Genomic DNA, 56,513 nt, shown 5'->3' on the forward strand with positions numbered 1-56,513 from the left:
CTGATTAATCCCATTCACCATAACTCCGTCAATATTTATCCAATTTCCTTTTAGACTTACTATTAAACCTGCTTCTAGCACCTGTCAGGTTGTGCATTCCAGATCATACTGTGTAAAAAAAATCTCCTTATCACCCCCTTCAAATCTGTTGTCAATTATATTAAATCTTTGTGTCCTCTGCTTAAGGTCTAGATTGTAATAACTGAGAGAGGTTTTGGGCAGTGTTTACTGATAGAAGACCCGGAATGTAATGACTCGGAGAGGTTTACAACAAAGAATACTGATACTCGGCTCAGACTAAAATAACTGAGAGAGTTTCGGGGCAGAGTTTACTGGTACAAGGCCCAGATTTTAATAACTGAGAGAGGTTCAGGGCAGAGATTACCGATACAAGGCCCAGATTTTAATAATTGAGAGAGGTTCAGGGCAGAGATTACTGATACAAGGCCCAGATTGTAATAACTGAGTGGTTTAAGGCAGACATTACTGATACAAGGTCCAGATTGTAATAACTGAGAGAGGTTTAGGGCAGAGATTACTAATACAAGGCCCAGATTGTAATAACTGAGAGAGGTTTAGGGCAGAGTTTACTGATACAAGGCCCAGATTGTTATAACTGAGAGAGGTTCAGGGCAGAGATTACTGATACAAGGCCTAGATTGTGGTGATGAGGAAAGATTGGATTGGCAAGGTTTGTTTCCCCAGAGCAGAGGAGGCTGAGGGGGACCGAACTGAGGTGTCCAAAATTATGAGGAAGCCATGACAGGGTGGATAGAAAAGGCTTGTTTCCCCTGAGCAGAGAGAGGTCATTTATTGTGGGTGGGGATGTGGGGATCGGGGGTGGGGGGGGAGGGGGGGGGGCGTTGGGGGATGCGTGGTGATGGTTGGGAGAGGGTTAGTGGGGCCTGCACAGATATAAAGTGATTGGTGGAAGGATTAGAAGGGGCATTAGGAAGAAGGTTCTCATTCAAGGGATGGTGGGTGTCTGGAATTCGCTGCCTAAACTGATGGTTCAGACAGAAATCTCTCGGCTCACTCACCTCACACACAGATCTATAGCTGAAATGCTGGAACTGTAGTAAGGGGGGCTAGGGGCTGGATCGCTGGAAAGTGGGATTAGAATGAAGGGCTAGAATTTATTTCCCAAGCTGGTGAAGATGTGATGGGCTGAATGGCCTCTTTCTGTGCCACAACCTTTCCCCTGCTTTCTGTTAGCCCTATTGATGGGCAGAATGGAGGAGTGAGCTGGTTTTTAATTAGTAACAAGGGCAGGAATGAGGGAAAATGTTGAGTTACAGCTGTTTTTTTTTCTGATTTCCACCCCTCCCCACATCAAAGTGAGATAGAAATCAACCCACCCGTCCCCCAACCCCCTCCTGTCCTTGGCTCCCTCCAAATACATTTGCTGAGTGGCAGCACATTAGCACAGTGGTTAGCACTGCAGCCTCCTAGTGCCAAGGACCCGTGTTCAATTCCAGCGTCGGGTCATTGTCTGTGTGGGGTTTTCATGTTCCTCCCATATAGAGTCATAGAGGTTTACAGCATGGAAACAGGCCCTTCAGCCCAACTGCTCCATGCTGCCCTTTTTTGAAACCCCTAAGCTAATCCCAAATGCTTGTATTTGGCCCAAATCCCTCTATACCCATCACACCCATGTAACTGTCTAAATGCATTTTAAAAGACAAAATTGTATCCATCTCGATGACTACATCTGGCAGCTTGTTCCAGACACTCACCACCCTCTGTGTGAAAAAAAATGCTCCTCTGGACACTTTTGTATCTTTCCCCTCCCATCTGAAACCTAGGCCATCTAGGTTGAGACTCCCCCAACTTTGGGAAAAGATATTGACTATCTTGCTGATCTGTGCCCCTCATTATTTTATAGAATTCTATAAGATCACCCCTCAGCCTCCAATGCTCCAGTGAAAAAAGTCACAGTCTATCCAGCTTCTCCTCATAACTCAATCCATCAAGTCCTAGCAGCATCCTAGTAAATCTTTTCTGCACTCTTTCTAGTTTAAAAATATCCTTTCTATAATAGGGCGACCAGAATAGCTGTGGGGTCTGAAAGACGGGCAGGTTAGGTGGATTGACCATGCTAAATTCTCCATTAATGTCCAAAGATGTGAAGGTTAGGGGGATTCGAAGGTATTGTGGGGTTACGGGAATCGGGTAAAATGATCTGTTGACATAGACTTGATGCACTGTTGGGATTTTATGATTTTATTGGGGGGCGTAGTTTGATATCTGGGGGAGAGTGTTGCAACAGAGTGGCACAGTGGTTAGCATTGCTGCCTCACAGCGCTAGGGCCCCAAATTCGATTCCCAGCTTGGGTCACTGTCTGTGTGGAGTTTGCACATTCTCCCCATGTCTGCATGGGTTTCCTCCAGATAGTCCGCTTTCCTCCAGCAGTCCGAAAGACGAGCAGGTTAGATGCATTGGCCATGCTAAATTCTCCATCAGTGTACCCGAACAGGAATGTGGCGACTCGGGAATTTTCACAGGAACTGCATTGCAGTGTTAATGTAAGCCGAATTATTAGTGACACTAATAAATAAACTTAAACTGCAGGTCAAGGTGCTGCTGTGACAATGCACCCTCTTGTTTAAACACTCTGCAATGCTGAGACTGGGGAGAGGAGTGAACAACAGGGAGCAGCATTGCAGCTTCTCTCCCCCCATTGAAACTGGGATTGTTGCTCCATCTGCTGCACCATCCCCACCACATCCACTGGGGGGCAATCTGGACAATGGGCTGCAGGCAGACCTCACTGCGCCTGCGCCACAATCACTCACCGCCGGCGGCGGCCATCTTGCGTTGCCAGGGGAGACGGCCAGCGGCCATCTTGCGTTGCCAGGGGAGACGGCGTCCCGCGCGCTGCACTCTGGGGGAATACCCCTCCCGCACATGCGCCCAGGCAGTTACACTTTAATCTTTTAATATTTTGAATGTTGATGATTATTATTCACATCCTCACCCGTCAGACTTTCGGTTCCTTCTCCATTCGGGAAAATCGTTTCTGTTTTTTATTCCGTCTGTTTTTCAATCACACCCGCGCGGTGCGCTCTGGGAAAATACTACAGCACATGCGCGGTTCCACCACCTGCCTCTTTATAAAAATATGTATTTTATTTAATTTTAATTCCGCTCCGGGCGGGATTTCGGGGTGGGAATTTCTCTCACTTTCTACATTTCTGAACCGCCGCTTTTTCCTCGACGGGGGGGAGGGGCTGATGGTGACGTCACTGCAATATGGCGGCTGGCCCCGCCTCTCTACAGGACCCGGATGTTCCGCCAACGAGCAGCGGCCGGGCTGGAGTGGGCAAGAGGTGACACTGGGCGGAGCAGCGCCCGGGCGTGTTACGGCGACCCCCGGTGGTCAGGAAGGGAAATAGCAGCAGCGCAGTTTCTGCCCAAAGGCTTCCCCAGTTCAGCTGCTCAGAGACACTGGGAACCTCTTCAACTGGAAACTTCAGCTTCTCACATTCACCCCCTGTGTTCAGTCATTGTTTAATAGACAACCTCTGTAGGGAAATCAGGAACAACTTGTTCACATTAAAGGGGATGGGAATCTGAACCATTCTGCTCAAAAAGCTCTGCTCGCCCTGAAATTTCAATTGAAATGTTCAAGATGAGAATTTATAGATACAAGTCATGTTGTATGTGGAACGCTCATGATGCCACAATAAGATCAGTACAGACGTCTCACAGGGTTGTGTGACTGGAGAAGATGTCAGAGATGGAATGGTTAAGTATAGAGCTACAGAGTCTGAAGCTCAGTTTTCGGTAAAGAAAAATGGAGTACAAAGAACAAAGAAAATTACAGCACAGGGACATGCCCTTCGGCCCTTCAAACCTTCACTGACCATGCTGCCCCACTTAACCAAAACCCCCTATCCTTCCGGGACCATATCCCTCTATTCCCATCCTATTCATGTACTCGTCAGCTGACTTAAAAGTCACAACTGCATCCGTTTCTACTATCTCTCCCCAGCAGCGAGTTCCAGGGACGCACTACTCTCTATGCGAAAAATCCTCCATGTCCATCCCCTTTAAACCTTGCCCCTCGCACCTTAAAGCATGCCTTCATCGGCCGGGGCATTTTGTTGCTGAACATTATCTGAATCTCGATGTTACCCCCATAGTACCTTCGCTCTGGCCTCGGCCTCAAATGCTTTGTGTCAAATAAGAAATGATAAATTGTTTGATGCAATGCCAGGAAAGAAACTTTCCTATTTTGACACCTCTACATGTCAGCAATCATCAAGTCTACAAGACAATTTAATAGGTTTAGGTGCAGACTAACATAGTTAATCACCATCTGAAACATGCTAGGGTGAGGGAAGTCTGTATGATTTCAGTTTGGTGCTGAATATTGTCAGAATCTCGCTGTTACAGTCATATTATCTTTGCACTGAACTCAGCTTGAAATGCTTTCTCCAAAATCAGAAATGCTGAATTTTATGAAAAATTTCACAAAATTGTGTAAATTCTCTGAGACATGTTGAATTTTGTCCAAAATGTATTTGAGGTTAGCATTTACGTAATATCCTAATCTTATTAAATGATTTTTTTTTTCGAAATAAATAACTTAAAATAGTCGGTTACTGTTCATTAGCAATTTCCTAACATTACTTTCTCCAGAGAAGCTGAAAATATGCTTACCAGCATTTGTCTGAATAAGGATAAAGCAATTAGATACCTTTTTCATCGAAAGTAACAGGGAATTTAAGACCACCTTTTAAAGGTTTGTACTGAGCCAACCAGGAGTGAACCTAGAATTTTCTGATCCGTAGTCAGACGAGTTATCCATTGCGCCACTGGCCCACATGGGAAAGTGGGATGGTTGTTACATATTAGCTCGACGTTTTGAAAGTTTCAGGCAGAAACATTGTCAAAAAGTTTGCGTTAACTTGTGAGGAAAAGGTCCATTGTTCAGATTGTCCTGATTCATTTCCTATCATCCCTAATCGCCCTTGAATTGAGTAACAGCAGTTGATCGGGCTGGCAAATTCTCCTCTCGATTAGGACTTGGTGGTAAATTTAAATGAAACGTCCTTCAGCCAATCCATCATCTGTATTTGCAAATTAAAACAAGGTTCCACCGAGATTTGAACTCGGGTCGTTGAATTCAGAGTCCAGAGTGCTCACCATTACACCGCAGAACCCAACACAGGGTGACAATCTGAAAATCGTGGATCAATACTTGTGCCAATTTGAACAGCAGGGAGAAATATCAGTCCCGTTGCACAATTCATATTTATATTTCCCTTGCTGGTTCCTCCTGTAAAAATGAGTAGGCTACTTTCCAACGTATTAAATTTCACTGTAACTGACCACATTCAAACACCAATGTTTGCATCGAACTGACATAAACCTTACTGCAGTAAATCCACTGAACAACATCAGCTTATCACAGCTCTGCTTTCATCACACTGGAAGCCAATGTGAAAAATATAAACAATTTCAAATCTTAACAGACAGGAAGGAGTGTGTGAGTGCGGACAATCGGCGCTGTGCACATTCCTGTAATCAGTATCTGGGAGAATCAGGTAGATGGGATTCTGGGGGTCTCGTGGTTAGGATTCATTGCTTTCAGATGTCGCAGACTGGCCTCTATATCTGAAGATTTAATGCATTTTTTTAACGTCAGAGTAAAAAGCTTTGGGGTTTTCCTTTATCCGACTTGCCAAGGACTTCTCATGCCCCCTACTAGCTCTCCTAAGCCCTATGTTTTAACTCATTCCGAGTTAACTTGTAACCCTATATAGGTGTTATCAAGTGTTGAAAGTGGAAGTTTGGCCTGGTGTCGCACTGGGTACCAGCTTTGAAGAAATGTAGCAACTTAAAGCTTTTGCAGAATGGCATGAGGCGTATTGTAGTGATATGAGTTGAGTATAAGAGACAGTGTGCAAATAATTTGAATACGTTTTAAGCGTGTTTAAACTGATGTGGTGAAAGCAGAGGCATATTTGGGTGAATGAGGCTGTGTGACACGGGGACTGTTGCAGAGTGCTTGTGTTTTGGAGGAAGGTTGAAAGTTTGAGATGCGGTTGTGAATGAAAGGAAGGTGCTGAACAGCATGAGAGGCTTGTGCGATGTTGCGTGTGAGATTTGAGTGAGAGTTTTTGTGGGCATTGGGGAATGAAAGGACAAAGTAAGGAAATTACAATGCTGCTGAGTGTGAAGGAAGAGAGAGCAGTTGGGGGTAGCACCAGGAAGAGCAGCGTTGGTGGTTCAGTGGTAGAATTCTCGCTTCCCACGCGAGAGACCCGGGTTCGATTCCCGGCCAATGCAAAGCTTCTTCTTTCTCCGTTCACTCTGTATATTGAAGCGAATTTCCTGCCAAAATTGGGGGGAAAACAAGGGAAATATTAAGTCTTGGAACTAAATCCTGAGGGAAATGGATCACAGTATTCGGAAGGTGGTGCAGTTGTGAATGGTGTTATTGATGATTGAGTGGAAAGTATTGGATCGTTGAGCTACTGGTGGTTAGTTCCCTTTCCTGCCTGTGATAAGAGACATGGATTTATTTTACCTGCCCGTTCACAGGAGAAACACACTACAGCAGTGCTGCAGGATCAACGGAAGTAAAGAGACTTGTATAGAATTGCAAACAGTGCCGTCATGCTGCAGTTCTGGAACAGGTTTTCCGAAATAGAATTGTGGTCATTGACACACTAGTTTGGACTATATTTAACTGCTGTTGCCTCAGTTTCTGTGGCGCAATTGGTCAGCGCGTTCGGCTGTTAATTGAAAGGTTGGTGGTTCGAGACCACCCAGGGACGGAATTTTGCTATTTTTCTCACTATCAGCATTCACGGGTAAATAGTTGCCTGCTTCAACTCAATGAAAAGTCTGGAACGACGAGAGAGAGTTTGGCAGTGCACAAGCTGAGACATTGTATATGCCTCTGATTCTGTGTGTGCCCTTGTATCTTTCGAGTTACCAGGATCTCTATATGTCTGCGTCTGAATCTAGTGTGCCCCTGCATCTACATGTGTCCCTGAATCTGTGTATGCCCCCCTGTATCTCTGTAGGCTCCAATACCTGTGTGTGTGTGTGTGTGTGTGTGTGTGTGTGTGTGTGTGTGTGTGTGTGTGTGTGTGTGTGTGTGTGTGTGTGTGTGTGTGTGTGTGTGTGTGTCCTTGTAAATGTCTGGTTCTTTGTGCCTTTTTTAAGACTAAACCGTGAAAATGTCTGACAAACGAATTGCAGAGGGCAGCAATGTTTACCCACTAAGATTCTGAACTTGATTAACGTCTGATAACTGCATGGAATTTACAATTTGAAGTTTCAAATAATCCCAAATTCAATCTCCAGACATTATCTCCCAATGGGAAATGAAGAACACGGTTTGTCTGCGGTGCCTGGTTATAAAAAGGGCGAATACGCCAGCCGAGATCCTTCTATAAACTACAATCTCGGACAATATCGTTCAATATTCATATTTCAGTAACCTGTTCGCAGACTCACAAGCACCAGCGCCTGCAGTCGCTGTGGTCCGCCAGCAGATGGCGGTGATGTATCATTTTAATCACAAGGTTAGTGCAGCAGGTTTGAGGAGATATTTGAGGAAAATGTATTTCCCTGTTTCCATGGAAAGGGAACAATCAGTAAAGCAATGGCGTTAATATCTCTGTCAGTAACATTCACAGGGAAATCTGGCCGAAGGATAGTGAATTTAATACTTGCATTCCTATTTACCTTCCCGCTAGTGAACATGTCGATTACCAGCTAATTATTGAATAACCTTACATTTTAGTGATTTAAAAATTTGTCTATTTTATCATGCAGACATTATCAAATAATATTTCATTATAATTGGATACATGCCTCTTTTTCGCTGGAATTTCCATTCCTCGGCGCTCATTTTTTTCCTTAGTCCGTTCAGAAATCCAGCCGAACCCTGCCTCTATAATATGTTCTGTGTATATGTAAATATAATTCCTTGTTATAATTTTTGACTTCAGCACAATTCGAGCCCTAACTCACTCTGACCTATAACACAATTTCATCCACAGAATTATATTGCACTTTTTAGTTAATATCCATCTATTCTTCTCACTCACTCTTTGTTCGATTCCATCTATTAGACACATTTGATAGAAAAACAATTAGTGAGAAAGTGTCTGCTTTATTAGTGATACACGGGTGTGTTCAGTACTGCATGACATAGAGCCGAGCACAATAATATCTGAGATGGAGCCTAATGTAACGTAAGTGAACTCTTGACTAAGTAATAATAGTTCAGAGACGATGATTTGTAGCATTTATCATGGCATGTCCACATGTATTAATAAATGAAGCGGCATGTAATGTAGTGTAAACAGTTGCAAAGTCTATTGCAATAATGATTCAAATGAGTCAAACGCAGTATATAAAGAGACATGGCCTAGTGCATTACTGTACAAGACTGCACCAAATGTGTGATTGTAGTGAACACTGCCATGAACAGTCATAAATGAGACAGGGTTAATTGTAGCCCTTATAGAAGCAAAGCCCAGTGCATTCATAACGAAATTAAGCTTCAGATTGCGTGATCATTGGTCACAAACTGGTTTAGAATATACTTAGCTGCTGTTTCAGTCTCTGTGGCGCAATTGGTCAGCGCGTTCGGCTGGTAACTGAAAGGTTGGTGGTTCGAGACTACCCAGGGACGGAATTTTACTATTTCCTCACCATCAGCATTCACGGTTAAACAGTTGCCTGTTGGCAATGTGTCCGTGGGTGCCAATAAAAAATAGGTGTGAATTGTTCCCGGCTGTACTGTTATCTGGTATTACCAACATTATATAATGACGATTGACTTCAAGCATATTACATATAACATTGTATATACATATACACATATATATATCTGTACACCATTACATATATATATAATATATATGTGTAATTATACCTTGAAACATAAAAAAAATACAATTGAAAAATGAACTTGTGGCTGAGTATTTGTTCCAATTCCATATTCCTGTTTCCATTCATTCCTGGATAGATCATAAATCTGTCGAACCCAAACTGAAATGTGTTCAATGATGGAGCATCGGAACCCTCTGGAGTAGAGAATTCCCAAGATTCACCAGCCTTTGAGTGAAGCAATTTCTCCTCATCTCAGTCCTGAATCATCAGCACCTTATCCTGAGATTGTGTTCCCGTGTAGAAATAAAACAAAAGGCAGGTGGCGCATGGATAAATTAATATTTTTGAATTTGCCAGTTTCCCTGGTGGTCTAGTGGTTAGGATTCGGTGCTTTCACCGCCGTGACCCGGGTTCGATTCTCGGTCAGGGAATGTAGATTTATTGCTGTACAACAATCCTGCGTTACTTCCCGGTCTGCACCAGTTCTGTCCGAATCAGCATCAGGGAGATTTCCTCTTTAGCATCTGAATTGCGAATGTCACATTTAAAGAACAAAGAAAAAAGGGAGCGACAGGTTACAAAGCGCTGATGACACAAATGCTGAGATTATTCGAAGAAAAATGAAAATGATGCATCAATGATTGGGTAGAAATCAATGATCCCTTAGATGCTTGTGAGACGAACGCTTTTAAATTTTGATGTTGGGGATAAGTTGTACAATCAGATTGAAAGTAACGGTTATCTTCCTGAATTCAGTGACATGGGCTCTCAGTCTAACCATCGGAACCTGCAGCAACACAGCGCAGTTGAACATTGCAGGCCGGCTGATTTGCTCCATTAGTTTTCCAGTTGTTTCTGTAGTGTAGTGGTTATCACGTTCGTCTCACACGCGAAAGGTCCCCGGTTCAAAACCGGGCAGAAACAATCGTTAAGCTTGCTTATGTCGGGGAAGGGAAATTATTTGGTCTCAGTTTGTTGCTGCACATTATCCGAACCTCGATGTTAAAGACATGTTATCATTTCTCTGATTTCATCCTCAAATACTTTCTGTGAAATAAGGTGCACTGACGGGGAAGTTCGATTTTGACACCGAGCATTTATTCGCATCTCGTTCAGTCTCCAACAGAATTTAATGGGTTTATAGGTGCAGACGAATATGGTTATTCACTATCAGAAATTTCTGATAGTAATGTCTGCTCAAACAGACAGATACAAGTAATACTGTAAGTGAACTAGAGGAAAAGGCGCACATTTCACAGAAGAATCGCATGACGAAAACGACACTGCACACACTCCTGCATTCAATCTTACAAAAGCAGTAAGGATCAAAATTTAAATCCATTTCGCTCGCGTTGGGATTCAAACCCGCACCTCCACGGAGATTGGAGCCTTAGACCGCTCGGCCATACAACCACATTGACGTATGTCACAATCATATTATTTAATGGAAATGTTACTGAAATTCGCTTAAAGAAATGGAGTTGGGAAAGGCCATCGGGAGGATTGAGCCTGATCCTTCTCTGAATCAGGGCAGCCTGAACTGTGTAACAAACAGAAATCATCTCACTTTAGAAACACAATGAACTGCACTGAAGGGACACCATCATTTAAACTGCCCTTAAGCTTGTCGTTTCTTAATTTCCTGTTGCTCTGTTTTTTGAAGGGAAGTAGTGGGGGCGTGGAGATGGCCTTCGCGTGATGTTCGTCTCCATCGAGTATACACTGAAGGCTCTGAAGAAGATGTCACAGCTTCTGAACTCTGGGGACTTACTGGGGGTGGGAGAACACTCTGACTGCCGGGTCCCGGAGTAACAAGGTAACACTGAGCTGGTGATGGCGGAACCCGGGTGTTCCAATGGTGCAACGCCATCGTTTTCACCACCATGGGCTCGATGACAGATGTCAAGTGTGGAAATAAGCAGAGTATGTTTTTATAATGAGAAACCTGCCTATTGTGTGACGGAAGAGAAGGAAGAGAAAGGCTAAAATGACGATGATCCGCTGATTGGGAAAGTCACTGTCAGCTTCCCTGTTGGATCAGTGGTTTGGATTCTGCACTGTGGCCACAAGTTTATATCACTTGTGTGTGATATAAACATGGCAATGTGAAGGAGAAACTTGTATTTGGTGAATAAAAAGACAGAAACAGAACAAAAGGCAGGTGGTTCATGGATAAATTAATATTTTATAAAGTATTTATCAGCTTCCCTGGTGGTCTAGTGGTTAGGATTCGGCGCTTTCACCGCCGTGGCCCGAGTTCGATTCCCGGTCAGGGAATGTAGATTTATTTGCGGTACAACAATCCTGTGTTACTTCCAGTTCTGGAGGGATGAGGGAGATTTTCTCTTCAGTACCTGAATTGGAAATGTCAGATTTAAAGAACAAAGAAATAAGGGAGCGACAGGATACAAAATGCGAATGATTATCGGAAGAAAGATGAAAATGATGCATTAATGAATGGACAGAAATCATTTCTCCCTTAGATATTTGCCAGACGAACGCTTTTCAATTTTGATGTGAGGGATAAGTTGTACAATCAGATTGAAAGTAACGGTTATCTTCCTGAATTCAGTGACATGGGCTCTCAGTCGAACCATCGGAACCTGTAGCAACACAGCCTAGTTGAACATTGCAGGCAGGCAGGTTTGCTCTATGGTGTTTCCAGATGTTTCTGTAGTGTAGCGGTTATCACGTTCGCCTCACACGCGAAAAATACCCCGGTTCGAAGCCAGGCAGAAACAATTGTTAAGCTTTCTTATGTTGGGGAAGGGAAAATTGTTTGATTTCAATTTACTGCTCAACATTATCCGAACCTCGGTGTTAGAAAACATGTTATCATTGCTCTGACATCACCTTCAAATACTTCCTGTGAAATAAGGTGCACTGATGGGAAAGTTCGATTTTGACAACGAGCATTTATTCCCATCTGGTTCAGTCTGCAACAGCATTTATTGGGTTTATAGTTGCAGACTAATATGGTTAATCACCATCTGAAATATCTGAGCGTATTGTGTGCTCAAACAGACAGATACAAATGATACTGGAAGTGTTTGCAGTCTCGATGTTGTGCTAGTTGTTATAATTCACACTCAGTTACTCGTTTGAAAAGAATAAATATTGAACTCGGAAACTTAACTCTCTGTCTTCCTCCACTTTTGTTGCAAACCCTGCTGAGAAATTCCAGTCCTTTCTGTTTTTATTCTAACAGGAATCATAGGAGGAGAAACAGACCACTCGGTCCATCGAGATTTCCACCATTCAATACCATCATGACTGATCTTGGGATAAAATTTCGTTTCTCCAACAGCTCCCCGTATCCCTGAATTCTCCAAGAGATCAGAAACCTGCTTATCCCGACCTTAAATGTGCTCGATGATGGGGCATACATAACTGTCAGGTACAGAAAATACCAAAGATTCTTGCCCTTTGAGTGAAGTAATTTCTCCTTATCTTAGCCCTAAATGACCAGCCGCTGATCTGTGCCGCAGGGGGTTAGATTCCCGACCAGCAGAGAAAAAGAAAATCTCTCAGCCTCCAACCTATCAAACCGAATCAGAACTGTGTAAGTTTAAATAGATCACCGCTTATTCTTCTAAACTCCAGAGAATTTCATCACAGGACAACTCACTGACCCCAGGGAACAATCTGGTGAACCTTCTCTTTACCGTTTCTAATGCAAAGCGTAAACATTTTTAAATGTGACTGTCACATCTGCGCAGAATATTCAACCTGGTTTCCACAAAATCCTGTGTAGCAGCAGAAACACCTCGTTATTTTTAAACTCCAGTCTGCCGGCAATGAGAACAAAATGTAATTTCCCTTCCAAATATCTGCTGCACCTACATGCTAACTTTATACATTCCTTGTACAAACGCATCTATTCCATTCTTAATATCAACATTTATATTTATCAGCTCGTCAAATATGTTCTGCTCTTTCGATTTCTTTTCACGACGAAGAATATCGTTTCGATTTCCAAATTAGCACCTAATCTGCCCCTCCACTCATGAGAGGACTCCGTTTCGCCTCCCACTCTATTTGCCTTTTTCCAACAGTTTGTATTAGCTAAACTTTGGACGGAGGCTCCAGCGAGAATTGAACTCGCGACCTCTGGTTTACAAGACCAGTGCTCTAACCACTGAGCTATGGAGCCAAATGCTGCCAGCACCTTCCGGCACTAGTAAGATTATCAGTGGATTGAGGAGCAGGATGGGGTTTGAAGTGGGGGATTTTTGATGAATGTGGAAATGTCTGAGGTGGAGAGCAGGAAGTTAAAAGACGCAACTTGGAAGTGACATGATTTGACATGTGAGCTGTGTGTGTATCTGACATGTATGTTGTGTATCTGACATGTATGTTCTTCAGAGTTTATCGTTAGTGTTGCACCTCTGACTTCTCCAGCTCCGCTGCCAGTTCATCCAGCTGGAAGATTTAGATGTTGTTCCCTTCACAGACGCTGTGGGGCGATTGATTTCTGTGTTTCTCCTGAGAGGAGAGATTCAGTGGGATGAGTGTGTTCGCTCTGGAGTTTAGAATAATCAGAGATGATCTTATTGAAACATCTGAAACTGGGAAACAGTGTGACATGAAAATCTTGAGAGGGTTTTTCCCTCCGCCTCCTCCCCTGGCTAAATTATTACGAACAAAAAAAAGGTGAATGATGTAAGAGGAGTTTGGAATGCTTGGGAAAGGTGAAGCTAAGAATTGAAAGATGTGAATGATGTAATTGATGATTGAGAGGGATGGATAGAAACTTTGGGGATTCTGTCTCAGAAAGGACAGCAAAACTAAAGGGCACAGCCTCAAAATAAGGGGGGGGGGTGCAGTTTAGAACGGAGTTGAGGAGGAACTTCTTCACTCAAAGGGTGGTGAATCTCTGGAATTCTCTGCCCGTTGAAGTGGTGGAGGCTGCCTCGCTAAATATTTTTAAGACGCGGGTAGATAGGTTTTTGGTAGGCAAGGGGATTAAGGGTTATGGGGAGAAAGCGGGAAAGTGGAACTGAGCCACTTCAGATCAGCCATGATCTTATTGAATGGCGGGGCAGGCTCGAGGGGCTAGATGGCCTATTCCTGCTCCTACTTCTTATGTTCTTATGATTCATTGTAAACTGAAATCTGAACAAACTGAGACACCAAATGGAAAAGCCATATTTTCTCCATGCATTTCAGGTTAAGGAAAGGATTGGCGCATATGTGCCCGGCTAGCTCAGTCGGTAGAGCATGAGACTCTTAATCTCAGGGTCGTGGATTCGAGCCCCACGTTGGGCGTTAATATTTTTTAGACTTTGCCTCATTCCTGGGTGAATTCCAGATCTCTGTTCCCCCAGAAGTGTCACGGCTCAAACTGAGTCCCTCTCTCCTTTCTACCTTGTTCATCTCACAGCTGTGAATGAAAACTGCCTCCAGATCACTGGAAGGCGGTGAGTTTAGCGCTGAACTTTCCGAGAGATTTTGTTCTCATTTATTATGAGTTTAAAACCCGGATCTGCGAGATTGTGTCAGTGGAAACAACAATCTTCTCCATTGTAATTCAATCACTCCAGCCTTCCATCCTATCAAAAGACTATTTGTTCTTTCCTCCTCCTCTCTCTCTCTATTTTCCTTGACTCTGTACTTGTTTGTAAACTATTAAAGCATCCATTTCTTCCAGTTAGGGTCAAAGATCAGCAACCTGTATCATTCCCTCTCTTTCCCTCCACAGAAGCTGTTGAAACTGATGAATCTTCCAACATTTTCCGTTTTGAGGTGGGATTTGCAGCAACGACAATTCCTTCTTTTGGATCACAGTGGATCACTTTTCTCTGACTGAACCATAACTGTCTCAATAGTTAAAGGGCTCAGGTTTTAAATAATAAGAGCCCCGGATATGTCACTCTTTCTGACATGAAATGAAACAAAATGAAAATTATTAATTATTTCATAACATGCTGCTAACACAATATAGATTTCATTGTCAGTATTTGTTGTCCATCCCTATTTCCCACTGAACTAACTATTTTGTTGGGCCATTTCAGAGGGCAGTTTAGACTCAATTACATTGTCTTACATTCTCTCTCCAGAGATGCCGTCATGCCTGGTGAGATTTTCCAGCATTTTAAGTTTTTTTTTAAGTTCCAGCATCTGCAGTAATTTGCTGTTGGCTGAAGGAGTCATTCCTGTTCTATCAAAACAATTTTTCTTCCCTCGACAAGCCGTTCTGGAGAATTTGAAAAACGCTGCAATGTACCGGTCAGATTAACGTTACTCCGTGCATCTTCCCTGGTGGTCTAGTGGTTAGGATTCGGCGCTCTCACCGCCGCGGCCCGGGTTCGATTCCCGGTCAGGGAATGTAGATTTTATTGCTGCCGACCAGCACAAGATTTAGGAGGGGCTGAAATTCCTTCCTGATGGAAAACAGGAGCGATCATTGTGTCAGTTTGAACTACCTGGAGAAACAAAATAAACCCATTGGCCCAATCCCGGCAATTTATATTTACATTCCCCTTGCTGCTTCCTCCTGTCAAAATGAATAATAATACATTCTACTCCACTACATTTCACTGTAGTTCACCACACTCAAAGATCATTCGTAGCCTCTGCCTCTTCTATAGCTTCTTGTGGGAAATCTGCTGAACAACATGAGCTTTTCACAGTTCTGCTGTGATATCTGAGATTTGTATCTCATTGATCATCATTACCGTCTCCATTGCTTCATCCCAGGTCACTGTCACTACAGATATAGTCACACAGTCATTCTATCATCTGCAGTAAATGATATTCCCTTCCTTTGCTTTCAAATACATTCACCTCCAGAAACTGATTACATGGTGAGTATAATGTTCTGTTTAGCTGACAGTTTATCATCAATCCCGTTCCAGAATGGAGTAGCACCGTGTCAAAGTGGGTGGGAGTTGGTGACTCCACCAGTTCTGAAACCTCACTGAACCCCCGCGTATTTAGCCCCGCCCTCTCCCCCTCCATCGCTCCAACTCATTGATAAATGTCACCATTAAAACTAATGATGGTGAACTGAAGACGTGGAATCGAGATTAATAAATGGTGTTGGTCTGCGGCCGGGGGTGGGGTGGGGGCGTTTATGGGGGGGTGGATGTTGCGGGGGAGGGAGGCGTTGGGGGCGTGGAGTGGGGTGGGGGGCGGTGCGGAGGACATGGGAAATTCTGATGGATACTGAGATGATAATGTCCATGAAATACTAGCCCCAAACTCCCATTGAGTTACATTCAGAGTCAGATTGCAGCTCGGAACAGAAAATTGGATTGTCTGCGGTTACACATAATAAAATCCCGTGTCAGCATTCGACAGTGAGATTGGTACAATGAGCTAATAACTCAAATCAGTGCACAGTTTGTCATTTTGAGACTCTCATGCAATTTACAGTGTGTGTTATAGATCAGAGTGAGTTAGAGCCTGAATTGTGCTGAATTAAACATTATAACAAGCAACAACATTTTAAATATACACAGAACACAATATAAGAACATAAGAACATAAGAAATAGGAGCAGGAGTAGGCCATCTAGCCCTTCGAGCCTGCCCCGCCATTCAATAAGATCATGGCTGATCTGTCGTGGCTCAGTTCCACTTTCCCGCCCTCTCCCCATAACCCTCAATCCCTTCTCTTATCAAAAACCCATCAACCCGCTTCTTAAAAATATTTAGCGAGGCAGCCTCCACCACTTCAACGGGCAGAGAATTCCAGAGATTCACCACCCTTTGAGTGAAGAAGTTCCTCCTCAACTCCGTTCTAAACCGCCCCCCCTTTATCTTGAGGCTGTGCCCCCTAGTCCTACTGTCTTTTTTGAGGCAGGGTTCGGCTGGATTTCTAAACGGACGAAGGAAAAAAAATGAGCGCCAAGGAATAGAAAATCCAGCGAAAAGTAGATATGTGTCCAATTATAATGAAATATTATTTGATAATGTCTGGATGAGAGAATAGACAAATCTTTAAATCACTAAAATGCAAGGTTACACGATAATTAGCTTGTAATCGACATGTTCACTCGCCGGAAGGCAAGTATTAAATTCGCTATCCTTGGCCAGATTTCCCTGTGAATGTTATTCACAGAGATATTAACGCCATTGCATAACTAATTGTTCCCTTTCCATGGAAACAGGGAAATAATTATTCCTCAAACCTGCTGCACTAACCGCGTGATTAAAGTGATACAACACCACCATCTGCTGGCGGGCCACTGTAACTGCAGGCGCTGGTGCTTGTGAGTCTGCGAACCGGTTACTGAAATATGAATATTGAACGATATTGTCCGAGATTGGAGTTTATAGAAGGCTCTCGGCTGGCGTATTCGCCCTTTTTATAACCAGACACCGCAGATAAATCGTGTTCTTCATTTCCCATTGGGAGATAATGTCTGGAGATTGAAGTTGGGATTATTTCAAATTTCAAATTGTACATTCGAAGCAGTTATCAGACGGTAATCAAATTCAGAATCTTAGTGGGTAAACATTGCTGCCCTCTGCAATTCGTTTGTCAGACATTTTCACGGTTTAGTCATAAAAAAGGCACAACGAATCAGACATTTACAGGGAGACACACACACACACACACACACACACACACACACACACACACACACGTATTGGAGTCTACAGAGAAACAGGGGGGCATACACAGATTCAGGGACACATATAGATGTAGGGGCACACTAGATTCAGATACACCAAGATTCAGGCGCAGACATATAGAGATCCTCGTAACTCGAAAGATGCAAGGGAACGCACAGAATCAGAGGTATATACAATGTCTCAGCTTGTACACTACCAAATTATATCTCGTAGTTCAAAACTTTTCAATGAGTTGAAGCAGGCAATTGTTTACCCGTGAATGCTGATGGTGAGAAAAATAGCAAAAAACCGTCCCTGGGTGGTCTCGAACCACCAACCATTTCAGTTAACAGCCGAATGCGCTGACCAATTGCGCCACAGAGATTGAGATAACAGCAGTTAAATATATTCTAAACTAGTGTGTCAGTGACCACAATTCTATTTCTGAAAACCTGTTCCAGAACTGCAGCATGACCGCACTGTTTACAATTCTATACAAGTCTCTTTAGTTCCGTTGATCCTGCAGCACTGCCGTAGTGTTTTTCTCCGATGAACGGGCAGGTAAAATGAACCCATCTCTCTTATCACAGGCAGGAATTCAACCGGAGGGAAGGGAACTAACCACCAGTAGCCCAACGATCCAATACTTTCCACTCGATCATCAATAACACCATTCACAACTGCACCTCCTTCCGAATATTGTGATCCATTTCCCTCAGGATTTAGTTCCAAGACTTAATATTTCCCTTGCTTTCCCCCAATTTTGACAGGAGATTCACTTCAATGTACCGAGTGAACGGAGAAAGAAGAAGCTTTGCATTGGCCGGGAATCGAACCCGGGCCTCCCGCGTGGCAGGCGAGAATGCTACCACTGAACCACCAATGCTGCTCTTGCTAACGCCACTCCCACATGCTCCCTCTTCCTTCACACTCAGCAGCATTGTAATTTCCTTACTTTGTCCTTTCGTTCCCCAAATGCCCACAAATGCTCTCACACGCAACATCGCACAAGCCTCTCATGCTGTTCCACACCTTCCTTTCATTCACAACCTCACCTCAAACTTTCAACCTTCCTCCAAAACACAAGCACTCTGCAACAATCCCCCTCTCACAAAGCCTCATTCTCCCAAATATGCCTCTGCTTTCTCCACATCAGTCTAAACACGCTTAAAACGTATTCAAATCGTTTGCACACTGTCTCTTACACTCAACTCATATCACTACAATACGCACCATGCCATTCTGCAAAAGCTTTAAGTTGCTACATTTCTTCAAAGCTGGTACCCAGTGCGACACCAGGCCAAACTTCCACTTTCAACACTTGATGGCACCTATATAGGGTTACAAGTTAGCTCGGAATGAGTTGAAAAATAGGGCTTAGGAGAGCTAGTAGGGGGCATGAGAAGTCCTTGGCAAGTCAGATAAAGGAAAACCCCAAAGCTTTTTACTCTTACGTTAAAAAATGCATTAAATCTTCATATATCGAAGCCAGTCTGTGACATCTGAAAGCGCTGAATCCTAACCACGAGACCACCAGCATCCCATCTACCTGATTCTCCCAGATACTGATTACAGGAATCTGCACAGCGCCAATTGTCCGCACTCACACACTCCTTCCTGTCTGTTAAGATTTGAAATTGTTTATATTTTTCACATTGGCTTCCAGTGTGATGAAAGCAGAGCTGTGATAAGCTGATGTTGTTCAGTAGATTTACTGCAGTAAGGTTTATGTCAGTTCGATGCAAACATTGGTGTGGTCAGTTGCAGTGAAATTTAATGCAGTGGAAGGTAGCCTACTCATTGTTACAGGAGGAACCAGGAAGAGAAATACAAATCTGCCACGGGACTGACATTTCAAACTGGCACAAGTATTGATCCACGATTTGCAGGTGCTGACCATGTGTTGGGTTCCGTGGTGTAATGGTGAGCACTCTGGACTTTGAATCCAGCGATCCGAGTTCAAATCTCGGTGGAACCTTGTTTTAATTTGCAAATACAGATGATGGATTGGCTGAAGGGTGTTCCGTTTAAATTTATCACCAATTCCTAATTCCTGCTGTTACTCAATTCAAGGGCAATTAGGGATGATAGTAAATGAATACAGACAATCTCAATAATGGACCTTTTCCTCACAAGTAAATGCAAACTTTTCGACAATTCTTGTGCCTGCAACTTTCGGAATGTCGAGCTAATATGTAACTACTGTCCCACTTTTCCATGTGTGCCAGTGGCGCAATAGATAACGCGGCTGACGACAGATGAAAAAATTCCTGGTTGGCTCAGTACAATCCTTCAAAAGGTGTTCACAAATTCCTTGTTACTTTCGATAAAAAAGGTATTTAATAGCTTTATACTTATTCAGAGAAATGCTGGCAAGCATATTTTCAGCGTCCCTGGAGAAAGTAATGTTAGGAAATTGCTAATGAACAACAACCGACTATTTTAACTTTTTTTCCGCGAAAAAAATCATTTAATAAGATGAGGACATTAAATAAATGCTAAACTCAAATACATCTTGGACAGAATTCAACATGGCTTAGAGGATTTACACTATTTTGTAAAATTTTTTATAAAATTCAGCATTTCTGATTTTGGAGAAAGCATTTCAAGCTGAGGTCAGTGCAAAGATAATATGAATGTAACATCGAGATAATATTCAGCACCAAACTGAAATCATACAGACTTCCCTCACTCTAGCATGTTTCAGATGTTGATTAACTATGTTAGTCTGCACCTAAACCTATTCAATTGTCTTGAAGACTGGATGATTGCTGATATGTGCAGGAGTCAAAATAGGAACGTTTCTTTCCTGGCAATGCATCAAACAATTTATCATTTCTTATTTGACACAAAGCATTTGAGGCCGAGGCCAGAGCGAAGATACTATGGGTGTAACATCGAGATTCAGATAATGTTCAGCAACAAAATGCCCCGGCCGATGAAGGCATGCTTTAAGATGCGAGGGGCAAGGTTTAAAGGGGATGTACATGACAGATTTTTACACAGAGAGTAGTGGGCTCCTGGAACTCCAAACTGCACACAAATGTGGTCGCAACAAAACCCTGAATTACTGTAGCAAAACATCAAACACTTCAAAGCTTAACTCCGTGCTCAAGGCTGGAAGGAGATTGTGACAGTGGATAATTCTCACTGTGCGCATTCCTGTCTGAACTGAGTAACAAACAGAAATCATCTCACTTCAGAAACACAATGAGCTGCACACAGTAACATGCTGGAAAGGACCGACATCGTTTAAACTGTCCTTAAGCTCGTCTCTTCCCAATTTCCTGTCAGAAATGACAAGAGAACCTCCAGTTGAATTTGCTCAGGATCTGCACTCCAGGACTCGAGGCAAAATTATGTTTTATATGTTCATCCAGGTAATAACTCACATTTGTTTTCAGAGTTTGGATGAGAGCAATAAATCTTCAATTTCAGACCTGAAATCTAAACAGCAGCGAAAAATACAAACTCTAACCACCAGCTTACCCACCAGCATGTTTTAGAATTTACTTTATCCGCGCTGTATTTGTTAGTTTAGTTTTCACACCAGGCCACTTACACAGAAATAGCTTTCTCCTGCAAAATGACAGATTCTGATTCAACCATGGCGTGTTCAGCCAATGATAACATTTCATGATTAAAAACTCCAATATTAATGTCCCAAGTCAGGAACATCTGCTTTATTGTTGTGTCTTTATTTTACAGATCAAGTGATGGGTTAAATTTTTTGACTCTGGGCTGATTATCAAGATCTCTCTGTGACTCAAGTGCAATATCTGCCCTCGGTTATTCTATTCTCTCAGTTTATCATTCTGAATCTGTAACTGAGACAATCGTAGACGTTATTTCAGTTTCTAGTGTGAAAAATACAAGACTTGCTTTTTGTTATAATGCAACTGTGGTTAATAGTTTTCCCGTAGTTTAAATTTCATGTATACATAAGTAACTTTTCTCATTCCTTATTCACATCTGTTAATTCCTTTCTATTAAGGTCTGTATTCTCTTTGTGGTGTATGTAACAGATGTACAAATATTGACGGATTCCCTGTGCATTTGTTCTGTTCTCAATGTGAAGCTCGATCGCTACGTTCACTTTTCTAACTTTAAAATATAATTTCACTGTAAAATATTCTCTGAATTTTTAATTAAATTTTAAATTAAAAAAAAACTGTCTCTGCCTTGGCTTAATTCCGTTCTCCGAAACCCATCCACTCGGCTCCATTTTCCCTATTATAGGGTTCCCCCTTTCCCGGACAGGCATGTTCCCGCAGTCATGTGTGGAATGTGGTTGAACTAAAGGCCGTTCAGTGAAAGAGCCACTGCGCCACCCAGTGACCCATCTATGTAAAGACACCTTCATCCCTGCCTTTTTAGGATAACATCCAGAGACAGAATGAGTGAAGAAGGAGGAGACCTCGGTGACTTCATTCATAAACTGGTCAGTCACTGACGAGTTTCAGGTAATTCTAAACAGCAAAGGCTCTGCTTCATCAGATGCCGATGCAGGATATTGTAGGCAGAAGATAGTTTCCTTTACACTGTGCCTTATAAACACTATCAGTGTTGCTGCAACGTGGGCTGACAGAGTGAATCTCTCTGTATGTCCTCCGATTAAATAATTCCAAGGCAGGCAAACTACAAGCTAGATAGAGGACACATACAAAACAGAGATGCAAAATGTGAGGTGAATCCAAGAGGCTGAGGTGTATTTCACAAGTGCACATCATTGATTCCAAAATTCCAAATTATTACTAAATGTTGTGGGATAATTTGTGATGACTAATACTGTATTTAACTACAGAGAATATAAAACTCACGAGACAGATATCTCTGTATAAGGATGTAACACTTGTTGAAATCAAAAGCAAAACACACAAAACTAAAAATGTTCGGCGATCACCAAAAGGGTTAAGTCGTCCTGGAATAGAGCAGCAGAACCTTTCCAATGAATCTAACATGTACAATCAATAACAGATCAATTATATATTTTCTTACCCATCATTCCCGCCTCATATTAATTTAAAATCAATTACACTCAGAAGACATACAACAATAATAATTCTTGACAAGTTTCTGTGCCAATCGCATCTTTCTTCACTGCATAATGATATCACATTCGTCCATTTAATTTGGATGTTGATTCCATCTTGGCTGAACTCGCTTCCTTGTTGCTGTGCAACAAAGGACACTCATTGTGAAGTCATAGCGAACATTCCCACCGACACATTCCTAAAACAGAATAGGCACATGATCCTGAGTCCAGTTAAGTACCTTTTTATAGAATCATAGAGCCCTACAGTGCAGAAAAAAAGCCTTTCAAGACTGCACCGAATACAATCCCACCCAGGTCCGACCCCCATATCCCTGCATTGTATACCCATTAATCCTTCTAACCTGTGCATCCCTGGGCACTAAGGGACAATTTAGCATGGCCAATCAACCTAACCCACACATCTGTGGGAAGAAACTGGAGTACCTGGAGGAAACCCAAACAGACACGAGGAGAATGTGCAAACTCCACATAGACAGTGACCAGAGCTAGGAATCGAACCCAGGACTCTGGAGCTGTGAAACAGCAGTGCTAAACTTTGTGCGATTGTGCCGCCCTTTTCTGTGTCTAAACATTGAATCTCCCCATTCATAAAGTTGCAAAATGTGGTCTCTCGCCAGAAACTTTGAAATATTAATTTTACTAACTACTAAGGTTTCCAGGCCATAGTCCATCCTCATCTCAGTTTTAAATCTACCGACCCTCAAAATATCCATATGACCTCTTGTTGTAGATTGCCCTATAAGAAGAAACTTTGGGTCTATCTTTATTTATCAATCCATTTAGAATTGTATAAAACTCGATCAGGTTCCCCCCTCACTTCTAAACTTCATCAGCTTGTGAGACCATTTCACCTCACTATCAATTCCATGGCCCAGCTCAATCCGTGTTGTCATTGGCTGAACGAGGCAATAATGTTCCATCCAAACAGGACATGTTGAAAATGAAAAGTGTCAGAAGTGAAAAAAAAAGATCTAAATGAAAATAAGAAGCAAAGGGATTTGTGTTAAGTCAGTTTGGAAACTACTGTTCACTGGTTTCCCTGGTAGTCCAGTGGTTTGTGTTCAGCACTTCCCCACTGATGCCTGGTTTCAATTCCCGCTGAGGAAAATAAGATTAGTTGATCTCAGCAAACCATTAATAATAATCTGATTTACTCTCCGATCGAAAGCAGATCTACTACAGTCACCTGAGTGAGGTTTGCAGGATTCTATCAGAGCTGGAAATTTCACATGTTTAACAGTTCAAGAACAGATACAGAAAGAGAAGGACAGTGATAGACTGCAAAGTACTAACGATTGAGATGTTGTTGCAAGGTAAAATGTGTAAGATTTCACCGTTTATATTCACACTGAATAATTAAACTTTTCCCTCATTCTGCATTGAAAAGCATTTGGAAATAGTTCTGTTCAGTTTCGAACTGTCAGAAGCGAAAGAGGTTATTGCCCTGCAGTGTTCATGTAGTGTTTCCATTGGATGAACACATCATGGTTGAATCAGAAGCTGCCATTTTGCGGGAGAAATCTGTTTGTGATAAAAGTGGTCTGGTGTAAAAATTAAAGTAACAAAAGAAGCGTGGATAAACTAAATTCTAAAACACGCTGTAAGCTGCTGGCCTGGTGGTTAGAGTTTGACTCTTTCCCTGCTGTTCAGGTCATTGATCTGAAATTGAAAATTTATTGATCCCATCGAACCTCTGAAAACACATGTGGGTTGTTACCTGGATGAACATATAAAGCATAATTTCGCCTCATGTCCTGAAGTGCAGACTCTGAGCAAATTCAACAGAAGGTTCTCTTGTCGTTCCTGGCAGGAAATTGGGAAGAGACATGTTTAAGGACAGTTTAAACTATGCCGGCCGTTCACTGCATGTTACTGTGTGCAGCTCATTGTGTTTCTGAGGTGAGATGATTTCTGTTTGTTACTCAGTTCAGACTTACCTGAATCAGTGAAGGAGCAGGCTCAATCCTCCTGATGGCCTTTCCAAGCTCCATTGCGTTTAATGAATTTCAGTAACGTTATCATCAAATAACATTATTGTGACAGCGTTTCACGTGGTAGCGTGGCCGAGCGGCCTAAGGCGTTGGATTAAGGCTCCAGTCTCTTCGGAGGCGTGGGTTCGAATCCCACCGCTGCCACAGTGAATTTGAGTTTTGGTCTCACAGATTGGATGCAGAAATGTGTACTGTGTCGTTTTCGTCAAGAACAACGAACAGAAACATTACCAACTGAACAATTTGCTGGAGTAAAGCAGTGTGTGCAAGTGGCCCCTTTCGAGAGCACACACACAGTAAATTTCTGACTGCCGAGTTAAACACCCTGATGAAGGAGCAGCGCTCCAAAAGCTCGTAATTCAAATTATTCTGTTTCACTTTAACCTGGTGTTGTGAGAATGCTTTCTGTACCCATTTCAATCCAACACTGGCGTCTCCACACCATGATATAAATAACAGGATTACAAACAGTGAGACTCTATTAACTGATCAAGAATTAAGATGATGGACTTGCATTTTTTAACTAAAGCTGTACACTTCCCATCATTCCTCGTTCTAACCAGATATTTACAGAATTAACCCGGACCTTGTGATAACCACCACACTCCAGAAACACGGTGATGACCTCAGGGCAAGCAGACCCGGTTTACTGGAGAAACAACTAGACTGGCTCCAGAAGCCCATCTTTTGCCCACAGTAATTGATATTACATTGCCTCTGCTGGTTCCTCCTGTCAAAATGAATAATGATGTTTCCCACTGCATTAAAGTTTTGTAATAATATGTTCGAGAAAAAAAAATTCATGACGTTTAAAGCAAATCAGATCAACACCTGAAAATGATGCGTAAACGAATGGGCAGAAATCATTGCTCTCTTAGATATTTGGGAGACGGAAGCTTCCACTTTACCAGACAGCCGAAATAGCTCAATTGGGAGAGCGTTAGACTGAAGATCTAAAGGTCCCTGGTTCAATCCCGGGTTTCGGCAGGATCCCATTGCTGGTTTTCTCTGCAAATTGCACTGCATTTTGTCTCGCACTGTCTTCAAACATCAGTTCATACAAGCTGCAACAGACCAAATACCCATCGCAATTTCCACCCTGCCAGATGTTGTTATATTTCCACCTTGTTGGATTTCGCTTTTTAAAAAACTTCCTCTATTTCTAAACATTCCCAATGTTAATGAAAGGTGATGGAGGTGAAGGTTTATCTTTGTTTCCTGATGCACACATGCCATGTAACGTCCTGAGTTTTTCCAACCTCATCACATTTCAGTGCAGATGTCAGGTCCGCTTTTACATGGCAGTGAAAATACATTTACTTTCATCCAAAACAATGTATATTTGCATTACCTCTTTCGATTCCTCCAGAAGGAGGTCATTCGGCCCATCGAGTCCGCACCCACAACAATCCCACCCACGCCCTATTCCTCGTAAACCCACATATTTATCTTTCTAATCCCTCTGACACTAGAATCAATTTAGCATGGCCAATCAAACTAAAACACGCATCTTTGAATCGGAAACGGGAACACCCGGAGGAAACCCACGGAGGCACGGGGAGAACGTGCAAACTCTGCACAGACGGTGACCCGAGGACCTGAGTCCCTGGCGCTGTGAGACATCAGTGCTAATCACTGTGCTACCGTGCTGCCCTTTCTACTGCATTCAATGTTACTGCAGTTCACTCCATTCAAAGTTTTAGCATCAATCTGTGATAAACCATCCTGTGGTGATTCTGCTGAATAACATTAAATTATCACCGTTAATGGACCATTCAACGTTGGACACCATTGATTTTAAACTTTGCTGCTTTTCTGGGTGAACTCCAGCTCTCCATTCCTCCCGCAATGTCACCTCTCAAACTGAGTCTTTCTCCTTCCCACATTGTTAAACTCAGTTACTGGTTTCTGAGTGAAAACTGCCTCCACTTCACTGGAGGTGGGAGAGTTTACTATTTCATTTAAGTAAATGTTTTCTGATCATTGAATCTGAGATTTGGACCCAGATCTGCGAGATATTTGTGTCGGTAGAAACAACAAACTTTCCCCCATTAACAGCCAGATTTTAACCCGTATCAGCATTTTGTGTCATCAGCCCTCTCTCTTATTTTCTTTTTTGGTTCTTTACATGTGACTTTTCCAATTTAGACGCAAACAAGGAAATCTGCCGAATATTGATTCTGATAGTTGCAGACCGGGAAGTAACGCAGGACTGTTGTACAGCAACAAATCCACATTCCCTAACCGGGAATCGAACCCGGGCCGCGGTGGTGAGAGCGCCGAATCCTAACCACTAGACCACCAGGGAAGCTAGTATAAGCTCTTTAAAATGTTCATTTATCCATGAATCACCTGCTTTTTATTGTATTTCGGACTTCTTATTCACCAAATGCAAGTTTATCTTTCACATTGTAACGTTTATTTCACACACAAATGACTGTTTCAGCCAATGAAAGCAGTGATTCATGTTAGCTGGAACAGGAAATGGGCAGTGAGGTGAAATAGTCCCGCAAACTGCTTATGCGGCACTTTCAATTTCCAAAACCCACCAACCTCATCACTGTGGCTCCTGTGAAACTTGGAAGGTAACACACGGCAGGCTTTCATCACGGAGGGTAACGGGGACAAGTCGTTAAGTCATAAGTGTTTGCAGATGGCACAAAGATGGCAGAATTGGCGGATAGCGAGGAGGATTATCAGGTGACACAGCAGGATATAGATAGGCTAGTATATTGGGCAGATAGATGACAGATGGAATTTAATCCTGATAAATGCGCGGTGATGCATTTTGGAAGGAATAATGTAGAGGGGAGTTACATGATAAAGGGTAGACCAATTAAGAGTATAAAAATGCAGAGGGACCTGGGAGTGCAAGTGCACAAGTCTCTGAAGGTGGAAACACAGGTGGAGAAAGTGGCAAAGAAAGCTTACAGAATGCTAACCTTTATAGAAAGGGGTATAGAGTATAAGAGCTGGTGTCTAATGCTACAGTTGTACAGAATGTTGGTTAGACAGCATTTGGAGTACTGTGTCCAGTTCTGGTCACCTTACTACCGGAAGGACGTGGAGACCCTGGAGAGAATGCAGAGGAGGTTTACCAGGATGATGCCTGGTTTGGAAGGACTGAGTTATGAGGAAAGATTGGGTAAACTGGGGCTGTTTTCCTTAGAAAGACGGAGATTAAGGGGGGGGGGGGGCGGGTCTGATAGAGGTGTATAAAATAATGAAGGGTATAGATAGAGTAAACAGAGGCAGGCTTTTTCCTAGATTGGAGACAAATATCACGAGGGGTCGCGAGCTAAGGGTGAGGGGGGAGAAGTACAGTTTTGGATATTAGAGGGAGGTTTCTCACACAGAGGGTCGTGGGGATATGGAATGCACTACCAAGTAAGGTGGTGGAGGCAGGCACGCTGGACTTGTTTAAGGTTTACTTAGATAGGAACATGAGTGAAACACGGATGGAGGGTTACAGGGGACGGTTTTAAATGAGGGTCAGAGCCTCGGGACATTACTGGAAATCTAATGCTACATGTGTTGATGTTTTGTCTCTTTTACTCCGCAGGTGTATCGGCCCACCTTGTTGTCTAACGAGGGGCATGAACACGGTGGGTCGTGTGTGGGCTGCTCTTGGATGTTTCGAGAGTGGCCTAATACTTCGCGTCGAAGTTTGTGCTTAAAACTGGACCAGCAGATGGGCAACACAACAGCTCAGTGACTATCACTGCTAGCTGTGCAGATACATGGATTTGGGCCAGTGTCTGTGGGAGTTTGCATTCTCCCTGTGCTTGCGTGGGTTTTCTCTGGGTTCTCCAGTTTCCTCCCACACCCCAAAGATGTGCTGTTAGGCTGATTGGAGTAACAAATTGCCCCTAAATAATTCTCCCCTGAATTTGGTTTCCAATGGGGGTACCATAAGCATAGACACGGGTCAAGAGAGGTGTAGGAAAAATGCTTTGTTAAGATGGCGGCGCGGGCTCTGTCACATGTGATGCGATAGAAATCAATCATCATTAAATAATGCTGCTAACACCAGATAACAGCACTGCCGGGAACAATTGACAGCTATTTTTTATGGGCACCCACGGACCCATTGCCAAGAGCCAACTGTTCGTTGTGAGTGCTGATGGTGAGAAAGTAGTGAAATTGCGTCCCTGCGTGGTTCTCAAACCACCAACCTTTGGGCGGTTAATAGCCAAACGCTCTAACCAATTGCGCCACAAAGACTGAGACAGTGTATGCTAAAGTCGTGGGTCAATGACCACAATTCTATTTCTGGCATCCTATTCCAGAACTGCAGCATGACAGCACTGTTTACAACTCTATACAAGTCTCTTTAGTTCCGTTGATCCCGCAGCACTGCTGTAGTGTGTTGGTTATTCCCTTTCTCCTATGAACGGGCAGGTAAAATAAATCCACGTCTCTTACCACAGGGAGAAATTCAACGGGAGGCAAAGGGACTGATCACCATTTTTATTATGGGATTGAAACATTCAGGCACATAAATTCGGTCCGTTACAGGAAAGTTCAGTAGATCCGCACTGAGTCTCGATTCCCTCATCTGTCTGAGCGGTTTTTCCTGTTTCTTAGTGATGAAAAACGATTTTAAAAAAATTCTTCTGTGAAATGTGTGCCATTTCCCCTAGTACACTTACAATATCACTTGTATCTGTCTTTTTGAGCGCACACTACTATCAGATATTTCAGATGGTGATTAACCATATTAATCTGCACCTATAAACCCATTAAATTCTGTTGTAGACTGAACGAGATGCGGATAAATGCTCGGTGTCAAAATCGAACTTCCCTGTCTTTTCGTCAAAATAACGTGTTTATAATTTCACAGAAAGTATTTGAGGGTGATATCAGATCAACGGTAACGTGTTTAACATCGAACTTCGGTTCATGTTGAGCAACAAACTGAAATCAAACAATTTTCTCTTCCACCACACGAGAAAATTTATTGACTGTTTCTGCCCGGTTTCGAACCAGGGACCTTTCGCGTGTTAGGCGAACGTGATAACCACTACACTACAGAAACAGCTGATAGTGTAACATAGCGAATCTGCCTGTCTGCAATGTTCAACTAGGCTGTGTTGCTGCAGGTTCCGATGGTCAGACTGAGAGCCCATGTCACTGAATTCAGGAAGATAACCGTTACTTTCAATCTGATTGTACAACTTATCCCCAACATCAACATTTAAAAGCGTTCGTCTGGCAAATATCTAAGAGAGCAATGATTTCTGCCCATGCATTAATGCATCTTTTTCATCTTTCTTCCAATAAACATCCGCATTTTGTATCATCAGCGCTTCGTAACCTGTCGCTCCCTTTTTTCTTTGTCCTTTAAATGTAACATTTCCAATTCAGATACTAAAGAGGAAATCTCCCTGATACTGATTCCGCCAGAACTGGTGCAGACCTGGAAGTAACGCAGGATTGTTGTACAGCAATAAATCTACATTCCCTGACCGGGAATCGAACCCGGGCCGCGGCGGTGAAAGCACCGAATCCTAACCACTAGACCACCAGGGAAACTGGTGAATGCTCTATAAAATATTAATTTATCCATGAACCACCTGCCTTTTGTTTTGTTTCTGTCTTTTTATTCACCAAATACAAGTTTCTCCTTCACATTGTCATGTTTATATCACACACAAGTGATATCAACTTGTGGCCACAGTGCAGAATCCAAACCACTGATCCAACAGGGAAGCTGGCAGTGACTTTCCCAATCAGCGGATCATCGTCATTTTAGCCTTTCTCTTCGTTCTCTTCCGTCACACAATAGGCAGGTTTCTCATTAAGAAAAACCGCACTCTGCTTATTTCCACACTTGACATTTGTCATCGAGCCCATGGTGGTGAAAACGATGGCGTTGCACCATTGGAACACCCGGGTTCCGCCATCACCAGCTCAGTGTTACCTTGTTACTCCGGGACCCGGCAGTCAGAGTGTTCTCCCACCCCCAGTAAGTCCCCAGAGTTCAGAAGCTGAGACATCTTCTTCAGAGCCTTCAGTGTATACTCGATGGAGACGAATATCACGCGAAGGCCATCTCCACGCCCCCACTACTTCCCTTCAAAAAACAGAGCAACAGGAAATTAAGAAACGACGAGCTTAAGGACAGTTTAAATGATGGTGTCCCTTCAGTGCAGCTCATTGTGTTTCTAAAGTGAGATGATTTCTGTTTGTTACACAGTTCAGGCTGACCTGATTCAGAGAAGGATCAGGCTCAATCCTCCCGATGGCCTTTCCCAACTCCATTTCTTTAAACGAATTTCAGTAACATTTCCATTAAATAATATGATTCTGACACGTGTCAATGTGGTTGTATGGCCGAGCGGTCTAAGGCTCCAGTCTCCGTGGAGGTGTGGGTTCGAATCCCAACGCGAACGAAATGGATTTAAATTTTGATACTTACTGCTTTTGTAAGATTGAATGCAGGAGTGTGTGCAGTGTCGTTTTCGTCATGTGATTCTTCTGTGAAATGTGCGCCTTTTCCTCTAGTTCACTTACAGTATTACTTGTATCTGACTGTTTGAGCACACACTACTATCAGAAATTTCTGATGGTGAATAACCATATTCGTCTGCACCTATAAACCCATTAAATTCTGTTGGAGACTGAACGAGATGCGAATAAATGCTCGGTGTCAAAATCGAACTTCCCCGTCAGTGCAACTTATTTCACAGAAAGTATTTCAGGATGAAATCAGAGAAATGATAACATGTCTTTAACACTGAGTTTCGGATAATGTGCAGCAACAAACTGAAACCAAATAATTTCCCTTCCCCGCCGTAAGCAAGCTTAATGATTGTTTCTGCCCGGTTTTAAACCGGGGACCTTTCGCGTGTGAGGCGAACGTGATAACCACTACACTACAGAAACAACTGGAAAACTAACGGAGCAAATCAGCCTGTCTGCAATGTTCAACTAGGCTGTGTTGCTGCAGGTTCCGATGGTTAGACTGAGAGCCCATGTCACTGAATTCAGGAAGATAACCGTTACTTTCAATCTGATTGTACAACTTATCCCCAACATCAACATTTAAAAGCGTTCGTCTCGCAAATATCTAAGGGATCAATGATTTTTACCCATTCATTAATGCATCATTTTCATCTTTCTTCGAATAATCTCAGCATTTGTATCATCAGCTCTTTGTAACCTGTCGCTCCCTTTTTTCTTTGTTCTTTAAATCTGACATTTCCAATTCAGATACTAAAGAGGAAATCTCTCTGATGCTGATTCCGACAGAACTGGTACAGACTGGGAAGTAACGCAGGATTGTTGTACAGCAAAAAATCTACATTCCCTAACCGGGAATCGAACCCGGGCCGCGGCGGTGAAAACGCCGAATCCTAACCACTGGACCACCAGGGAAGCTAACTAATTTTAACATATTAATTTATCCATGCGCCACCTGCCTTTTGTTTTATTTCTACACGGGGACACAATCTCAGGATAAGGAGCTGATGATTTCGGACTGAGATGTGGAGAAATTGCTTCACTCAAAGGCTCGTGAATCTTGGGAATTCTCTACTCCAGAGGGTTCTGATGTTCCATCATTGAACACATTTCAGTTTGGGTTTGACAGATTTATGATCTATCCAGGAATGAATGGAAGCAGGAATATGGAATTGGAACAAATGCTCAGCCACAAGCTCATTTTTCAATTTTTTTATATGTTTAAAAGTATAATGGAAGCATTTATATATATAATGATATATATATGTAATGGTGTACAGATATATATATGTGTATATGTATATATAATGTTATATGTTATATGTAATATGTTTGAAGTCAATCGTCATTAAATAATGTTGGTAATACCAGATAACAGTACAGCCGGAAACAATTCACAGCTATTTTTTATTGGCACCCACGGACCCATTGCCAACAGGCAACTGTTTACCCGTGAATGCTGATGGTGAGGAAATAGTAAAATTCCGTCCCTGGGTGGTCTCGAACCACCAACCTTTCGGTTAACAGCCGAACGCGCTGACCAATTGCGCCACAGAGACTGAGACAGCCGCTAAGTATATTCTAAACCAGTTTGGGACCAATGATCACGCAATCTGAAGTTTAATTTTTTTATTCATGCACTGGGCTTTGCTTCTATCAGGGCTACAATTAACCTTGTCTCATTTATGACTGTTCATGGCAGTGTTCACTACAATCACACATTTGGTGCAGTCTTGTACAGTAATGCACTAGGCCATGTCTCTTTATATACTGCGTTTGACTCATTTGAATCATTATTGCAATAGACTTTGCAACTGTGTACACTACATTACATGCCGCTTCATTTATTAATACATATAGACATGCCATGATAAATGCTACAAGTCATCGTCTCTGGACTATTATTACTTAGTCAAGAGTTCACTTACGTTACATTAGGCTCCATCTCAGATATTATTGTGCTCGGCTCTATGTCATGCACTACTGAACACACCCGTGTATCACTAATAAAGCAGACACTTTCTCACTAATTGTTTTTCTATAAAATGTGTCTAATAGATGGAATCGAACAAAGAGCGAGTGAGAAGAATAGATGGATATTAACTAAAAAGTGCAATATAATTGTGTGGATGAAATTGTGTTATAGATCAGAGTGAGTTAGGGCTCGAATTGTGCTGAAGTTAAAAATTATAACAAGGAACTATATTTACATATACACAGAACATATTATAGAGGCAGGGTTCGGCTGGATTTCTGAACGGACTAAGGAAAAAAATGAGGGGCGAGGAATGGAAAATCCAGCGAAAAAGAGACATGTGTCCAATTATGAGGAAATATTATTTGATAATGTCTGGATGATAAAATGGACAAATCTTTAAATCACTAAAATGTAAGGTTATGCAATAATTAGCTGGTAATCGACATGTTCACTAGCCGGAAGGTAAATATGAAGGCAAGTATTAAATTCACTATCCTTCGGCCAGATTTCCCTGTGAATCTTACTGACAGAGATATTAATGCCATTGCTTTACTGATTGTTCCCTTTCCATGGAAACAGGGAAATAAATTGTCCTCAAATATCTCCTCAAACCTGCTGCACTAACCTTGTGATAAAAATGATACATCACCGCCATCTGCTGGCGGACCACAGAGACTGCAGGCGCTGTGCTTGTGAGTCTGCGAACCGGTAACTGAAATATAAATATTGAACGATATTGTCCGAGATTGGAGCTTATAGAAGGATCTCGGCTGACGTATTCGCCCTTTTTATAACCAGGCACCGCAGATAAATCGTGTTCTTCATTTCCCATTGGGAGATAATGTCTGGAGATTGAAGTTGGGATGATTTGAAACTTCAAACTGTACATTCGATGCAGTTATCAGACGTTAATCAAATTCAGAATCTTAGTGGGTAAACATTGCTGCCCTCTGCAATTCGTTTATCAGACATTTTCACGGTTTAGTCTTAAAAAAGGCACAAAGAATCAGACATTTACAGGGACACACGCACACACACACACACACAGACACACACACACAGACACACACTCACACACACACACACACACACACTCACACACACACACACTCACACACACACACACACACACACACACACACACTCACACACACACTCTCACACACACACACACACACACACACACACACACACAGGTATTGGAGCCCACAGAGATACAAGGGGGCATACACAGATTCAGGGACACATATAGATGCAGGGGCACACTAGATTCAGATACACCAAGATTCAGGCGCAGACATTTTGAGATCCTCGTAACTCGAAAGATACAAGGGCACACACAGAATCAGAGGTATATACAATGTCTCCGCTTGTACACTGCCAAATTCTCTCTCGTAGTTCCAGACTTTTCAATGAGTTGAAGCAGGCAACTGTTTACCCGTGAATGCTGATAGTGAGAAAAATAGCAAAATTCCGTCCCTGGGTGGTCTCGAACCACCAACCTTTCGGTTAACAGCCGAACGCGCTGACCAATTGCGCCACAGAGACTGAGACACAGCAGTTAAATATATTCTAAACTAGTGTGTCAATGACCACAATTCTATTTCTGAAAACCTGTTCCAGAACTGCAACATGACCGCACTGTTTACAATTCTATACAAGTCTCTTTAGTTCTCTTGATCCTGCAGCACTGCTGTCGAGTGTTTCTCCTGTGAACGGGCAGGTAAAATACATCCATGTCTCTTATCACAGGCAGGAAGGGAACTAACCACCAGTAGCCCAAATTTCCAATACTTTCCACTCAATCATCATTAACACCATTCACAACTGCACCACCTTCCGAATATTGTGATCCATTTCCCTCAGGATTTACTTCCATGAATTAATATTTCCCTTGCTTTCCCCCAATTTTGGCAGGAGATTCGCTTCAATATACAGAGTGAACGGAGAAAGAAGAAGCTTTGCATTGGCCGGGAATCGAACCCGGGCCTCCCGCGTGGCAGGCGAGAATTCTCCCACTGAACCACCAATGCTGCGCTTGCTACTACTATCCCCACATGCTCTCTCTTCACACTCAGCAGCATTGTAGTTTTCTTACTTTGTCCTCTCATTTCCCAAATGCCCACAAATGCTCTCACTCAAATCTCACACGCAACATCGCACAAGCCTCTCGTGCTGTTCAACACCTTCCTTTCATTCACAACCGCATCTCAAACTTTCACCCTTCCTCCAAAACACAAACACTCTGCAACAGTCCCCTTCTCACACAGCCTCATTCTCCCAAATATGCCTCTGCTTTCTCCACATCAGTCCAAACACGCTCAAAACGTGTTCAAATCATTTGCACACTGCCTCTTACACTCAACTCATATCACGACAATACACATCATGCCATTCTGCAAATGCTTTAAGTTGCTTCATTTCTTCAAAGCTGGTACCCAGTGCGACACCAGGCCAAACTTCCACTTTCAAGACTTGATGGCACCTGTATAGGGTTACAAGTAAGCTCGGAATGAGTTAAAAAAATAGGGCTTAGGAGAGCTAGTAGGGGGCATGAGAAGTCCTTGGCAAGTCGGATAAAGGAAAACCGCAAAGCTTTTTACTCTTACGTTAAAAAATGCATTAAATCTTCATATATCGAGGCCAGTCTGCGACATCTGAAAGCAATGAATCCTAACCACGAGACCACCAGGATCCCATCTGCCTGATTCTCCCAGGTACTGATTACAGGAATGTGCACAGCGCCAATTGTCCGCACTCACACACTCCTTCCTGTCTGTTAAGGTTTGAAATTGTTTATATTTTTCACATTGGCTTCCAGTGTGATGAAAGCAGAGCTGTGATAAGCTGATGTTGTTCAGTGGATTTACTGCAGTAAGGTTTATGTCAGTTCGATGCAAACATTGGTGTTTGAATGTGGTCAGTTACAGTGAAATTTAATGCAGTGGAAAGTAGCCTACTCGCTTTTACAGGAGGAACCAGCAAGGGAAATATAAATATGAATAATTGTGCAACGGGACTGATATTTCTCTCTGTTCAAATTGGCACAAGTATAGATTCACGATTTTCAGGTTGTGCCCATGTGTTGGGTTCTGTGGTGTAATGGTGAGCACTCTGGACTCTGAATCCAGCGATCTGAGTTCAAATCTCGGTAGAACCTTGTTTTAATTTGCAAATACAGATGATGGGTTGACTGTCGAGCATTTGGTTTAAGTTTATCACCAAGTCCGAATCGAGAGGAGAATTTGCCAGCCCGATCAACTGCTGTTACTCAATTCAAGGGCAATGCGGGATGATAGGAAATGAATAAAGACAATCTGAACAATGGACCTTTTCCTCACAAGTTAACGCAAACTTTTTGACAATGTTTCTGCCTGAAACTTTCGAAACGTCGAGCTAATATGTAACAACCATCCCACTTTCCCATGTGGGCCAGTGGCGCAATGGATAACGCGTCTGGCTACAGGTCAGAAGTTTCTAGGTTCGACTCCTGGTTGGCTCAGTACAAACCTTTAAAAGGTGGTCTTAAATTCCTTGTTACTTTCGATGAAAAAGGTATTTAATAGCTTTATCCTTATTCAGAAAAATGCTAGCAAGCATATTTTCAGCTTGTCTGGAGAAAGTAATGTTAGGAAATTGCTAATGAACAGTAACCGACTATTTTAAGTTATTTATTTCGAAAAAAAACATTTAATAAGATTAGGATATTAAATAAATGCTAACCTCAAATACATTTTGGGCAAAATTCAACATGTCTTAGAGAATTTACACAATTTTGTGAAATTTTTCATAATATTCAGCATTTCTGACTTTGGAGAAAGCATTTCAAGCTGAGTTCAGTGCAAAGATAATATGACTGTAACAGCGAGATTCTGACAATATTCAGCACCAAACTGAAATCATACAGACTTCCCTCACCCAAGCATGTTTCAGATGTTGATTCACTATGTTAGTCAGCACCTAAACCGATTAAATTGTCTTGTAGACTTGATGATTGCTGATATGTGCAGGAGTCAAAATAGGGAAGTTTCTTTCCTGGCAATGCATCAAACAATTTATCATTTCTTATTTGACACAAAGCATTTGAAGCCGAGGCCACAGCGAAGATACGATTGGTTTCACATCGAGATTCAGGTAATGTTCAGCAACAAAATGGCCCGGCCGATGAAGGCATGCTTTAAGGTGCGAGGGGCAAGGTTTAAAGGGGATGGACATGCAGGATTTTTCGCATAGAGAGTAGTGGGTTCCTGGAACTCGCTGCTGGGGAGACATAGTAGAAACGGATGCTGTTGTGACTTTTAAGTCAGCTGACGAGTACATGAATCGGATGGGAATAGAGGGATATGGTCTCGGAAGGATAGGGGGTTATAGTTAAGTCGGGCAGCATGGTCAGTGAAGGTTTGAAGGGCCGAAGGGCATGTCCCTGTGCTGTAATTTTCTTTGTTCTTTGTACTGCCTTTTTTCTTTACCCAAAACTGAGCTTCAGACTCTGTAGCTCTATATTTACATAAGAACATAAGAACATAAGAAATAGGAGCAGGAGTAGGCCATCTAGCCCTTCGAGCCTGCCCCGCCATTCAATAAGATCATGGCTGATCTGTCGTGTCTCAGTTCCACATTCCCGCCCTCTCCCCATAACCCTTAATCCCCTCGCTTATCAAAAACCCATCAACCCGTGTCTTAAAAATATTTAGCGAGGCAGCCTCCACCACTTCAACGGGCAGAGAATTCCAGAGATTCACCACCCTTTGAGTGAAGAAGTTCTTCCTCAATTCCGTTCTAAACCGCCGCCCCCCCCCACTTTATCTTGAGGCTGTGCCCCCTAGTCCTACTGTCCTTTCTGAGTGGGAAGAGTCTCTCCACAGCAGTTGGGCTGAAGGGCCTGTTTCCATGCTGTAAACCTCTATGACTCTATATGGGAGGAACATGAAAACCCCACACAGACAGTGACCCGAGGCTGGAATTGAACACGGGTCCTTGGCACTAGGAGGCTGCAGTGCTAACCACTGTGCTAATGTGCTGCCACTCAGGCAAGTGTATTTGGAGGGAGCACAGGACAGGTGGGGGGTTGGGGGGGGGGGGGGTGATGATTTCTAGCTCACTTTGATGAGGGGAGGGCTGGAAATCAGTAAAAAAAAATCAGCTTCGCATCAACATTTTCCGTCATTCCTGCTCTTGTTACTAATTAAAAACCAGCTCACTCCTCCATTCTGCCCATCAATAGGGCTAACAGAAAGCAGGGGAAAGGTTGTGGCACAGAAAGAGGCCATCCAGCCCATCATATCTTCACCAGCTTGGGAAATAAAGACTAGCTCTTCACTATAACCCCAGTTTTCAGCGATCCAGCCCCTAGCCCCCCTTTCTACAGGTTCCATCATTTCAGCCATAGATCTGTGTGCGAGGCAAGTGAGCCGAGAGATTTCTGAACCATCAGTTTAGGCAGCAAATTCCAGACACCCACCATCCCTTGAATGAGAACTCTTTGCCTAATGCCCCCTCTAATCCTTCCACCAATCACTTTATATCTGTGCAGCCCCCACTAACCCCCCTCCTACCTCCCCCATCCCCACCCACCCACAATAAGTTACCTCTCTCTGCTCAGGGGAAACAGGCCTTTTCTATCCACCCTGTCTTGGCTCCCTCATAATTTTGGACACCTCAGTTCAGTCTCCCTCAGCCTCCTCTGCTCTGAGGAAAACAAACCTTGCCAATCCAGTCTTTCCTCATCACCACAATTCTCCAGCCCTGGCAACACTTTTGTAAATCCAAATGGTTATCCAATCTGACTAAACTGTCTATTTAACATTGTCCCCTCGCCAACTGTGAACAACCACCAGATACTGGCACCACTGTGGCACACTGGTTTGCACTGCTGCCTCAAAGTGACTTGTTTCAATTCTGGCCTCGTGTGACTGTGTGGAGTTTGCATGTTCTCCCCATGTCTGCGTGGGTTTCCTCTGGGTGCTCCGGTTTCCTCCCACTGTTTAAAGATGTGTGGGATAGGTTGATAGGTCATGCTTTAGTGACAGGGGGAGTTGCAGGGTAAATGTGTGGGATACGGGGACAGGGCATGATGGGATTGTGGTTAGTGCAGACTTGATGGACCGAATGACCTCCCCCTGTACTGTAGGGATTTTACACACAAATGAGAAACAGAGACTTTGCAAATGTTGGGGTAATTATTCAGAAATCAATGGGATATTTGTTGACAAATCCGGTAAATCTCAATGATGGTCATTGTCCAAGTCTACATCAAAACAATGGTGCAGTCCAAGGTTAAAAGTCATTTATCCTGAAAGTGGACATTGTCACTGACTCCCAATATAACCGAGAGATGTAAACTCACACCACACCCTGATGTGGCGAAGGGGACCCCTCTCAGTTATTACAATCTGTGCCTTGTGTCAGTAATCTCTGCCCTAAACCTCTCTCAGTTATTACAATCTGGGCCTTGTATCAGAAATCGCTGCCCTAAACCTAACTCAGTTATTACAATCTGGGCCTTGTGTCAGTAATCTCTGCCTAAAAAAACCCTCTCAGTTATTACAATCTGGGCCTTGTGTCAGTAATCTCTGTCCTGAACCTCCCAGAGGGATTACAATCTGGGCCTTGTATCAGTAAACTCTGCCCTAAACCTCTCAGTTATTACAATCTGGGCCTTGTATCAGTAAACTCTGCTCTAAAATTCTCTCAGTTATTACAATCTGGGCCTTGTATCAGTAATCTCTGCCCTAAACCTCTCTCAATTCTTACAATCTGGGCCTTGTATCTGTAATCTCTGCCCTAAACCTCTCTTAGTTATTGCAGTCTGAGCCTAGTATCTGTAATCTCTGCCCTAAACCTCTCTCAGTTATTACAATCTAGACCTTAAGCAGAGGACACAGAGATTTAATATAATTGACAACAGTATTGAAGGGGGTGATAAGATTTTTTTTACACAATAATATGATCTGGAATGCACAACCCGATAGGTACTAGAAGCAGGTTTAATAGTAACTTTAAAAGGAAATTGGATCTAATACTGTGTTCACTAACATACTGCAATGTGACTCTTATTATGTGAACAAACACTGTTTATGTTACACTCAGAGTCAGCCAGTGTTTTGCTGGGTTTTCTCTGTGCTCCATCTCCACTCTGATTGGACTGGAGCCTGTGTGTGTCATTGTTACACTGAGACTCTTATTATTGGACAAGCACCAAGTCATCGTCACAATACAGGACTGATCGACGGCGGTATCGACCAATGGGAAGAGGGGGTGGTGCGTTCGGTCCTCCAACCAATAGAAGCGGACGGGGGCGGGGCCATCTTTGTCTGGAGCATGCGCAGTGTGAGTAATGGCGATGGAAATCGGCTTTTGTTTTGGGCTGGGAAATCTGTTAGAAGTGATTGACGGTACAGAGAGAGCAATGGATCGCCCAGGTGGGTGAAAACGCTGCGTAAGCATGTGGTGTAAGCAGCAAACCTCGGAAGAGAGCTTCCCGGACCCAGTTTGTACTGAGCAGGGCTGCAGCTCCTCAGGTTCGCTCCGGGTTAACGTTCGCCATCTTTATTGGGGGCAATATGCAGCAGTGCGCACGTGCCGTCGCCATGTTTGTAGAGGGCAATGATGTCATTGAGTGGGCGGAGCTTGTTCCCCTTTGTTCAGAATGGAAACAACTTGTCCATCAAACTGCATCAACCCTCTGAGTCCCAATGTCTTTTTGATGAGGCAGAGCGGTGACAGAGAAGGAAAAATAAAGGGAACTAAAAACAGAAAATGCTGGAAAATCTCAGCAGATCTGACAGCATCTGTGGAGAGAGAATAGAACACTCTCTCCACTCACATTGTCTGTACCTTTAAGACTTAATTACCTGTAAAAATTTGGATTCTAATCATTATTTTGTGAATTGAGTTTGTGTCTTTCTATGCCTTGTTTGTGGACAGAACTCCCACTCACCTGACGAAGGAGCAGCGCTCCCAACGCTAGTGGATTTTGCTACCAAATAAATCCATTGGACTTTAATCTGGTGTACTGAGACTTCTTACTGGGTTTACCCCAGTCCAACACCGCCGTCTCCACTTCAGAGAGAATAGAACCAACGTTTCGAGACTGGATGACCCATAAAGCTTGTACATGTGTAAACAGAGCATGTAAACTTCGACACCACCATGTACCTTTGTACACCTCTGTCAATCTACTTTGCTCCAAGGAGAACAACCCCAATTTATCTAAAAAAAGGACAGTGCAAGAAGGTAAAAGTGAAGGTAAGAGTTTTATAAATTTTCTTAAATTTAATTGGTGCTCAAAATGTCAGTCTGTGGGGTTAAGTGCTGCACTTGTGAGATGTGGGAGATCTGTGATGCTTCCAGCATCTCGGATGACTATATCTACAGGAAATGCACGCACTTGCAGCTCCTTACGGCCAGCATGGATAGGTTGGAGCAACAGTTGGATGCACTTAGCAGAATGAAGATGGCGGAAAGTGTCATAGATAGGAGCTTTAGAAACTTGACCACAGCCAAGGTGCAGGCAGATAGATGGGTGACTGCTAGAAGGAGCAGGCAGTCAGCACAGGAATCCCCTGTGGTCACCTCCTTCTATAACAAGTACACCATTTTGGATACTGTTGGGGGGTTATAGCCTATCAGGGGATAAATACAGCAACCAGAGCACTGGCACAAAGGCTGCCTTTGTTATTTAGCAGGGAGGTACAAAGAGCACTAGAGCAATAGTTATAAGGGACTGTATAGTTAGGGGTGCAGATAGGTGCTTCTGTGGGCATGAAAGAGACTTCAGGATGTTATGTTGCCTCCCTGGTGTCAGGGTCCAGGAAGTCTCTAAAAGGCAGTAAACATTCTGAAGCGAGAGGGTGAACAACCAGTGGCCATGGTACATATTGGTACAAAGGTAGGAAGAGTGACGATGTCCTGCAACAGCAGTTAAGGGAGTTAGGGAGAAAGTTAAAAAGCAGGACCTCTTGGGTTGTAATCACAGGATTGCTCCCTGTGCCACCTATCCACTGTCATCTCTTGAAGTAACTCTCCCCAATCTATCAAGGCCAACTCACGTCTCATATCCTCATAGGTTTCTTAAGATTTAGCACCCTCATCTCCGAATCAACTACTTCATTCTCCAGCTTGATTTTAAAAAGTCTTATCATGATACAGTCGCTCATCCCCAAGAGGTCTCATACAGCTAGATTGGCAAAGATTCCCTTCTCATTACACAGTACCCAGCCTAAGCTGGCCTGCTCTCCAGTTGGTTCCTCCAGATATTGGTCAATTAAACCATCCTGTATACATTCCAGGAATTCTCTTCTACGTCATTGTGGCTAATTTGATTTGCTCAATCTATGTGCAAATTAAAATCATCCATGATCACCAATACTCCCTTATCACATGCATCTCTAATTTTGTGTTTGATGCCAGTCCCAACATCACCACTGCAGTTTGGAGGTCCGTATCTGACATCCACTAATGTTTTTTGCCCTTCGGCGATGTGGGGGGCAGTGTAGAATTCTTCAATGAGCCCCTTGATTTTAGTTTACTACAATGTGTAGACTCGATTGAGGTGCCTTATATATAGTGAGAATTCACAATGTGCCAGTCTCACAACTTTGCTCCAAGTGGGCTGATACTCTTTGAGCCTGGGAGAGCACATTTCCACTGCAATGATCCACAAAAGCTGATGAAGGACATTTATTTAATCCTGGACAGTAAATAGTGTTTTTTCTACCACTACAGGTAGATCTAAAATAAATACATTTGTCTCTATTCCATTGAGTCTACAGCACAGGGCCAGGCCAGTCGGCTCAATCAGTCTGTGTCAGTGTTTATGCTCCACATGACCCTCCACCCACCTCTCTCCATCTCCTCCCATCAGCATATCCTTCTATTCCTTTCTCCCTCATGTATGTATCCAGCTTCCCTGTCAGTGTATTCATGCTGTTCACCTCAGTCACTCGCTGTGGTGATGAGTCTGTCATTCTCACCACTCGCTGGATAAAGAACTTTCTCCTGTTAGAGCTTATTTATTAGTCACAAGTAGGCTGACGTTAACACTGCAGAGAAGTTGTTATGGAAACCCCCTTGTCGTCCCACTCTGGCTGCTGGTCGGGTACACTGAGGGAGAATTTAGCATGGCTAATGCACCTAACCAGCACATCTTATTGGACTGTGGGAGCAAACTGGAGCACCTGGAGGAAACCCACGCAGACACGGGAAGAACATGCAAACTCCACACAACAGTGACCCAAGCCAGGAATCGAACCCAGGCCCCTGTGCTATGAGGCAGCAGTGCTAACCCACTGTGCTGCCCTAGAAATCACTACTGGATTATTGAACCCCTTCGTAATTGTCAGGTCAGCGGGGTGGGAACTCCAGCACGTGGACAAAGAACATAGAGCATTATAGCGCAGTACAGGCACTTCGGCCCTCGATGGTTCCACTGGTTGGCGCAACAATCTAATGACCCTCTAACCAAAACTATTCCAATGTTATCCATATGCCTATCCACTGACCATTTGAACGCCCTTAAAGTTGGCGAGTCCACAACTGCTGCAGGCAGGGCATTCCACACCCTTACTACCCTCTGAGTAAAGAACCTACCTCTGATATCCGTCCTATAGTTACCAGCCATTTATTTAAAGCTATGACCCCTTGTGTTAGCCATCACCATCCGAGGTAAAAGGCTCACACTATCCACCCTATCCAATCCATTGATCATCTTGTATGCCTCATGGGACATGGGAGCCCCGCCCCCACCCATTGCCCCCCTGCCAGGAGCCCCACCCCCACCCATTGTCCCCCTCCCCCTTCTGGGAGCCCCACCCCCACCCATAGTTCCCCTCGCCTCCCAGAAGTCCTGCCCCCACCCACTGTTCCCCTTCCCCTCCCCCTCTGGGGCCCTGCCCCCACTCATTGTTCCCCTCCCATCCTGAGAGACCCGCCCCCACCCATTGTTCCCCTCCACCTCCCCCTCCCGGGACCCCCTCCCCCACCCATTGTTCCCCTTCCCCTCCCCCTCTGGAGCCCCGCCCCCACCCATTGTTCCCCTTCCCCTCCTCGAGCCAAGGTTTCTGGTCATGCGGCTGGTGGCTCCGCCCAGAGGGAGAAGCCGCTTGGTGATCTCCCCCCTCCACCCCGTCCCATGACTGCGCAAGTCCAAAGGAAGAAGGGAATCTGCACATGTGCGGGGCTGTGCCCAACCTCTGTGACCGGCAAGCTTAGATGTAGGCCAATAGGAGAGTTGGGGGACTGGAAAATCTCTGGTCCTCCAGCGAATCGAACTGCAGGCTTTGGGTGAACAAAGATTGATCCTCAGAAAACCTAGAACTTCCCCCTCTCTCTCACATCTCTGAGTAAAGCACTCCCCCATTTCCATTTCTTCCTAATTTCTAGTCCTGTAAGATATTACTGCAGCTACATTATATATTTCCAGTCATAAACTCATTGAAGCACAGAAGAAGCTAATTGGGTAACCTTGAGGTGAGTCTGATGGGGGACACTGAGACTGTGGGACTGACGGTGAGCACCTTGAGGAGAGTGTGAGAGGGGGACACTGGCACACTGGGACAGGAAAACAGCACCTTGTGAGAGGGGGACACTGGGACACCGAGAGAGGCAAGCAACGCCTTGAGGAGAGTGTGAGAGGGGCGATCACTGGGACACCAGGGCAGAGAGTCAGCACCTTGGGGAGATTATGAGGGGAGGGCACTGGGATACTGTGACAGACAGTCAGCTCCTTGAGGAGAGTGTTCGAGGGGCTTACTGTGACACCAGGGCAGAGAGTTAGCACCTTGAGGAAAGTGTGAGAGGGGGACACTGAGACAGACAGCCAGACCTCACCCCCCCCCCCCCCCGAAGCGTGTGGGGGTCACTGTGACAGTGGCATAGACAGTCAGCACCTTGAGGAAAGTGTGGGAGGTGTAAACTGGGCAGACAGTCAGCACCTTGAGCAGAGTGGGAGAAGGGACACTGGGACAGACACTCAGCACCTGGAGGAGGGTGTGAGAGGGGGAAACTGGGACAGACTGTCAGCACCTTGAGGAGACTGTGAGAGGGGGAAACTGGGACACGGGGCCAGACGCTCAGCACCTGGAGGAGAGTGTGAGAGGGGCACAAAGAGGATTCAAGCCACAGGTGGAGTTATGCAGCACTGGAACTGGGACCGTTTGTTTATGTCCTGTGGTGCTCAGGATTCTCTTCAATATCGACTCAGTTGTCAGGGAACACAACTCTTTCTGCCAGACCATTGGATGATGGGTAATGTGGGCACTATCCTAACGCATAAGAACATAAGAAATGGGAGCAGGAGTAGGCCTTCGAGCCTGCCCTGCCATTCGACAAGATCATGGCTGATCTGAAGTGGATCAATTCCACTTTCCCGCTTTCTCCCCATAACCCTTAATTCCCTTGTCTATCAGAAATCTATCTACCCATGACTTAAATATATTCAGCGAGGCAGCCTCCACCACTTCAATGGGCAGAGAATTCCAGAGATTCACCACCCTTTGAGTGAAGAAGTTCCTCCTCAACTCCGATCTAAACTGTCCTCCCCCCATTATTTTGAGGCTGTGCCCTCTAGTCCTGCTATCCTTTCTAAGCGGGAAGAAACTCTCTACCTCTACCCTATCTGTCCCCTTCATTATCTTATAAGATCCCCCCTCAGCCTTCTAAACTCCAATGAGTACAGACCCAGTCTATTAAATCTCTCCTCATAGGTTAACCCCCTCATCTCTGGTATCAGCCTTGTGACCCGTCTCTGCACTCCCTCCAAGGCCAATATATCCTTCCACAAATATGCCGACCAAAACTGCAAACGGTATTCCTGTTGCGGCCTCACCAGTACCCTCTACAGCAACGCATCAAATATTGCTCAACTTCATGCAATGCACAAATTCCTGACTGATGGTGGGTGGTCCATTTTTAGAATTCAACACCTGCAGAATGCCTGGTGTCAAGAAAGAGGTGTGAAGTTTCTCCACTCTTCTCCTTGTGTTTGATTAACTCATCCTGTATATGGCCATCCATTTTGAATGAGCATCTACCAATATCAGGAACACAGACCCCATGAATGGTCCGGCACTGTCCATGTGCCGTCACGTCTACGGCCAACCCAAATGTGGGTTGGCCGTAGTGACTGGTGACTGTTCTGCCCTTGTTGATATTGCCAACACTGACACTCAAGCAAATATCTGTATCCATACCTGGCCACCTGACGTGGCAATTTGGAGGATCTTCAGATTGCCACTCCTGGGTGGCCATGGTAAAGTTCGGCCAGGATGGGATGGTGTCTCAGGATGACACTCGTGAACCCCATAGGAGTATGCCACCTTCCACAGTCAGCTGTTCTCTGCCACTCCAATATGGGTGCAATTCTGTCTGTAACAGGCTTTTGGTTACCCCCATTAGCTCTTACTTCTTCAGTTTATTCAGGACTGGGTAAGTTTGCCTCCACAGCCGAATATTATTGGCTGCCGCTGGGAGAATTTTGAAAAAGTTCATGATTACTGTCTCTTCCACTGGGGATGCGACCAGTGTCTGTTAATTGTAACCAGCTCAAGGTATCTGCCTTCGCAACTCGGCCTCCTAGTCACCCTTGTTCAGAGGACAATTAAGTGTCAACCACGTTGTTGTGGTCCTGGAGTCACGGTTAGGCCTGACCACGTAAGGACAACAGATTTCCTTTCCTGGGACATTGGTGAACCAGTTGGGGTTTTCCGACAATCAAGAATGTTTTTATGGTCACCAGCGGATTCTAAACTCCAGATCTATTTATTCAAATTCCACCATCTGCTGTGACGAGATTGGAACCCGGATGCCCAATACATTAGCTGAGTTTCTGTATTAATAGTCGAGTGATAAAACCATTTGTCCACATCCTGAGTGTACACACCCTGAGTTCTGGTAAGCAAGACACTCCATACTATATACATCTGCAGAGCTCCTGGAGTGGACAGCATTAACTGCCTCAATCAGGGAGCTCATATTCTAATAACTCCACCTGATGGTTATCTGTAAAGTCTTTAGATATGTCTCTCTGCCACTTTCTGTGCTTCTTTCTCTCTCTCTCTCTCTCTCTTTCTCTCTCACTCTCTCTCACTCGCTCTCACTCGCTCTGTCTTTTGTTCTTGTTGTTTCCATTATACTCATTCAGTCTCACTCTTTCCCATTCATTTCCGCTCTCTGTCTCTACATCTGTTTCTCTCTGCCTCTGGCTATTTCTCTTTGCCCCACTTTTTGTCTCCCATTTTCCCTTCCTCTCCCTTTCCCTCTTTTATTACAACCCCCAGTTTGTCTTCTTCTATCTCTCTTTCTCCTTCCCTGTAGATCACCTTCACCATTTTCTCCACTCTCTATCCCTGTCTCTCTCGCTCTGTGAGAGTCTCTCTCTGTCTCTGTTCTTTCTCTCTCTCTGTCTGTTTCTTTCTCTGTCCCTGTTGAAGAATTGCAGTAAAGGGGTATTTTAGGAGATCTTTTAACTGCTGTCTGAAGTGAGTCTGTGTCACCGTGTAAATGGCAGTATTTGTGCAGCAACTTGTGAGTTGCAGCATAAAACCCAATTCCATAACAAAAAGATGTAACCTTACTGATTGATAGCCCAAGTTATACATCCGAATCCATATAGTATAAACCATTAATGTCGACCAGAAGATGATGAAATTGGCTGAGATAACAAACAGTAAAATGATGGATTTTCTTCGACTCTCCATCTCTGGGTCACTCGGGGTCTCCCCACTGCTGTGAGCCCGGAGTCTCCTGCGGGCTCTGCTGCTCACTAAAATGTGTCTGACGGTGAGAGCATTGAGCAGCAGAATCAGGGCGAATGGGACACACGGGGTTAGAATGTTGTAGAGGAACTCGATTGTTCCCCAGACCGGAGATTCTACAACTTCCCATGTGAAGTGACAAAACCAGGGATTGTTCGCCAGCCCATATCGATTTAATAACATAAAATACCAGAAAATGTTCTTTAAACAGCTCAGCACTGTCACTGTTCCCAGAACCACAGCCGCCGATTTCTCAGTGCAATATTTACTTTTCAGCTTGGGGCAACAAATGGCCACAAATCGATCAAAGGTGAAAGTGACGGTGAACCAGACAGAACAGTCACTGACTGCATAAAGCAGGACGGCGTGGATGTTACACACGGGGACTGAGTACAGGAAATAAAACTGTTTCCAATAAACAATGGGAATGTGTCTCAATATCAGGTCGAGGATGACAACCAGCAGATCCCCCACTGACATGGCCACCAGGTAACGAGTGACACATTTGGACAGACCACAGTTTCTGCTCATCAACGTCACAATTGTGATTATGTTCACTGTCAGGAAATAAGTAAAGAATAAAATTAGACATGATTCAGGGGAATAAGTTACCACTTAGACTGCAGATGCAACATTTTTATTTAAATGTGCACACACACTGAATCAGATTTTTTTTTATATATGATCCAGCACATCTTTTAGAGTGTGAGAGGAAAGTGGAACATCTGGAGGTAACACACGCAGACACGGGGATAAGGTGTAAACTCGACACAGACAGTGACCCGAGCCTGGAATTGAACCCAGGTTCCTGATGCTGTGAGTCAGCACTGCTAACCACTGTTATCCAACAGCAGATTTTATGAAATTGGGCACACAATATGGAGGCAGAGTAAAGTTACACTCAGAGCCTCTCCACTAAAATTCACAAAGTAACAGACACCGATCAGTAGGCAAGAGCATACTTTTAGAATGCAAATGAGGGCGAGCACACGAGGGAAGCTGGACAGGATGGTACCTACAGGAACTAAATTAAAAAAATTCACATCCAACACCCCATCAAAATCAGCACTTCTAAAACAGTCAAACAACCCATGGAGACACCTAAAATTAGCATAGCTAAGGAAACCTCCCTGGCCCCTTAAACCTCTTTTGAGATCAATGACACACCTTCTGGTTCAAACCTCAGAGATTCTAGACCATTAATAACCAATCAGACAAAAACGATTAACACACACTTAAAACAATTGTCCCAACACTCAAAAACATTGAAACAGGATGGCTGAAGTCAAATACTGTAAATAAAGGATTAGCATTTTATTTGCGTACTACACTGAAGATCAGGTATAACTGTAGCCCGATGCGGCGGGTGTTTAGTGTGCTTTCAGGACAGTCTGATTGTATGTCCTGACTGCACCTCCGTCGACGGAAAAGAAAATAAAGCTGTGTCGTTATTGAACTACACCCTGAGTCCGTAATGGTCGTTTCACCCACTCGCACTAACACCACTGTGCCAATATGATGCTCCATGGTCGGTACAAAATGGGATACATTTTGGAAAGAGTTTTCCGGGGGCCCTCAAAATTGACCCTCACTCAGCTCGAGGTAAATAGTCTTTCTACCTTGTGGGGGATTTGGAGTGTGAGAAGGCTGTGGGGGTAACTCTGACAGAAAATTCAGAGTGGAGTCCTGTAGGCAGTAATCTGTCACCTTTCAGATAGATACTGACAAGCCCTGCAGCAGAGCTGGTACCAAACAGCGCTGGTTTCACCCTTTCCTCTGGACAGTACCAGCAGTTGGCAGAGAGAGATCCTAATGCCTCGACAGTTCAGAATCTCTATAATATTTACAAATGACTATATCCTGTAGGGGAGACCACAGCATTGTGGCCACTGTTCGCACAACACTGGAAGAAATAGTAATCTCACACTTGAATGACACAGAGGGTTTGCTTTTAAAGCATCAAGGTTCAGTGTGTAGCTGCCTTTCATAGTGCCCAGTGTATTTTTTTTTTCTGCCCCACTATGACCTACTGGACCAGTGAAGCGCAGTGAGTCCTCTCTCAGTCGGAAAGTCGCTGATCCATGCTCCAAGTAAAAAAAAAACTCAAACCAAGGCCCCTACCAAAGAAAAACCAAGCAGCCTGCCTTAATGGCTATTGTCCAGTGACACATTTGTCCAATATTATGTGATGCACCAGGAGGTTAGTTATGGCAAGAATCAGTTGCAACCTCCCAGATTGCCTGGATCCACCACAGTTCACCGATCTCCGCAACAGGTCCACAGATGTAATTGCCGTGGCCGTACAGTCTGCACCTTTAAAATAAAAGCCGAAGTCACTCGAGCTTTTTCCCCCTATTTTGTTTTCTGTGAATCTATGATCTGATGTAAGTTGGCCAGATGGTAGCAGGCACAGCACAACTTCCCAGTGGAATAGGTCTTCTGGACAATGGCCAAGTAAACCCTTAACTATCTTGACTGAACACATTGATGAAGGAAGAGTGGTGGATGTGGTTTACATGGACTACAGCAAGGCGTTTGATAAGGTCCCCCATGCAAGACTTCTTGAGAAGGTGAGAAGGCATGGGATCCAAGGGGCTTTGGCCTTGTGGATCCAGAACTGGCTTGCCTGCAGAAGGCAGAGAGTGGTTGTGGATGGGTCTTTTTCTGCATGGAGGTCGGTCACCAGTGGAGTGCCCCAGGGATCTATTCTCAGAGCCTTGTTGTTTGTCATTTTCATAAATGACCGAGATGAGGAAATGGAGGGATGGGTTAGGAAGTTCGCCGACGATACGAAGGTTGGTGGTGTTGTGGATAGTCTGGAGGGATGTCAGAAGTTGCACCGTGACATAGATAGGATGCCAGACTGGGCGGAGAAGTGGCAGATGGACATCAACACGGATAAATGTGTAATGGTCCATTTTGGCAGGACCAAAAGGATGCAGGAGTACAATATCAAGGGTAGCAGTCTTAGCTGGGTTGAAGGGCAGAAGGATCTTGGGGTCTGGGTCCGTAGGACTCTTAAATAGACCTCGCAGGTGGAGGATGTAGTCAAGAAGGCGTATGGTGTACTGGCCTTCATTAATCGAAGGATTGAGTTTCAGAGTCAGGAGGTAATGCTGCAACTTTATAGGACACTTGTCAGACCCCACTTGGAGTACTATGCGCAGTTCTGGTCGGCTTACTACAGGAAGGATGTGGAAGCTATTGAGAGTGTGCAGAGGAGATTTACAAGTACATTGCCTGGATTGGGAAGCATGTCTTATGAAGATAGGTTGAGGGAGCTAGGTCTCTTCTCCCTGGAGAGACGAAGGTTGAGAGGCGATCTTATAGAGGTTTTGTAAAATGTTGAGAGGAATAGATAGGGTGGATTCTCGGAGGCTATTTCCCAGGGTTGAAATGGTTGATACGAGAGGACACAGGTTTAAGGTGCTGGGAAGCAAGTACAGAGGAGATGTTAGGGGTAAGGTTTTCACTCAGAGGGTGGTGAGTGAGTGGAATCGACTGCCGTTGGTGGTGGTAGAGTCGAACTCGCTGGGGTCTTTTAAAAGACTTCTGGATGAGTATATGGGATCTAATGGGATTGGAAGTTACAGATAGTTCTATGACTTAGTAGGTGTAGATGTGATCGGCACAACTTGTGGGCCGAAGGTCCTGTTTGTGCTGTAATGTTCTATCAGGGGCACAGCAAGTATGATACTACCCAGCCCCCTCCCTCCCTTCCCATTCCCAAGCAGTGTCACCCTCCCCCCGAACCGCACCCCCAGCCCAAGCTCTAATCCATTACTACTCAAAGTTCTGTCTGTCTCCTTAATTCATCAAGTCCGAACGTCCACCGCTCTCTCCGATAATGAATTCAACAGATTCACCACCCATTGGAGAAGTAATCTCTCCCCATGGCTGCCTGAAATCTAACTGCTTCAGGTGATTGGGCTCTGCTCCTGGTGGTACTCCTGGCTCAAGCACTGGTGGATCTGCCCTGAAGGCAGTTGTGTGTTTTTTTTTATATAATCCTAATGACCTGTCAACAACCCTGGACTCAGATTGGCTTGAGGTTGGCAACAACAATAACTTCAAATAGGTCCCTTTTAGCTGTCTGTTGTATTTAAATTCATTGGCTGGCACAATGCAAAACCATGATGTGGAGATGCCAGCGTTGGACTGGGGCAAGTACAGTAAGAAGTCTCACAACGCCAGGTTCAAGTCCAACAGGTTTATTTGGCAGCACAAGCTTTTGGAGAGCTGTCCCTTCATCAGGTGAGTGGAAGTTCTGTTCACAAACAGGACATATAAAGACACAAACTCAATTTACAAAATAGTGGTTGGAATGTGAGTCTTCAGAGACAATCAAGTCTGAAAAGGTACAGACAATGTGAGTGGAGAGATGGCCAAACACAGGTTAAAGAGATGTGTATTGTCTCCAGGCAGGGCAATTCGTGAGATTTTGCAAAACCCAGGATGTCGATCACCAGGAGTATTCCAGTTGGGGAATACTTCAGCAGTCATGCACATTCAGCCTCTGATCTTCAGGTACGCATTCTCCAAGGCGACCTTCACGACACACGACAGTGCAGGTTCGCTGAACAGAGACTGATAGCCAAGTTCCACACACATGAGGATGGTCTCAACCGGGATCTTGTGTTGATGTCACATTATCTGTAACCCCCACGTCTTGCCTGGGCTGGCAAAATCTCACTAACTGTCCTGTTTGCAGACAATACACAACTCTTTAACCTATGCTTAACCCTCTCTCCATTCACATTGTCTGTATCTTTCAGACTAGCTTACCTGGAAAGGCTCACATTCCAACATTATTTTGTTAATTGAGTTTGTGTGTTTCTGTGTCCCGTTTTTGAACATAGCTCTTCACACGCCTGAAGAAACAGCAAAATTCCAGAAGCTCATGGTACCAAATAAACCTGGTAGAATTTAACCTGGTGTTGTGAGACTTCGTACTGTGCTGACCACAATGCAAAACCTGCCATGCCGGTTACCCAAGAAACCCCTATGTTTTTGGCCTCTGGAATAAGTGTTGCAACTTAGATTTTCTGTGCATTCTGCAGTTTAAACATCTTAGAGTCAAAGAAAATCACGTTTCTAAAGTGATTGCACACTTTTCCCCGCTCCTACCGGTTTTTACAATTCCTTTTCATCTTTCGAAACACCTTTTACATCTTTACAAACTCAACTTCACAACACAGGCAACATTAACAGAGTGATCCGCGCTTTGTACATATGATCACTCAATAAGGACCCAGACCACAAGCAACAGTTACAAACAGGGTAGAGCAGACGGCAAGAGTGGCAGAATTAAACAGAGTTAAACACCATTCATAATCAGTGGAGAAACTTACCGGGGACACCAACACTAGCCAGGATTGGATAGTAAAAGTATTGAATCAGTTTCAGTGCATATTCAACACGATGAATTGTGTACAACCAATCTTGAGAAAGTGCGTAAAGTATCGAGTATAAACTCCTCTCAATTGTTCTAACATTCAGATCTGTGCCCCTCAGATGCTGAACCATTGTGGGAACGTCCAGATCTACCTTTCCTGGATTCAGGTCCATTGCAGAAAGCTTGCAATTTCTTTCTCCCAACGTTGATACCTCAACTCCCTCTCTGTGGAGCCGCTTATCACTGTGACACTCCCAATGACACCGTGCATAACTCCTTTATGAAGCAGGGATGGGAATGCTCCAGTGACACGGTTAGGACTGGTTTAATTAATTCCGACGTTAATTACAGTCACTGAACAAACAGGTTAATATTTTCCATTCAAAATATTTTTTTTTGTAAATGCATCACAAAATAATTCTGGGTCTGTGTGATCGTTCCTGATGGAAGGAATTTTGGAAATGCCGGAAGGGTTGACCAGTATCTTTCAATGCTGCTGGGAGATGGGGTTGTGACAAAAAAAGGAACACATTATGCAAAAGTCCCCCCAACCTGTCCGTAAAGGGAAAACATTTTAGTCCTGGAAATGTAGAGCTGTCAGCATCGCATCAGTGGAAAAAATGGGGAAAGTCTGAACACAAAATCTTGGAGAAAATAACTTGTGACTTCTAACACCATGGGTGGGTCCATTGTGATTTGTCGTTTATATTAATGATTTGGATGAGAATTTAGGAGGCATGATTAGTCCGTTTTCAGTTGACACCAAGATTGGTGGCATAGTGGGTAGTGAAAAAAAGAGGTTATCTCTAATTGTAATGGGATCTTGATCAATTGGGCCACTGGATTGATGAATGACAGATGGAGTTTAATTTAGATGAATGCGAGGTGATGCATTTGGTAGATCGAACCAGGACAGCAACTAGTTAATGCTGAGGTACTGGGGACAGTTAGAGAACCAAGAAATCTGGGAGGGTACAGGTTCATAGCTCCTGGAAAGTGGAGTCACCGTTGGGCAGAGTTGTGAAGAATGAATTCGGCATACTTGGTTTCCTTGGTCAGAACAGCGAATAAAGGAGTTGCGACACCTTGTTGAAGTTATACAAGACTTTGGTAAGGCCACACTTGGAATACTCTGTACAGTTCTGGTCACTCTGTTATAGAAAGGATATTATTAAAGTACGAAGAGTGCAGAAAAGATTTACGAAGAGGGTATTGGGACTTGATTGTTTGCCTTTTAAGGAGAAACTTGAGAGACTAGAACTTTTTCCCTGGGGTGTAGGAAGCCTAGGGTTAATCTTATGGAGGTCCAGAAAATAATGGGGAACTGATCAGCTAGATATTCAATATATTTTCCCAAAGGCAGGAGATACAAAAACTAGGGGAAATAAGTTGAAGGCGAGGTGAGAAGATACGTAAGGGTCTGGGTGAGCAATTGTTTCACATAGAGGGTAGTAAGTTTCTGGAACAAGCTGCCAGAGGGAGAAGCGGTGGGTACAGTTTTGACTTTTCAAAAAGCACTAAGACAGCTAAATGGATCAGATAGACACAAATGGGTCAAATGCCGTCAATTGGAGAGCTTAGCGTTCTATAAAAAAGGCAGCATGGACAAGTTGGGCCGAAGGGTCTGTTTCCATGCTGTAAACCTCAATGACTATGATTTTCCTGCCGTGTTTGTTCCAATGCCAAAAAAATCCCTCCTGAGGTCACCTGACTTTGATATGATCCATGTCTCGCCTGCCATGGGAATCGTAATGGGCGGGATAGGACAATCCCACCTCGTATTAATCAGTAGCAAGACGTGTTTATCTCATAGAATCATAGAATTCCAACCGTGCAGGAGGAAGTTATTTGGCCCATCGGGCCTGCACCAGTCCAAATGGGCCACAACAGTCCCAGCCAGACCCTATCCCATAATCCTCTGGAAGTCTCCTTCCCCCTCAGACACCCACTCAGCCTCTTTCAATCTCAAACAGCTCAATCAGTCCTGCCCACCCTCAGCACCCCACGCACAACCGCCCCCCCCCAGACTCCTCACTCACCCGACTCATCCTCAAAACCCCAGTTGACCCTGTCCCCCTCTGATCCCCACTCAGCCACCTCCTCCTCAGGCTCCTCACACAGCCACCCACACCATCAGAACCCCACTCAACCCCCTGACCACTTAGACAGCCCACTCAGTTACGCTCCCACCTCTGACACTCCTGTCAGCCCCCTCCCCCTACTCCCTCGTTACTCAGCCCCCCTTCAGGCCTGAGTCTTGGCAGTGTCCATGACACTGTCCACTTGTACTGACACCTGTATTTCACGCCTTGCTCCTGCACGGAGAGTTGAGGAGGTTTATCTGCCTCGTGAGTTTGATATTGTCTGTAGTTAAACCAGGATGCTGCCTGGTATGGAAGGGCTGTCTTACGAGGAAAGATTGAACAAACTTGGGCTGTTTTCCCTTGAGAGACGTCGGCTGAGGGGGGATCTAATAGAGGTTTATAAGATTATGAAGGGGATAGATAGAGTAAATGGTGGTAAGCTTTTTCCGCTATTAGAAATGGATAGAACGAGGGGTCACGGGCTTAGGGTGAGGGGGGCTAGGTATAAGACAAATATTAGAGGGCAGTTTTTCACGCAAAGGGTAGTGGGGGTGTGGAATGTACTGCCGAGTAAGGTGGTGGAAGCAGGCACGCTAGTGTTGTTTAAGAGTCACTTAGACAGCCACATGAGCGGGCTACATATAGGGGGATATAGCAGGCCTTACTAAACATTGTAGGCTTGGGATTACGTTTTTGCCTCAGGGATGTTACAGTCTTTGCCTGTTTAATAATGAATTTTTTGTCTCCACAGGCATTTAAGTCCAGCAAGGGGCATGCATGCGGCAGGTTGTAGTGGGCTGCTCTTGGACGTTGCTTCGGGAGTTGCCTATTGCTTCATGTCGTTAGTGTGCTTAAACTGGACCATCTCGAGGGCAACATGACAGCTCAGAGACTATCTCTGTTGCTGTGCGGACACATGGATTTGGGCCTGTGTCTGTGGGAGTTTGCACGTTCTCCCCGTGGTTGCGTGGGTTTCCTCCGGGTACTCCGGTTTCCTCCCACATCCCAAAGATGTGCTTTTAGGCTGATTGATTGGGTACTAAATTGTCCCTATATTGGACCTCCCTGATCCTCGCACATTAGGCGTAGACTAAAATCATGAATAGGTCACAGACAGTGGGAGGGCGGCGCGGGCTCGTTGGGCCGAAGGGCCTGTTTCCCGTGCTGTGTTGTTCTTTGTTCTTTGTTCTTTGTTCTTTGTTAAAGACAGTATTGGTCACTTCAAATTATCCCATAACACTAGTCACAGTTTGGAAATTTGTAATCGATAATGTGCTTATGTGAAATACACCTCAGTCTCTTTGTTTCACCTCATGGTTTGCACCTCTGCTCTGTATGTGTTCTCTATCTAGCTTGTGGTATGCCTG

The 56,513-nt window shown here is 44.0% G+C and overlaps 24 non-coding genes across 24 annotated transcripts; 13 read left to right on the forward strand and 11 right to left on the reverse strand.

Moving 5' to 3' along the window:
• Positions 1–6,227: 6,227 nt before the first annotated feature.
• On the forward strand, positions 6,228–6,298 carry trnag-ccc (transfer RNA glycine (anticodon CCC)). Its single transcript has one exon. It is a non-coding gene; the product is annotated as a tRNA-Gly (tRNA).
• A 417-nt stretch (positions 6,299–6,715) lies between these two features.
• trnan-guu (transfer RNA asparagine (anticodon GUU)) lies at positions 6,716–6,789 on the forward strand. Its single transcript has one exon. It is a non-coding gene; the product is annotated as a tRNA-Asn (tRNA).
• Positions 6,790–8,589: 1,800 nt separating this feature from the next.
• Positions 8,590–8,663, forward strand: trnat-ggu (transfer RNA threonine (anticodon GGU)). The gene has a single exon. It is a non-coding gene; the product is annotated as a tRNA-Thr (tRNA).
• Positions 8,664–9,222: 559 nt separating this feature from the next.
• trnae-uuc (transfer RNA glutamic acid (anticodon UUC)) lies at positions 9,223–9,294 on the forward strand. The gene has a single exon. It is a non-coding gene; the product is annotated as a tRNA-Glu (tRNA).
• Positions 9,295–9,714: 420 nt separating this feature from the next.
• trnav-cac (transfer RNA valine (anticodon CAC)) lies at positions 9,715–9,787 on the forward strand. Its single transcript has one exon. It is a non-coding gene; the product is annotated as a tRNA-Val (tRNA).
• Positions 9,788–11,068: 1,281 nt separating this feature from the next.
• On the forward strand, positions 11,069–11,140 carry trnae-uuc (transfer RNA glutamic acid (anticodon UUC)). The gene has a single exon. It is a non-coding gene; the product is annotated as a tRNA-Glu (tRNA).
• A 390-nt stretch (positions 11,141–11,530) lies between these two features.
• Positions 11,531–11,604, forward strand: trnav-cac (transfer RNA valine (anticodon CAC)). The gene has a single exon. It is a non-coding gene; the product is annotated as a tRNA-Val (tRNA).
• Positions 11,605–12,943: 1,339 nt separating this feature from the next.
• On the reverse strand, positions 12,944–13,016 carry trnat-ugu (transfer RNA threonine (anticodon UGU)). The gene has a single exon. It is a non-coding gene; the product is annotated as a tRNA-Thr (tRNA).
• Positions 13,017–14,058: 1,042 nt separating this feature from the next.
• trnak-cuu (transfer RNA lysine (anticodon CUU)) lies at positions 14,059–14,131 on the forward strand. The gene has a single exon. It is a non-coding gene; the product is annotated as a tRNA-Lys (tRNA).
• Positions 14,132–15,118: 987 nt separating this feature from the next.
• trnae-cuc (transfer RNA glutamic acid (anticodon CUC)) lies at positions 15,119–15,190 on the forward strand. The gene has a single exon. It is a non-coding gene; the product is annotated as a tRNA-Glu (tRNA).
• A 2,544-nt stretch (positions 15,191–17,734) lies between these two features.
• trnan-guu (transfer RNA asparagine (anticodon GUU)) lies at positions 17,735–17,809 on the reverse strand. The gene has a single exon. It is a non-coding gene; the product is annotated as a tRNA-Asn (tRNA).
• Positions 17,810–18,239: 430 nt separating this feature from the next.
• trnag-gcc (transfer RNA glycine (anticodon GCC)) lies at positions 18,240–18,310 on the reverse strand. Its single transcript has one exon. It is a non-coding gene; the product is annotated as a tRNA-Gly (tRNA).
• Positions 18,311–19,330: 1,020 nt separating this feature from the next.
• On the forward strand, positions 19,331–19,402 carry trnaq-uug (transfer RNA glutamine (anticodon UUG)). The gene has a single exon. It is a non-coding gene; the product is annotated as a tRNA-Gln (tRNA).
• Positions 19,403–24,533: 5,131 nt separating this feature from the next.
• trnal-aag (transfer RNA leucine (anticodon AAG)) lies at positions 24,534–24,615 on the forward strand. Its single transcript has one exon. It is a non-coding gene; the product is annotated as a tRNA-Leu (tRNA).
• Positions 24,616–25,385: 770 nt separating this feature from the next.
• On the forward strand, positions 25,386–25,458 carry trnaf-gaa (transfer RNA phenylalanine (anticodon GAA)). Its single transcript has one exon. It is a non-coding gene; the product is annotated as a tRNA-Phe (tRNA).
• Positions 25,459–26,707: 1,249 nt separating this feature from the next.
• Positions 26,708–26,779, reverse strand: trnae-cuc (transfer RNA glutamic acid (anticodon CUC)). The gene has a single exon. It is a non-coding gene; the product is annotated as a tRNA-Glu (tRNA).
• Positions 26,780–29,436: 2,657 nt separating this feature from the next.
• On the reverse strand, positions 29,437–29,509 carry trnav-aac (transfer RNA valine (anticodon AAC)). Its single transcript has one exon. It is a non-coding gene; the product is annotated as a tRNA-Val (tRNA).
• A 422-nt stretch (positions 29,510–29,931) lies between these two features.
• trnae-uuc (transfer RNA glutamic acid (anticodon UUC)) lies at positions 29,932–30,003 on the reverse strand. The gene has a single exon. It is a non-coding gene; the product is annotated as a tRNA-Glu (tRNA).
• A 1,283-nt stretch (positions 30,004–31,286) lies between these two features.
• trnav-cac (transfer RNA valine (anticodon CAC)) lies at positions 31,287–31,359 on the reverse strand. The gene has a single exon. It is a non-coding gene; the product is annotated as a tRNA-Val (tRNA).
• Positions 31,360–31,779: 420 nt separating this feature from the next.
• Positions 31,780–31,851, reverse strand: trnae-uuc (transfer RNA glutamic acid (anticodon UUC)). The gene has a single exon. It is a non-coding gene; the product is annotated as a tRNA-Glu (tRNA).
• Positions 31,852–32,421: 570 nt separating this feature from the next.
• trnan-guu (transfer RNA asparagine (anticodon GUU)) lies at positions 32,422–32,495 on the reverse strand. The gene has a single exon. It is a non-coding gene; the product is annotated as a tRNA-Asn (tRNA).
• Positions 32,496–34,388: 1,893 nt separating this feature from the next.
• On the reverse strand, positions 34,389–34,462 carry trnan-guu (transfer RNA asparagine (anticodon GUU)). The gene has a single exon. It is a non-coding gene; the product is annotated as a tRNA-Asn (tRNA).
• A 414-nt stretch (positions 34,463–34,876) lies between these two features.
• On the reverse strand, positions 34,877–34,947 carry trnag-gcc (transfer RNA glycine (anticodon GCC)). Its single transcript has one exon. It is a non-coding gene; the product is annotated as a tRNA-Gly (tRNA).
• Positions 34,948–36,002: 1,055 nt separating this feature from the next.
• On the forward strand, positions 36,003–36,074 carry trnaq-cug (transfer RNA glutamine (anticodon CUG)). Its single transcript has one exon. It is a non-coding gene; the product is annotated as a tRNA-Gln (tRNA).
• Positions 36,075–56,513: the final 20,439 nt, after the last annotated feature.

This window comes from Carcharhinus amblyrhynchos, unplaced genomic scaffold (genome assembly GCF_965287045.1).
Source record: "Carcharhinus amblyrhynchos unplaced genomic scaffold, sCarAmb.v2.hapA scaffold_38, whole genome shotgun sequence".
NCBI lineage: Eukaryota > Metazoa > Chordata > Chondrichthyes > Carcharhiniformes > Carcharhinidae > Carcharhinus > Carcharhinus amblyrhynchos.